The 72089-nt window shown below is 37.8% G+C and overlaps 2 protein-coding genes and 2 long non-coding RNA genes across 4 annotated transcripts in view; 2 read left to right on the top strand and 2 right to left on the bottom strand.

Moving 5' to 3' along the window:
• The window catches only part of LOC124169350, a 2008-nt gene extending 639 nt beyond the window's left edge, over nt 1-1369 (top strand). Inside the window, exons 2-3 of the long non-coding RNA XR_006867102.1 lie at nt 620-852; nt 1283-1369. This is a non-coding gene — a long non-coding RNA (uncharacterized LOC124169350). The remainder of the gene's footprint in view (nt 1-619; nt 853-1282) is intronic.
• Nucleotides 1370-1558: 189 nt separating this feature from the next.
• On the top strand, nt 1559-2250 carry LOC124169474. Its single transcript, XR_006867140.1, has 2 exons — nt 1559-1649; nt 1799-2250. It is a non-coding gene; the product is annotated as an uncharacterized LOC124169474 (long non-coding RNA).
• A 12237-nt stretch (nt 2251-14487) lies between these two features.
• On the bottom strand, nt 14488-29077 carry LOC124169413 (N6-adenosine-methyltransferase non-catalytic subunit). Its single transcript, XM_046548009.1, has 7 exons — nt 28869-29077; nt 28613-28795; nt 28386-28529; nt 25272-25445; nt 20574-20783; nt 19206-19378; nt 14488-14939 (listed from the first exon to the last, which is right to left on the bottom strand). The coding sequence occupies exons 1-7, from the start codon at nt 28929-28931 to the stop codon at nt 14684-14686; spliced, it is 1203 nt and encodes a 400-aa protein (XP_046403965.1). The 5' UTR covers nt 28932-29077; the 3' UTR covers nt 14488-14683.
• A 6305-nt stretch (nt 29078-35382) lies between these two features.
• On the bottom strand, nt 35383-58312 carry LOC124169211 (putative inorganic phosphate cotransporter). Its single transcript, XM_046547729.1, has 11 exons — nt 58092-58312; nt 50597-50736; nt 50039-50110; nt 49362-49517; nt 48927-49014; nt 47217-47449; nt 46255-46404; nt 44496-44628; nt 43973-44097; nt 42087-42206; nt 35383-35672 (listed from the first exon to the last, which is right to left on the bottom strand). The coding sequence occupies exons 1-11, from the start codon at nt 58102-58104 to the stop codon at nt 35472-35474; spliced, it is 1431 nt and encodes a 476-aa protein (XP_046403685.1). The 5' UTR covers nt 58105-58312; the 3' UTR covers nt 35383-35471.
• Nucleotides 58313-72089: the final 13777 nt, after the last annotated feature.

Below are 72089 nucleotides of genomic sequence, written 5' to 3' on the forward strand. Positions count from 1 at the left end.
GAACCCTACCTTATTTTTACCAAACTCCTCGGTTCATGCCTATCTGACCCGTGGGAGTGAAAATATACATATTTTACAACAATTATGTGCCAAAAGAGGTCCACATCACTCTGCCTCGCTTATTTTTAACAAATTGCCTACGAGTATAAAACATATTTCAAATATTAATGTTTTTAAGACAGAATTTAAAAAAAATTTTACAGCCTAAGGGTTATTATAATGTAAATGAATTCTTGTCTGATAGTGTATGACAACATGTATGTTTTGATGTTCTATGTCACATGTTCTATGTCTCCCTGACAATGTTCTAGGTCACATGTTTGACCCATGGAACAATAAAGATATTATTATTATTACATATTGCACTCAAGGGCATAAGTAACACGTTTCTAAGTTGTTTCTGTACAATAAGATTGCAATCCTTAAAATTTTTGTTATGTAATCAATTACTCGTGTTTGTTGATAGAAAAATTAGTGGTATATTAAAATCTATGGTTATCACCTGTTTGATAAGCATGTAGGCAGGATTTATGATGATTAAGTACCAAGTCTGCTAAGGAAGTATAATGTAAGCAAATCAATTGGTATTAGTGTATTTATAACAATTTTATATTTACAGGCTGCAGTAAATTAAAACAACATAATAGCCAGTGCCTCATGTGGATGGGAGGAATGGCACCTGGGTTTTCTCACTTGGAGAGGAAAGTAGGTGCTTTATTGGCTTGTGACCCAAAGCAAAAGGGTGCTGCTGTGGAGGAGATGAAATTCAGCCAATTGCCATTGACATCAGATGAGGATTTCATCAAACTCTGCCGTAGGATAAGTGAAGATCCCTCATTTGAGCCAAAGGTGGTAAGTGAATAATGATAATTTGTGTGCTGCCATCCTGATTCAAATAATGTATGATTTTTTAAATGAAAGAACAATTAAGTTTTTGTAAGAAAGTTTCATAAGAGTTTCATTTGTAAGAAAGTTTCAGAAGTATATCTTGAGCTCGCCAGACATTCGTAGGTGCTTGGAATTCCAACTGCTATAAAAATACTCAAGTACAACATAATTTTGAAGTGGGTATGGATTAATGTCCAATGAAATATTAAAAAATTATGGTATGATTGGATTTTTGTTATTTCATATGCACTTGTGCACACATACTACATGTGCATACTAACCATGACAACTGTGTTAATTTCATTGGTGAATTTTTCTTCTGGCTGAAACATGATTTTTATTATTCTTGTATTAGCTGTTAACTCTTCATTGATTTGGTCTTTTTTATCTCTAGATGCAATGTTTGGTAGCAGTTGAATGAGCACTTCTACAAAATATGTTGCGTCGTCTTAGAATGACAATGTAGCAGAGCTGTAAGCCCTTACAGGCAAACTTCAGAAGAATTCGGTTAAGAAATCATTTTATAGCACTCCAGTGTGTCCTGTTATTTTTTGTGAGTGCATCCAACAAGATATTCTAAGATTATTATAATAATTGATCATTGAAATGAACTTTTAACTTATTACATTAAGTGATATTAACAATGTTTTTTATAATTTTATAGGTGTATGCAGAAGGGTCGACCGTGATGCATCAGATGTGGAGCTGGAAGGGTGTCTGAGTAATTGGCTCAACCAGGCTAAAGTCGGGAAAATAAGATAGTAAGTAGTTGCTTCTCATTTCTCTGCCACACTAATTCGATCATCCCAGACATTTTCTTCATATTTTCCATTCCCTCTTACAATAGGTATACACTATAATGTTCCATGATATATCATTTCACATGGAGTAATTACTATTTTCTCTTCAGGGATTGGCAGGATAAACAGACTGAGGATCAGGCTGATGAAGACAATAATTTTGCTTAATAAGTTCATCAGTAACGATCTATAAGTATGTAACCATGTAAGTTCCATGCGCAACCTTGTACTCCCATAACTAAACAAGAATTCAAAAGAATGAAGTTTTAATTTTACATTCTCACAGCCAATCAGCATACTTGTGAATGTTTTGATGAAATTCGAGCAATATGTTTTTACCTTTTGAAGATTTCTGTATTTTAGTTATTACCATGTGTGGCCTAGGGGGTCATAAATTTTTTAAAGTGTTTCTGTCTTTGATGTTTCCTATTCAGTTTGTAAGTATTTCACTCACTTCATTAATAATGATTAACTATCGATGACTAGATATCTACTTTCGGTATGTCCACCGCTGCCTCAGCATGTACATAATTAATGAGAAAAATAAATTCTTCAGCATTTATTTGTTGCCCATTTTATTAAATAAATTTAGCTCCCAAATTCTGTGCATGTGAAATGACTAACAATTGATAGAGTGGAAAATTTTAAATTTTGTTGTTCTAAATTAATCATTATTTAGGAGAGCATTTTAAAAGCAGAAATTTTAAGTCAGTTTTTCCTCAGCAAGTGTCACTACAGAAATGGTAGGTGTGGAACTAGTTTTCCTAGTATGTAGCAATGTGACACTACACATTTTCAGCAGGTGTGATGTGACAAGTTTGATGCGACAAGTGTGCTGCATGTTTGAAAAAGCATAACAAGGCGGTTTGATTCAAGCTTGCAGGCTTGTCATGACAAGCTTTCTGCAAACTTACAACTATGTCGTGACAAGCTTGCAGCAAGTTTAGCATGCTATCTGGGATCAATGTTAACACACATAAAGAACTCAGAACAATATTTCAATTGCCAGCTCACTGAAGAGTCGATGAACTAATATTGTCCACCAACAAGAAGATAAAGGTATCACCAATTATCAATGGGAACACAAATTAAGAACTCAAAAGAGTAATCTAATTGCCAGCTCACTGAAGAGTCCATCAGCTAACATTGTTCATCACAGGAAGCTAAAGTTCTAAATACAAATGTATACAATTTTATACAGGATTTCCTGTATAAAACTGTACACAATTGTATACAAAATGTGTACATTGTATACAAATTTGGCTTCATACAATTGTATACAGTGTATACAATTTACACATTTTCATACACTGTATACAATTGTATACATTTCATACAATTGTATACGTTTCATACATTTGTATACATTTCATACAATTGTATACATTTCATACAGTTGTATACATTTCATACAATTGTATACATTTCATACAATTGTATACATTTCATACAATTGTATGCATTTCATACAATTGTATACAGTGTATGAAAATGTGTAAATTGTATACACTGTATACAATTGTATGAAGCCAAATTTGTATACAATGTACACATTTTGTATACAATTGTGTACAGGTTTATACAGGAAATCCTGTATGAAATTGTATACAATTGTATACAAAATTTTCACTGAAGTAATAAAGCGAAACGAATTACACACCTTTGTCGTATTGCCGAAAAGATGGGTTGTTGAGAGATCTTTTGCTTGGTTGCAAAAATGTAGGCGATTGTGGAAAAATTGCGAGCGGAAACTCAACACTATATATATATATATGCCTCTTATGACTCTCATGCCTGATGACAAAATCCTTTGACACCAGAGGTTATTCATTCAGTTACTCATATCGTAATCTCTTTTAAATAATGTCGCAAATGTGTTTTCAGAGCTATCTTAAAAGTATTTTACAATTACATTTTTTATTTTAGAACGGGAAAATACAAAAATAAATTTGTATTTGCAAACAGAATTCAAATAAACGAACTGAATACCTTCAGGTCGTTAATTTGAAATACCAAATAAAAATTACTAATATATTTTGCATCCGCATTTTAAAATACTTGTATATGAAGTACTCCCAAGCCCTGGGGATATTGCAAGTATCATTTAGTTGCATTTGATATCATGGGATCAGGATGTTCGGACCTCTTATGGTATTTACTCAATTTTAACTTTAATGTCTCTATTACATCCCTGAACCATTTTATTCGTTGCTAACATTTCTTTAGTCACAATTATTATCTATACTAACCGACCATAAAAATCTCCTCCGAATCAGTTGATTCGGGTTTCTTCGTGTAACTAACTAATACTATGGTAGAACAAAACGAATCATACGAGTGTTCTTTCACACACCTTTGATTAAAAGTATATCTACATGGTGTAGAGCTCCTGACTCGGTAACGATCCCAAGAAATCTTTACGCACTATCGCCGGGAAAGCGCCGTATCTTTCTTCGGTATATTTACAGATGTAACTTCAGCCATATGAGGGTATAAATATGACAAGCAATTTTAACTATGCATGGTCGAGGTGGTCTGGGTTGAATGTAGGGCCTCGGCTGGGGCTATGATCGGGCCATCCGTACCAGGGGATTCCGGGAAATTTTAGGAAAAATGCCTTCCCGGAAATAAATGGAAAATTTTAGGAAATTTTATCCCGTGATATCGATTTTGACTCTATTCTGGCTCTTATAAACAAGAAAAGAAAAATAAACAAGTTAATAAAAAAATTACAATGTCGTAATAACGAAATACCATGAAAAGTGATGTATTAAAAAAGGAATATTATAGCTAAAAAATTAAATATTTTAATGGTTCTGTTACCTAGTTACTGATTTGTTCCCTGAAACTGCACTTATATAAAAAAAACTTTAAAATAACCTTTTCGAATAACTCTTTATAAAAATTATTTCATTCTCATTTATCTTCGGACACTTTATTTTATCATTTTTTATTTTAAAAACTGAATGTTGTAAATACATCAACAATTGAAAATATAGATTTTTATAATTGCAAATAAAAATTTTTCTCAAGTAATCCGAGTCATTTTTTAGCCCTTTCATATGGATATACTTCAAGACAGAGGCGAGCATTGTGGGGGTCCCCTAAAGTCGGGGCCCTCGGCGATGGCTGACCAGCTGACACGGCCAGACCGCCACTGCTTATAGTCGTGTGCGGTCAAAAAATACAGTTTCCAGAACAGTGCATTGAGACATTGTCCTGAAAACTATACGACATAGCATAAACACATTACTATATGATTTCATATCTTGACTATTCTTCAATCATTCGGAAAATATATTCCTGAATGAAATTTTGGAAAATTTCATTACTGACAAACAAAGAGATCGCGAGAGGTACATTCGGGATTCAAACAGTAAAGTCATTTCCTGAAACCAATAAAGACACAGAATAAGCGTCACGGCTTTCCTCAAGGCCAGAGTTCTACAGAATAGATCATTCAAAAAAATGTATTACAGATATCGTTTCGAAATTCAAGTAGTCTCGAAATCACGCTCCCTGCATTCACACACTTCTTAAGGCTAGTTTTCTTCGCTTCCTTACGCTGTGTGAAATTGAATTTTGCGTAGAAAATGTTTTGAAATGAAGTGAAAATATTTTCATTTTTCCGTAAATCATTGTATCAATCATAAGATTCCTAAATCATCACAAATAAAAATGCGTAAAGGAGTGCAGAAGCTAATCAGACAAAGAAAGTATTCGTGTCAGAGAAAGTAACGCGTTAAACCTGTCACATACACAAATAATTTAATTATCCTCCTTACATACTTTTGTCACGTTTACAGAATAATGCGGACATAATTCCTTAAATTCTTTAAAAATTATTACAAAGGCTTTTAATAATTTATATTGCTGCTTTTAAGATGACTATCAGGAAAACAAATAGTTAAAAATGTACCTTATTTCATCTGTGATTGCGAAGAAAAAGAGTCAGGCATAAAACATTCTTAATAATGAAAACGATAATCATTGAAATAATATTTTTCAGGATGAAAATTTGGAAAAAATATTAATGTGAAAAATTAAGTGTTTTTAATTTTCCGTTACGCATATTATCAATTTTATGATCTGGAGCTCACTCCATATCAAAACTTTTACGTGTCACAAACAGAACAAAATATTTTTGTGCCTTCTTGTTACTGATAATTAATAAAAAACACCTATTTAGTTGGATTTTGAAATTACAAAAATGTTAATTGTAATCTGTAATCCCAATTTTTTAAATATTCATGCAAAGAATTCTGACGAATATAATTAATACATCCATTTTAATGGCATACTTATTATCAAAACGCAACTTTTTTGTTTTTGCTGATAAATTCGAAGCACTTTTTGGATTTGCAAATTGAGAACCAGGCATTGATATTTACCTATGCTGTTATCTAGATGCGATATTATCTAACCTAGGGATTCCTGATTAGTCGACAACTCGAAGATCAGTTTTCTATCGTAAATCACGTTATCAGGGTGAGAATAGAACATATAGAAATCACCAAATGACCATTCCTTCGATGCGGTTAGGTCTTCAATATCTAAATCGGCACCACCAGTTGGCCAAAATTATCCACCAAAACCTAGCAACTGCTTACGGATTTTTTGTTATTCCTAACCGTATTACAAATACCATCCACCCGCAGTACTAGAGACAGATACAAACATTCTCTACTGGGACACACCGATACCTTCAGATAAAATTATAGATAACAATACGTTTAATATTTTATTGATCCATAAATCACAGATAAGAGCAAACATAGTTGATGCAGCAGTGCCACTGAATCACAACGTTGAGTGTACGGAAAAAGAAAGAATATCAAAATATCAAACGTTGGCCGGTAAAAAAAAAATATTTGGACGTTGGAAAAAGTCAGCATTAACACACGGATAATCTTGACCGAGGGAGTCTTGTCAAAACGGTTCAAAAAAGAAGTTGAAGTCCTGGAAATTCAAAAATACGTGATTAACCTCAGGTAAAAAGCTGTTGCACCACTTACTTGCCAGATTTTGAGAAGATGGCCTCGCCGATTATGAACGCACAGTGCACTGTGCAGTGTAGGATAGGGTGATTTCTCTTCATGTACATCCAGTGGCGCCGAATCCATGGGGCCAGAGGGAGCCCGAAGCCCTCCCCAATTATTCGTTACAGATGTGAGGGTAAAAATGTGTCAGGCTTTCCGATTTTCCCCGGAATACCCAGATATCAAGATTCAAGTAATCAGGGTTCTAATGTTGATCATATGACTCTTCTAAAAGGCTGAAAAAGCTTAAAATTCACTACCTATAAAATTTACCGAGGCAAGGTCCCCGGTTTGGGCCCCCGCAGTATTTTTTTTTTAAGTCGGCACCCCTATAGCCATCGAACCATTAGGGTGTTCCGTTATGCCGGTTTTCATTAAGATTTTCATAAATAAACGCTTGCGAATGGAATTTCAATGATGCAGAAACAATGTAGACTCTAAATTTACATACGAAGGTGAATCTTCGTGCAAAAACGTTATATTGCCCAAGGCACTCACGCTAAGACTCGGTTTCAGCTTCTATTATGACATTAAACATTTCAAGAGCGAAATTAAAGCCCGATGCAATCAGCAAGTGTGTTGCATTATCAGCAGATGAGACACAACCCCGGTCAAGATGTCTCGTGATAGGGGAAAAATTACTACAATAAACACAATAAATGTCCGATACAATTAGCAACGGTGACGCATTCTATATTCCGATGTATTATAACCGCGGGAAAGATGACTTTTTACCCGGTAGAAATTACATTTCTATAAGTGGTTAAGATTATTCATGGGAATTGACGAAAATAGATAATTTAAAAAATTGTAATAATATTTCTTTATCAGCAGATGAGAAATATCCTCGTGCAAGATGACTCTTGATAAGGGAAAAAATTACTGCATTAAAAGTCCGATACAATAGGCAAGGGTGATGCATTTTATATTCCGATGTGATACGACACCAGGCAAGATTGCATTTGACACGGGAGAAAATACATTTCTGAAAGTAGTTAACATTATTAATGGGAATTGACGAAAATGGATTATTAAAAAAATTGCAATAATATTTCAATGGATATTTTCATAAATGTGAATTATGTATCATAACACATTTTTTTCTTTTCATGTTAGAACAACCCAGTCAACACACATGAGTCCTATGTGAAGTCTTAAAGAGCTCATACAAATTTGTATGAGTCTTATGACACGGTCTCAAATGCCTCATGAGGAGGTCTTTATGAGGTCTTATGCAATCATACAAGAGTCATGAAGGATGTCACGTAAGACTCCTAAAGACCTCCTGCATGAGGTCCCGTAAGACTCCTATAAGACCGTAGCTGCGAAGGGGGCGCCATCTGTTGATTGATGGTAGAACTACGATCTATCATCGCTTAATTATACCGAAAGATGACGCTAAAATCGATTCATAATACGCCGGGTTGCCTATATAACCCCCGGGAGACCACAGTACCGTCTGTTAATAATATAGTAATTCCGTTGTTCTAAAACTTACTGACCATGAATATTACTGGAAAAAAGCAGTGAAAGAAACCAATCTTCTTTGTTATTAAAAAGGAAATAGAGTAGCTACACATTCAAACACACTAGGGAGAGGTATAAAAATACCAAAACATTAACCTACTCAATAGAAATAACCATTTAGAGAAAAGTTTCCAGTTAAAAAAGTAGACAGCCATCAACCAATCTCCCAAGGTTTTGGTTCCTTGGCAAATAGTATCAATCGGGCAAGTAAAACGATGCAATAGTCCGATTCAGGCAGGGTGAAAATCAAAGAAAGTCCGAAGGAGGCAGGGTCAAAATAGATTCACTGAGCGGAATGTCCAAAGCGGTGCGAGGGTCGAAAACGGGAGAGAGAGGTCCAAATTACGCGCGAAGTCAATAAAGGTTCCGTTAGGGTAGTTCAATCAGGTGCGGAGGTCAAAACAGGAGAGCAAAGTCCAAACGAAGCAGAGGTCAAATAATACAAGAAGCCGAGTCGCAAAACAAACACACCGAATCACAAGGAAACCCACGCGCCCACGCCAACTAACAACTGAATGTGTCGTTTCTGTGGTCTACCACAAGGGGGCCGATTATGTAACTATGGTGTAACTTTCCGTTCGTATTTTCGCAATACCGCCATTTTAAATTTATTCCGCGCGGAATTACGAAGTTACAGGGGAAATAAGAATACAGGAGAAATATACCCACACCGTTGGAATGGTGGAGAATTAAGAAAAAAATGTACTTTATAATCCATTGGTCCAATCTTTGGTCTATAAATGTCTCCTCAATTTAGTATATCTCAAAGACATTATACGTCCTCTATTTTTTTTAATGTCTTACGTTCAGAGGCAAGTTCACCCTCATTATTTGGGAAATGCACTCGTACATTAACTTGTACGTGTAAATATCCGTGTAACCAGACCTTTAGACCTACTACTAGTCGAGTCGAACAAGAGTCACACAGCATGAGCCGTGAAGACCTCTTTAAGACCTCCTAGAGTCGAGTCTAAAAGAGGTCTCACGTACGACCTCTTATATGACCTCATCACGACTCCTGTGTTGACTGGGAACCGCTTCACTATCTTAAATGTAACGGATACTGAAAAAACTTAAGGGGGACGCAAAGGATTTCTCGAGCTAACTCTGCTTTCATCGCAATAAAAATAATCAAGCCACATGCAAAGTTTAACATTTTTTTTAATTAATAATACCCAGTAAACACGTATGACTCATGCATGAGGTCATAAAGAAGTCTGACGAATTTGTAGGACTCCTACAAAAGAGTCCCAAATGGCCTCATAATGATGTCTCCGTGAGGTCATATGCACTCGTATGGGAATTCTTTTCGCGGTCTCACACGACTCTGAAGGAGCTCAGTCAAGAGGTCTTATAGGACTCCTATAACAGTTCCAATATGATATAGGCGCAAATGTGGCGCCTCCACGTGTGTGATAATGGAACTACCTGGAGAACCAGAAAAATTACCCACTTCGTAATAATTCCGATAGATGGCTTTGAAATAGCCTACAAAAACGCCGGGGCCCCTACCAGCCCATTAATTAAGATTTCAAAATACTTTACGCACCTTTATTTAAGAAAATTCTCCGATGACATAAGTACCCGACGTATCCAATTAAAATAAAGCAAAATAATACATTTAATGAGAACCATAGGTGGAAATACGGCAGAAAAACAAAATGGAATAGACAACTTCATGATATTTATAAATTTATTCTTCATAATATTAAGTCAATAAACAAACATCACGAGTTTTTGAATTCTTCCTCTCTGCATACTTTACGCTGTCTCCGCTTGATACAGCCACTGCCTCTCCACTCTCTCCAAGGCGACACTACTTGCTGATGTCGGGTTCCATTTCATAAGAGAGGCTGCAAAAAAACATTGAACTTAAGTTTGTTGAGAGTTATAATTGATAACATAATAACATCAAATAAACCAGATAAAGACTATTTATCTCATTAGCAGTCCCTAAATACTCCCAGGGCCGGTTTTAGCACCGAAGATGACCGTTTTAACTTGGTTAATTTTAGGAGTAACCGAATTAGTGAACTACTTTTGATTAACTCTTACACTTAATTACATTCCTATTGCATTATAATGCTCTTAGAAGTTAACTTAAATACATGGTGTACGTTATTTCCATGCTTTATCGTTCCATAAGTTACATTACGAAGTGAAATCAAGCAAATTATAAATCGGTTAGCACTTTTGTTTGTTTACGTCATGATTTTGAGAACTGAGAAGTTTATAAACTTCAATGATCTTAGGGAAAACTGTTTTGTGAACCCGAGATAATAAAATCATTGCTTGACCACGCACTAGATATGATCGAGATAGTGTATATTAGCGGAGATAATTTAAAATGCGATAACAGCAAATTTATAAGGATACGATGAATGAATGAAATGAAACATGAACAACAACAAAGGCACGTTACAAAACGTGTTCCACCTAAATATTTTACATGGATATATTTACCGATAATCAATGATAAGCATGAACTTAACCAGCTTTTAAAATAGTATAATTAATGGATTTTCTCATTAACAAGTGGATAAAGAATCGGACACATAAAATCATTGAAACTTACCTTCCAAGTCTCCGTGCACGTAACACATCATGATGTCCACAATTGTCTTTTCAAACCTTAAGGTTCGTGCCGATCTCAGATCCGATGGGATCCTGATTCACGTTCGTAGACACAAGGAAAAACACGAGCAAGAACTAGGCCATGGAGTACACACGATATTAAGCATAAACTTGACGTTTGAGCTCAAGGCAGTAGAATAACACGACAACACAATGGCGGACCTAGCGGAAAGTGGAAGTGTCAGCTTATTTAATAGAATCGGAGGGAGAAGTTTACGAACCCATCTCTTAATATAAAGAGTTAATTGAAGGAAGAAAAAATATTGTACACGCAGAAATATATAATTACGATTGAAATTATAATTCATTAACATATACATGACTTGATTTTTAAGGCCTCATGTGTGTGTGATCTTGAAGACCCCATGAAGTGTGAGGTCTTCAAGACTTCATGAAGTATGCGGTCTTAAAGACATCAGTCATGTGACCTCATGAAGTGTGAGGTCTTAAAGGCCCTTTCATGTCTCTTAATGTGGAATCTTAAAGGAGTCCAACGTATGAGTTCATATAAGACCTCATTACGAACACTGTGTTGACTGGGTAATCATATACAAGACATCTTACGATATAAAACTGTTACAGTTGTGAGTCTGGGATGTTCGGCATGAGTACGGCACAAAAAGGGGGTGAGCGCGCGCACTCTGACCCCCATTTTTACCGCCATTGTATCATGAACGATACCTGTGATGTTGCATATAAAATTTATTTTTATCGTGATATCATCGGAGGCTTATAGTCGGTTATCTTATGGTATTATTACAAATAAGTAAAAAGACCCGTACCATCAAATTAACACTGATAAACTCAAGTTAGAATAAGTGGATGATAAACTTTAGATGTGCATGTTACGGAGGGGAAATCACCATCCTTCACATTGGCGTTATGGTATACCATTACCTGGCTTGATTCTACGCGAAAATCGGATAAGAGGAGGGGGTAATTAACATCTAGCAAACCGCAAAGGAGGACAACGATAAGTCTGCCGTTCAATAATCAGACAACAAAGACGAACGCTGAAGAAGACGACATACAAAAGTACACAAATTCTTTTGATACCATTTACGAAAATACATCATATCATGCGACAATAGTAGCATAGTAATCGAAAATGATCAATTAAAAACCAATCTGAGGCACCAGGGGCGAAAATTAGCGACATTTCAGGCTTTCAGCTCATAGGAGAGAAAAACATAAAAGGAGGTACTCCTGTAAGTTGGCCAACTTGACTTGAGAGGCGTCTGCTGACGGCTGAGTTCCCCTCTTCCATCCCAACTGCATGCTTACGATTGGCTGGTGGGATTCTCGGTGGAAAGAGGGCAGTGGAGGGGGTGCATCTCTTTTGGGAAGCCGTGGAGTGGGCTTTTAACCCCACGCTTTAAGGATGCCATCTTCTGACCTGGCTCCTTGATTCACATAATTTATTTGGGAGCATACTGGTGATGATGGTAATTTTACCGTTCATGCATGGATTTATCACTGCATTATTTGCTCCTCTCATTCCAAAATTGAATATACATACTTGCGTTAATTTCGGCAAAAAAGTTTGTTGTTATATATTTATTTGTTATTAATATAAACCTTAAATTTAAATTTTTAATTCATTTTAACCGAATATACAATATAGTATATGCTTTTTAATTTGTTTTTTTTTAGTTTGAAATATGTTTGAATAACTTCCATTTCAACACAAATAACTTACCTATTGTTTCTGATTCTGAAGTTGCTTTGATGCTCTCCTGTGTTTTCTGCATTTATATGTGTATACTTACCTGTTTAATGGAGAAAATAAAAATTCTTACTGATATCATCAGGTCTTACTTTGTAAGAATAAAAGAGGTAACCTTTGATAGTATTATCTACAAATTACGGAGTATTAACTTCAAATGAATACCTATGTTCCTGCAGCTGTGCATTACTTAAAATTTAATTTTGTGCAGAACAATGTACATTATTATTATTATTTGATAAAGTTCATTAAAGCTGGGGCAAAGTAATTACAATAAAAGGTTAGAGAAAATATTGCCATTGGGGTTTCTTTCCAGGTAAAAGAATCAATAGTTTTTCGTTTAAATATATATCCACAACGTGCCATATTTCGCGTATGAATTTGTAATATGTAATACCTTTTACATTTATGGCTCCCATAATGTAGGGCATAATACAAAGTAGAGAAACAAAAAAATTCTTGTTGCACTATTAATTTAGAATTCCACCAGATTAAAGGCTTGAATTTACAAAACATTAACAACAACAAATTCCCTTATGGAGCACTAAGCATAAGATACTAGTACCAATATGTTGTAGAAAAAATTAGGGTGGAAACTGTTGAAATTAGAATGATTTTAGTGAGAGGCTTGGTCAATTAAAAATTAACGTAAAAATTGGTGAGAAACTATGGAGCATGCAGTGTCGAATCCATCTTCAAGTTTAACACAGTGGAACCTCGTTAAAGCGAGTACGGGCTATAGGGAGACCCCCGCTATTACGAGAGATAAGCGATGCACCGCCATTTGACCCTATAATAATAGGCATGTTAAAAAATTCCTTTTTACGAGGCCATTTTGGTGTTGGCTCTCGCCATAGCGAGGGTTTCACCGCCGGAAAAACTTACATCAAGACTCCATAATCTCTTTAATTACTAGCAATCTGTTTGAAATGAAGTTAACACGGTGTGCTCAGTCTCAAATTTATGTGGTAAACTGTCGTTCGATAAATAAGTAGTTAATTTTGGTGATAATATTGTGGCATTAGCATTTGCGAATGCTTGACCTTCTTTTGTTCCTCGGAAAGCAGTCGGCAGCATACCCGCACGTCTGTGAGTTGCGTGAATAGAAAGCACTGTGGGGTCTCGTTTTATCGAGGTTTAACTGTATGTAACCATGATAATACAGAGTATTTCAGGAGGGATCTGTAATATTTCAGGAAGTGTTAGGAGAGATTATTTTAAGCACTTTTGTCCATAAACATAAAGTTGCAACTCCTTAGTTAATGTGCTATGCCATTGCAAACATTTTTTGGATGAACTTTGCCATGAAAACTTTTTCTTGGAAAAATTACTATCATTGTTGAAACAATCCTTGAGCTCAATTAAATGAAAGCTTTGAAAAACATATCAACAATCTCAATTATTTTGAGATAAATTGTTTCAGACACTTATAATCACATAATCTCACCCAATTCTTTAATTATTTAATATTCTTAAAAATCAAGAGTATAATAACTTTAAGATCAAGAAAAACCATATTCATGGTGACCACAAACTGCATCCAATTAAATGTTTGCGTTGCCCTTGCTCAGTAACTTAGGACTTTTGAACCCAAGGTTGTGGACAAAAAATGCTTCACATTGTTCCACCTAACACCTCCTGAAGTATTGCGTGTTCCTCCCAAAACACCCTGTATAGTGAATCTTAATCACATACCACTGGAAGGAAGTTAATAAAATTTAATATCTTTTGATATCAATAATGGAAAATAACCAAAACAAGTACAGATAGAAATCATAAGGAGAACTCACACAGCAGATTGTCTTCTTTCAACTTTTCACAACAGACTTACATATAATAGAGCAATCAACTCTAGACTCGAAGTTTTTTTTCAACTCACATAAAGTAGTTTTTATTCTTTCATGACATTTATCCACACATCAAAAATCTTTGATGAATAATATAAATGACTCGAGCACAGTTAACAGTTAAGTACACAACACTGTGTAACACTCATTGAACAAGTCACTTTATGAATCTTCCGGGTTGAACACCATTACCAATGGAATGGGTACTCTGCATCCGGGTGACTAACGACTTCGCCCCCTACCTCGGGAGAAGCCTCCACGCTGGGCGCCTCTCCCCCGTCCACCAGCTGCACCCTTCCCCTTCGCTGGCGGCGACTTTGGCCGCAAGGCCTCAATGCGTTCTGTACATCCCGTAGTGACTTGACCACTGGCAAAGTGACTAGCGTACACGTCTGCATTGAAGTTACTGTTGGTTAGCATTGGGCCCAGTGTTAACCAACCAGGGCGGATGGTGCTGTCTCGTCCAAATATATGCAGTCTAAAAGGACATAAACAATGTTTTAGTATAAGAAGAAAATAGTATCCACACATGCATGTGAAAAATGTACTTCACTTTGATTCCACAGGGGAAATTTCTACAGGGAATAAGATGACTATATCAAATCAATCGAGTAAATGCATCGAAGAACATAATAGTTTCATAATTGAGTAATATTATCGTTGTTAGTTGCCTGGTGTTTTGTTGAAAAATGCACCTTTCACTTCACTGGGGAAATTTCACAAATTGAGTGGTAATATCAAATATGTATTACTATCATATTTCATGGAGTAATTTAATGCCTGTGATTAACCTGTCCATTAACGTAAATGGTATGAATACCAATTTTTTTTATTTTTACAAGGGCATTTACTCATTATCTACATCAATACCCAAGACAGCAAAATAAAATCAATTTCATCAGCTTCCACACTACACAATTTTTATCATTTTTTCCTGGTATGTACTTTTCATAAAGGACAATGAACCATAGAATCATTCAAATGGTCTTTATTCCAACATATTTTAAGTAAAAATGAAGTATTTCTAGTTTTGTATAAAGTGGTCAAACAGTATTTCTCTCGAATTTGAATATCTAATAAGAATAGTAACTACTTCTCAAATACCTCATTCGAATATATAAAATGTACTGCATTGCTCAACACTGAATATGCATTTTTCCACCAATTTTAAATACAAACAGCAATAAAAATAAAAAATGTTGAACACTTGGCACATAATTCTGCTCCCAATGCAACTAAAATCCATGATTAAATCAAACTTGCACGCATCGCCAGCACCGCAATTCTTTTGTTTTTAATTATACATATTCATATTGAAGGATATATTATTAGTAATTCTTTACTGCATTTATTGCAAACCTTAAATAAAATAAGGACTCGACAATTACTTCAAAATTAGAATACATAAAACATAGTTTTTTTCATGCCAAAGGGTATATAAGAAGGAAAAGCCAATCTCGAATGCGTTTGAAACTAAACATGCATTCTTGTTAATGCTGCTATCATGGAGTCATCAGCATTATACATATTTTAATGCTTAATTTTAATGCAAAATTTCCATAAACATATTATCAAAGAATTGAATCAACCTACTGTCAAAACTTCACGTAAGACCCAACCATTGTCAATGGACTTAAAGAGAATCATGGACAATCTATGCTCTGCACTTGAAATACAGTGGAACTTGTTTAGCACGTTTCTGAAGGGACCACAAGAAATGAACGTACTAACCAGGAAAACGTGCTAACAAGGAAAGTAAATACAGTGGAACTTGGTTAGTACGTTCCTCCTTAGTACGTTTTCCTCCTTAGTACGACGATTTCTCTCGGTCCCGGTACCATCGGAACAAAATACAGGCAAAAGTATTTGGTTAGTACGTTTGAAAAAATTGCACTTTCCTGGTTAGTACGCTCAATAGGGTGGTTTCCTATTATTTTTTTATTGCCTTAATCGAAAGATTATTACTCCTGGAGTACGTATTTCATGCTTTTAGATTTTTAAATGACAATATCTATTTTTCGCGATTAAATGAAAAGTGAAAATTTTCAAGCGCGCGAAAACGCGACGTGTTAGTAGGAATGATGGGAAATCTCTCCGTACGTCGTATTTCTGGTTCCCCCTCCGCCCGGTGAGGTGACCTTGAGGCGAGGCTTAGCGCTGATACGTCGCAGGCTGCCAGCGGGTAGCCTAGTGCCCTGCCGCCTGGTAGCGCTTGGCTTAAATAAGGATTATTAATACCTTATCAAACGAGGAAAACTTTCCGACCTTAACCAGTTTTAATAAGTAATTATTAAGACATGTTTCCTGGGGCTCTGCGCCTCATGCATGCATTGGCAACCTCAGACGATGTATAACTCCTATCTTCTCCTATAGAAACTAGGTCCCTGTGACGTCACGTGGAGTGGCATCGCATGGGCGCCAATCTGGCCCTTTTCAAATGAGGATAAAAATGGACCACTGCCATTCGTCTATACCGGCATTTCTAAAATGAAATAATTTGTATGCTATGAATACACTAATGGTGGGTAACGAATCGCAAAAATTGCCTTTTGTTTTCTTTGATGAAGGAAACTACCCTATTGCTAGCCGTGACGCAACCCGCAATTCGTTCTCCAGTGTCTTCTTAAGGGTCGTAATGCTCCGAATTCATGATTTAATTTATTATTACTAGCCATTAACATTCTTTCATTCATTCTACATATCTTTCTTCGACCGTGATTTATCCAAATGCATTTCTCAATTCTTAAGACGTGATGAATTTATCGGGAATGTCTGACTATGCAAAACTGCAGCCAATGAGAAGCCCCAATTTTCCCCACCCCGAGCTCCTCACCTTCTGTTGCCTCTGGAGTGCCCACCAGTGCCCACTGCGCACAAATTTCACGAGGGGGCATTTGTTGCTATTGCACGAGTTATCATGATGAAGAAATGAGTTTTATCCAATTCCCACTTTATCTAAAGCAGTACTGCACGACGTCAATGCTACGGGGTGCGTGCATATTTGACTACTGCTGCGGGAGCAGACGATGCTCTGTATCTCCATGCAAAGCTTAGCTTAAAAATACTTGATCTCGGCACGAAAGCAGATGACATTAAACTAATTTTTAAAGTAAATTTCAACATTATAATATAAAATCTTCTTGTAATTACGTCGTAATAAAATAATCTTGCATGTTATTATTCGATACATCGATCGATATAACAATCGATATGGCTTTATTCCAGAAGCGAATGTGTATGGTTGTTGCCGTAATTTAAGGTTAATATAATTTTGTCCAATTTTTATGATGTTTAAAGACAACCCGTTGACATACTCAGGGTTGTTGTTATATTCTCATAACATTTTCATGTACATAATTGTCTTCGGGAAATCTATGAAACATTGTGATTTTTATTCACATGGAAAGAGTTCAGGAAGGCGATCCTACGAGAACTACCGATAGTAATTGTAATTTTGACGACTTTTCCACAGATTGCAATTACCCAAACTGCTATTTTTTACTTTCCTCGTTAGTACGTTCATTTTTTGTGGTCCCTTCAGAAACGTACTAAACAAGTTCCACTGTAATAGCAGTCGGAGATATGGATTTCCCAAAGACAATTGCGTGAAAACGGCGTCTATCTCCCGTGATTTATCCTATATATATTCATAGAAAGAGGACAAGTAAAGCTAAGTCATTTCTTCTTTCTTACAGCATACTCGGAGAATATAACAACAACCCTGATTATGTCAACTGGTTGTTTTTAAACATCATAAAAATGGGACAAAATTATATTAACCTTAAATTACGGCAACAGCCGTACACATTCGCTTACGGAATAAAACCATATCGATTGTGATATCAATCGATATATCGAATAATAACACGCAAGATTATTAGATTAAAACGTAATTACTAGAAGATTATTATAGTTGAAATTTACTTTAAAAATTTGTATAATATCGTCTGCTTTCGTGCAGAGATCAAGTATTTTTAAGCTAAGCTTCGCATGGAGATCCAGAGCATCGTCTGCTCCCGCAGCAGTAGTCAAATACGCACGTACTCCATAGCCTTGATGTCTAGTTTATGGAGTACGTGCACTACTGCTTTAGATTAAGTGGGAATTGGATAAGACTCATTTCTTCATCATGATAACTTGTGCAATAGCAACAATTGCCCACTCGCGAAATTTGTGCGCAGTGGGGACTTCAGAGGCAACAGAAGGTGAGGAGCTTGGGTTGGAGAAAATCGGGGCTTCTCATTGGCTGCAGTTTCGTTAGTCAGACATTCCTGATAAATGGCCGCATGTTATTATTCATCACGTCATAAGAATTGAGAAATCCATTAGGATAAATCACGGTCGAAGAAAGAGATGTGGAATAAATGCAAGAATGTTAATGGCTAATAATAATAAATTAAATCATGAATTCAGAGGTTTACAACCCTTAAGAAGATACTAGAGAACGAATTGCGGGTTGCGTCACGGCAAGCAATTGAGCGTACTAACCAGGAAAGCGCAATTTTTTCAAACATGCTAACCAAATACTTTTACCTGTATTTTGTTATGATGGTACCGGGACCAAGAGAAATTGCCGTACTAAGGAGGAAAACGTACTAACGAGGAACATACTAACCAAGTTCCACTGTATATGTAATAGATCAAAATATGTCATTGAATATCAATTAGTGTAAAAAGCTCAATATTCGAGGTATTCCATGCTTCGACTACATATTTGAACTTCCCATCCATACTAAAAACTTACCTCCTCCTTCCCAGACAGAAATGCTCTATGATGTGAAATATTTCCACAGGCTTTTCTAAGGATCCATACTCGGGTTCCTCTGATATAATAAGGTCAATGTCAACATTGGCATGGATGAAGTCCCCATCAGTTGATCTCCGAACAGTGCCTTTTATTCCCATCAAGCAGTGCTCCTGAAATATATTAAAGCAATTACGTTGATGCCATAGAAAGGAATAGATCCATTCCCTCCTCATAAACATCCTTCAATAGTTACTTTAGCAGAGAGTTAATGTTCAAGTAAGTTAAGCCCAAGATAATAAAACTATGTACTCATTAAAGTAACAGTAGCATTCGTAACACTTTGCATGCTATGGATGTAATATTATGTCCTTCTGTTTCAATGGCTTTATATGCCTAAGCCAAAATAAAATGCCGACGAAATATTCAAAATTTGAATAATTTAAATATAAATAATAGTATTTAACATTTTAATTTCATGTTATATGACATATTAAAAGTCGGCAGAAATATTTATTCGACTCTTTTGATAAATAAGAGCTTAGTTTTTTTAAACACTCTTTACAATAAATAAAGCTTTGCTGCAAACGTATAAAAAAATACTTGAATTTTCCAAAAATGGTTGTATTTTTTCTATAGGGCTTATACATTAATGATATACCTGCACTCAAAGTGTTAAAATGAAAATTCTTTTGAGCTAAAAAATAGGTACATTGGTCTGGTGTAGGAATTTACTAATACTTACCAGATACAGTGTGCTAAATTGCACCCTCTCAAAATTTATATTGCTTGATGACTTCAAATAGACAATGCTTTTAAATATTACCATGGCATATAAAGGGAAAAAGCAGCTTGTGCAAGTCTTCCAAGGTAAATACTTTCCACTATCCGTATCTACCACTGGTACACAAATAAATAATTCGATGATTAAAAGAATTAAGTCCCATAACTATACAAATAACAATTCTTGCCTTTAGCTAGTTAGCCATACCTGCCATTCTACCTTATATTCACACAATAATAGCTTTAGTAAAGGGGCATATTATGTTCTAAAATTTAAAATAATTCTGATGCCAGACACTTTCATCATATTTCAAGGTTAAAAACATTTGATGTAAGTCATTCCATTTAAATTAAAAATACACAAAAGGCAAGCGTACAAACTTTTTCTTTTATTTTCCAAAGAAAATATATTTCATTATTCTGTCTACATACTTCCATGCATGAAAATTAATTGGCCCAAGATTGAATTAAGCCCATTAAAGCACCGAAAAATAAAATAAATAAAATTCAAGATGAGAGATTATCTATAGACTAAAATAAAACACTAAATGGAATGAAGAGAAAGCATACGAAAAATGTCCTCACCTTGGTCCGCTGAAATACTGCTTTGGCTTCCAAATTCTTTGAAAGCCCTGGGTTGTTGATGTTTGTGCGTATCCAGCAAATATCTTCGCATCTTCGGAATCCCCACTTCCTCAGGCAAAATCGACCAAGGTCCAAGCCATCTGAGGAGCCACACCAAAGGAATACAAAACTGCGAGGAGCAGCCACTTCTCCAATGTCCAATTGCATTATCTGCAAGGAAAAAATTGCGGGCTCAAGCAGGGTTCCCACACTAACTAAATTATAAAATTCACGGTTTTTTCCAGGTTTTCACGGTCTTTTTATCATCAAATTGACGGTCTGCTGATAAGCCATTTTAGGCAGAAATATTGATGACGTAACAATCACCGCCCGCACGTTAACTAAAAATTTATCAACAGCGACAGGCGCCGTGAATTCAAATGTAGCAATAAAAGTGCTATTTCTCATGACGTCACCTATCGATATCAAAATTTAGGTGAAGCTTAAGGTTGTGAGCGGCAAAATGGAGGGAGCAGTGAGGTAGGGAAGTAAAGAAGTGTCTGATTTTTCGCCAGGGTTAATGAACACTTTGTGTGCCGGTCTTCCAATCACAGGCTCAAGATCAATGTGTCGTCATGGCACACGGACCAATAATTGCACTTCGAATATACGTGCGGAGATAAATGTGTGGACAGTGCCTATATGTGGCTCGGCCTTGAAACATGATTGAAATATCTTTTTTGCTTTTGATCCGTCAATTGTAGTTCTTTTCCTATAAGTTTGAGAGATTTTTAAGGTTTTATGACGAAATTCACAGCTACAGTGAGTCCTCGTTTAACGTCACTTACCGTTCCTGAAAAATGTGACGATAAACGAAATGACGTTAATCGAAGCATAATATCCCATAAGAAACAATGTAAAAAGTGAATATCGGCTCCTAGACCTCACAATTCCTACGCGAAAAAAATGTTAGCGTATCATATCTGGGGCATTTTTTACGGTGGGAATGCCAAACTATCGCATAAATACGAGTTCCTGTCTTCATCGACGACAATAGCAGCAGTGACGTAAATCCTTCTCCATTTTTGTATCTTCCAGCATTTGCTTTTCGGCTTCGCTATAATGGTCGCCCGGGCGAGCGTCGACTGGGCATCATCATCGCTGAAACATCGTCGCAGTCACAGGAACCAAAATTATTGTGAACTCGGCAAAAAAAGTGACGACAAAATCTCCGAGTTCTACACGGAAAAATGCCTTGAAATCACTTTTTAGGCTCCTGAAAACCATTATGTCAAGTAAAACCTTGCGCACCTACGAAAGAATTCATTTTGCAGAAATTTTTGCCAAAACCGTAATCGCAATTAAGAATAAACACACCGTTTTACACTTTGCTTAGACTGACTGTATTACCGCCCACAAAACGAACAACCTGCAACGCCCGCCGCTTCGCCTTTTTTTTCGCGCGAAATTTAAAAGACTTGACGTTATCGCGAAGCGGAGGTGCGATAAACCAATAACGGTCTCAACATTTTTGTGACGTTATCGCGAAATGACGTTAAACGGGGTGACGTAGAACAAGGACTCACTGTATTTCCAGGTTTTTTCACGGTAGACAAAATTCACGACTTATTCACGGTTTTAAGGGTTTCACGGTTGAGTGGGGACCCTATCAAGTAACTGAAATCGAGTCGGGTGATACACCGTAAAGAATCAAGTAAGGGCCCTGCATAGAGGAGGCCCAACTCCATCCCATAGAAGGCTGATTTCTGCTGCCAATTCCGTCGCATTTTAATCAACTTTCAAAAATGTCTGCAGCGCGGTGATGAGCGCAATGCGATCCACTTTCAAATATTTTTCAGAGAGGTCTTTTCAAATGTGAGGAATAGCATTGAAAAGTTATAGAGTTGATAGATCACATCATCATGAACGCAAATTTCAGTTAACACCCCTCATTTTACTTATTTCCCCATGAAACTCGGATCAATTTGTCCGTCAGCGACACGAGTGGCGACTTCTGCAAACCCATTTAAATGCAGGATAGGTGACAAAACATTTACGAGGCAGACTTGAAGAATCCTCTTTTGTAATATTTATGGAATCAACACACTAAGAGACTTAACTATATTAGCCAAGGATTTGTGGAACTTTCATCATATGTATTTTTAAATAAATGAAAGAGAAAACCCAATTATTTCACATTAAATTTATTTGTGACCGGTTTTGCTTCATTAGATGGAGGAGTAGGTTCTATTTACATTGTGCGAAAATGTGCATTGCGGGTGACTCCCGTAAAGTTATCACCGTGGCTAGTCCCGGTATACTTAAATTCTATTTACATTAACCACTATGGTTGAAAAAAAATAAAGTTTTATTTTATTGGACACAATAGATCCCACAAACAAAATGTCCACTGCCATTCCACTACCACCACCGAGATTAGTACCCAGCACCAAGGGTAAAGCTACCTTCTAGACCAGGATCATGTGCCTTGATCATTTGAGATAGATACTACATAGTATATAACTAAAGTCTAACTCAATAATGAAGTAAAAATTACCAAGGAGTATTACATACAAGACTCAATCTTGTTATGATCCAAGCACTTCCCCCAGGTAAACTAGTTTTGGCAAGAATTTAGAGAAGATACATCAAGTTTTTGAAGCCGAGAGATATCATGAAACAGCATATTAAATGATACACAAAGATATTGCACTGTCCATTAAATGTTAATTTCACAAACTCTACTACACGTGTTTCGATTGGCTGGCAATCACTAAATCTTTAGTGCTCATTTAGTAGCTTATGATGATTGCAAGCCCATTGAAACATGAGTAGAAGAGTTTGTGAAATTAAAATTAAGTGTCTATCATTTAAATAAGTTTTTTGTCTAGAAATGGACACATTTAAATAGACTCATTTAATTCTTATTTTCATTCATTTATATGGCAATACATATGTATTAAAATATATGTATGTAGTTCTTTTGATTGAATATTAGATAAACACATTCAAATCAGGATTAATAGCTCCTCCAGGAATGGCTGCCACCTTTCGGTGGCATGAAGCAGTAGTTAAAACTGAAACTCAACCCTCCTAGTATGCACACTGACCATTGCTTTCCAGCTCCCAAAATGCCTTCCAACACCTTCTATGAGCACAAAGGACTTGCCAGGGAAATATTAACTAATAAAGTATTAATTAGCGAGCTAGTGCAATAACTCCAACAGTCAGCTCAAGTCTTATGAAGTAACCATAAGTTGAGCATCAATGTGAATAACTGAGAAGCTGATTGGACGGTTTCATTACACGTCTGACCTTATACAGCATTGGATTTAACTTATGACAAGAAGACGGCAGTGCTGAGGATCCAGGAATATAAAAAATTGGGGACTATGAATACATAACAGTTTAAGACAGCATGCTCCAACTGCACCCAGGTCCTTAATCATACTTAACACATTGAGGACCGGATGTAAAATGAAAAAGCATGAGCAATTTCCACAATTTAAATTTATTGGTACTACCGGTGGCAAAAATGCTGTGAAGCGAAACCAGTATTACCAATAAATTTAAATTGTGGAAATTGCTCATGCTTTTTCATTTTTCATTATGTCACGTTTCCACTCCATCTCGCCTGAAACCTCAGATTATATTTATGGACCGGATATTTTTTTTCGAACTCACCCCAGTGGCCAGGTATTTTTCAACGCAGGCTGTTTTTTTTGCATGCAACTTTAATTTGGTTCACATCTGAATAACTTTTTACAATATGTACTTATCTCTTTCAAATTTTTAGTGTTTTAAGACCAAACCTAATGTCATAACATGAATAAATAATTTTTACGAACAATGTCGTTACAATGTATCATTGCACGTGGCATATAAAGGCAGCGTGTAGAAAACACGAGTTATCTCGTGATCCGTCCGTAAACAGATGGCTCGTGAAACACCAGTATACTCGTGATCCATCCGCAATGTGTTAATGTGTCATAAATATTTTCCCTTTAATGGAAAAATCTTTCTATCATTAATTTATGCATCAATAGGGTAGTTTCCTTCATCAAAGAAAACAAAAGGCAATAATTGCGATTCGTTACCCACCATTAGTGTATTCATAATATACAAATTATTTTGTTTTATAACTGCCGGTGTAGATGAATGGCAATTGTCCATTTTTATCCTCATTTGAAAAGGGCCAGATTGGCGCCCATGCGATGCCACTCCACGTGACGTCACAGGGACCTAGTTTCTACAGGAGAAGATAGGAGTTATACGTCGTCTGAGGTTACCAATGCATGCATGAGGCGCAGAGCTCAGGGAAACATGTCTTAATAATCACCTACTAAAACTGGCTAAGGTCGGAAAGTTTTCCTCGTTTGATAAGGTATTAATAATCCTTATTTAAGCCAAGCGCTACCAGGCGGCAGGGCACTAGGCTACCCGCTGGCAGCCTGCGACGTATCAGCGCTAAGCCTCGCCTCAAGGTCACCTCACCGGGCGGAGGGGGAACCAGAAATACGACGTACGGAGAGATTTCCCATCATTCCTACTAACGCATCGCGTTTTCGCGCGCTTGAAAATTTTCACTTTTCATTTAATCGCGAAAAATAGATATTATCATTTAAAAATCTAAAAGCGTAAAATACGTACTCCAGGAGTAATAATCTTTCGATTAAGGCAATAAAAAAATAATAGGAAACCACCCTATTATGTACATACCTGTTCCCAATTCCAGAATTCCATGTTAGTGACCCCCATTGTTCTCTGGTATTCCTCAAGTGGGGGCTCAACAAGGATGACATCAAACTTTGATCGGAGCTCCTTCATGTCAAACGTCTGCAAGTCACACTTCAGGTACATCGGAGGTGCAGCTGTCTGCGCAATCAAATCATCCTGGAAGGAGAAGAAACATAACTAATATTTATTTATTTATCAAATTGTCCACATACAGCATAGTTTACCATTTTATAGTGGCACAGTATAACAAACATAAAAGCACAAACACAATCAAACATAATTAATTTAAATAAATAACAATGCATTGAAGTAAGAAGCTCTTTGACCTTAAGAGCTTACATTAAGGTAGGGAAGAGCGCGGTTTGTAAAGGAGTGGTTTGGAATGGAGAACGGGTCAATGTGATCTGGAAGGGAATTTATGAGGGAAGAGAGGCGGGAGAGGATGGAACGTTTGGTTAGTGACAATCTGGGAATGGGTACATGGAGGAGCGAATGCGTTCGAGTGGGTCTGCATGGAACTTTAAAATTTAGATTGGAGACGAGATCGGGACAGTCTATGGAAGAGTTTAGAATGCTATGTATTAGTTTTAAATCAGATTTTAAGATTAAATTTGGAATATTAGATATAGAGAGAGTGTGCAAAACAGAATCAGCGGACATAATACATGCCAACTATCTACAGACAGGCCTTGAAAGGCGAGTGAACATTGACTACTGATTCACATTTAACTGCCATGGGAAAAAAATTCCTCTCGACTAGGAAATTAACCACAGACCTTAAACCCAGGTTTCTAAGAACCTCTGTATAATGAGCAATGGTGTAGTCATATGACTTTTGGCTTAATGGAAGCTCTTATCTTAACTTAATCTTATTGACAGAGAGGGGGCACGATTACGCTGCATGATCATGGAACAGCATCACACAGCAATAGCCTCTTCGGCATTTGTGTGCCTCGGGACTGTGTAGCGTGATGTCTTACATTTTAGTTTAGGACTTCAAGCAGCTGTTTGATGCATCTTTGCAAACCACATTATGCGGGATCATTGCTGAGATCAAGCCAATGTACATTGTGTACCACGCAACCACAGATGCATGGCTCTTGACAAACAGAGCTTTAGGCTTTCCAGATCATTGCCCAGACCGTGACTCCATTCCAAGTACCTCAATTCTGATGGCAAATTAACTGTGATTCATGGTGCTATGTGCTAGGCCCTAGCAGTCCATTCAAAATGGCAAAGTAAGGCAGAATATATTTCCAAGAAGCCACAACCAGTTAAGAACCTTAAACCTAGGATAAATGCTATTAATGTCTATCACATTGATTAATGACTTTGATGGGTCCAATTGCCAAGGCTGATTTAGTGGTAGTCTACATTGAGACACAAGGGGAAGGGGAGCCCAAATGATATTCCACAAAGGACATTCAGAGCTGTACAAAAGATTATCAATTTACATCCATATGGCTCAAGGCTCATTTTTAGCCAATCAGAGCTCATCTTAAGCACAACCGCTGTCAGCAGTGCCAAACCAGACATGGGTGGTACGTAAATCAGTTGACTACAGCCATGTGTCCAAGAAATGTTAATTAAGGGTAAGGCAAGGCATATGTAACTTAAATAAACAAATATCCACAAGTGAATATTATAATTATGCTTCACTGAGTGAAATATTATATGTTACATTGAAATTTTGTAGTTTCACGTTAAATAGCACCGAGAAATAAAAAAATATATCAACAATCTAAGTAGGTAACACTGACAATAATCATATCAAGTTGTTCAATGCGGTTAAAAACATTGAAAAAAATAGGAGTAGAATTACAAGGAGCATGAAATAAGAGCATTGAGAATGTAGAAGAATACATTTTGCAAAAAGTAGATAGGTACACTTCAATATCATATGCCACGAACACAAAGAAAAAAAGAAGACATAAGTGCAAGAAATGGAACTGGAACTTAATTTTCCATCGGCAGCATGATTCTAATTATTTTTCTACCAGTTTGTAACTCCCATTGAAGAAAAGTAATTTCTTAACGATTATGTCTTACAGCAACCATCTTACAATATCTTAGTCACTGCATTCCTCACGGCTTACGTCCCATTGTATACTAGGCTTTACTTAGTTAATTTATTAGCAATGTTTCTTTCCTTGCAGGAGGAAAATCAAACCATGACAATAGGCATATTCCTCACTTGTTTGAGTAACATCTAAAAGAGAAATTTAACTTCCTCTAATTCCATTCAGACAAGTATACAATAATGAATCCATTCCTTCTAACAGAAATGTGCACTGAGAAAAAATAGTGACAGACAAATTGCTTTGTAATTTGAAAACAGATTTTTCCTTTTTTAGCTACCATACTAAAATGGCTTCAAGGCACAATAATTTGACAATACAATTGCAGAAGATGGAGTAATTTTCCGTCAATTAACATGAACCATACTTTCATGGAAGTTGAAAATACTAATGTCAGAAAGATTTTTCATCCCATTATTCTAAGAGGGTTATTGGGTCATTTCTTAGCACCTATTTTCAAGACAGCTTTATCAATGCACAAAGCCAGGTAGTAAACAATCATGAGTATAAAATGTAGACTGACTTGCATAAACAGTTGCTATCGAGAGGCAATATCTACTTCGGTTAAAAGGAAGTTTTTATCATTGCCAATTTGGCATGTTAAGTGTACAAATTACTCACTATATGTGTGGTCAAATAAACTTAAAATATTAATAATTAAAGATTAATTATGGCATGAAAAATAATCGATAGAATTATTTAAGATGGAAAAGATAATCACTGTATGTAAGTTTTTATTATTACTTCGAATCTTACCTTACGCTACCACCACTGATATTATGTTAAAGCAGGACTAAATGAAGATCAACTCAAGAGCCCATCAATATTACTCATGGAAAACCAACGAAGTAATAGATATGACGAGGTGTCACATCACTCCTGTTTATGGAAATTTCGGGAAGAAGCGGAAGAAAACAAGCAAATTAAACAGTGGTTTCTGTTCAGTGTTTGAAGTACGGACTTGGTGACACAATAAAAAGACTGGGCATATATTGTGTTCGCATTATTCCTCTCATACCTTTAGCTTAATGAGTTCTCGGAGCTTTGGGTATTCTTCGAAACGGTCGGCCAGACCAACGTCACGAATAAAGTTCTGGGGCCGCTGTCCTGTGTCCACGAAATGTTGGCAGTAATCATTGTGAGGATTTGAAGATTGAGTGCCCTGCAAAAAGACGATAACATAATGTAATGTGAATACATTCACCCACACTGCAACGGGAACGTAATTAAAAGTCAAAAGCATACCTTCAAAAATGTCGACGAGTCGGTGTAAACCATCTTTCCAGTGGCCGTTTCGTCGTCTTCTGTGGCCTGTTGTTTCTCCGCATTTTCTTTAGTTGGATCACATTCCCCAGTTACTTTCCTTGATGGCGAATCGATAGTAGTTCCCAGAGTTTGCCGCAGTTCATCCACACTGGATACACCGAACTAGAATAAAATATTTATCTACTTTATCCTGTTGGACAACAGCGGAAATGTTGTAATGGATGTATGAACTTACTGTCTGAGCCAACAATTTCTTGCGTTTTTGCGAACGCTCACGAAGCTCCTTGACGAGACTCATTTTGATCACTACCTATTACTTGAAGATATCAAATAATACACCTTGTATAATATCCGAAATCAAAATCAAGCTTGATTCAAGCCGGCTACAGTGTTCTTTCGTGTTTTGTTTGAGTGCTACCAAGTGCTGCCAACCGTTAATATGAAAGCACTTTCCAAATGTTGTGGCAAGGGTACCAACCATTCATTACATGACAAAATTGCAATGTTGGTTGCGTTTTGAAGGATGACATTTGTATGCATTTCGTGGGTAACTTTGGTCGCACTTTGGCGGCACAGGATGAGAGACGAGTTGATGACTATCAAGTTGGGGTTGGGGTTAAATTTTTATCTTGCTTTATCTAAAAAGAGCTGTATAGCTTTATTCGAATTTCTGAAACCATTTCATTATTTCCACTGTAATGAGAACACAAATTAATTTATACATATATGTTTATCGTATTCCAATTTACTCCCTCGAAACTTATTTTTATTGGTAGTACCTACTTACTGAGAGTTTTTTTTTCCTGTATCGATGATTCAGTAATTTTCCACAAATGAGAGATTGGGTTTTTTTTTTAAGTTATAACATTATTTCAAATTTTTCCACTGAAGCATTTGTTTTAAATATGGTCACTGAGTGGATTTTTGTAGTTCATTTTGGAATGATTGAGTTTTATATAAATTTCTTTTCAAGTTCGGCAAATTTTTTTTTCAAGTGAATTTTGAAATATCAAATTCATTCATCATGGAAACTTGGATAAAGTAAGTTTCACCAACCCCTATGGAAAAATTGGATAAACCTGTTTCAAATTTTTATACATTCTTATACATTGCCATGGTAATGTATATGAATGTATAAAAATTTGAAACAGTAGGTTTACACAATTTTTTCATGGGGGAATGCATTTGGTTTCATTGAAGGGTCCTCCCTCAGTTAAGTTAGAAAGTAGTAATTAGTACTTCAATCAAGGATCATATATTGGTTAGTCTGCTGTGGAATATGCTGCTGAATAGCAATAAGTAATTCCACTCCATTCATAATAACAATCCAATTCAGCAATACCTACCATTCAGCAGCCATAAACAGCAGGCCAGAGAGATATTTTGTAGATATCTGAATGTCCGCTTTTCTGATATCTACAAGATTTCTTAGAGAAGATATTTTATAGACATTCGTATTCAAATTGGATCCATTGAGAAAATTCAGGGTAAATGATTTGCTAATGATCCCAGCCAACATAGGAGGATTTATGGGGGGGGGGGTGGCAATAGGTCACGTGCCCCCCTCCCAGATGGTTTAAAATTATGCAAGAATTTCAACACAGTTTATCATTATGATCGTTTTATTTTGTGTATTACAGAGCCTCAATCAGTGGTCTGGTTGGGTGGTCAAGTTTCCCCCCAATTTCTCTCCCCCTAAATTTATTTTTTTTAAAAAGGCAATATAGGTATGTTTTTTTTATTTCAGGGGGGGCAGACCCACCGGACCCCCCCCCCCCCCTTGAAATATAAAAATTGATGATTTTTTCAATTTTTCCTTTTATGAGGCAAAGTGAATGTGTTTTTATATTTCGCATTTTGGAAGGGGGAGGGGGTCGAAGGGGGTCTGGACCCCCTCAACAAAATATAAAAATTGATGATTTTTCATTTTTTTTCTTTTATGAAGCAAAGTAAATGTGTTTTTATTTTTCATGGGGATCCGGACTCCTGGACCCCCCAAATTAAAGAATTAATGATTTTTTTTTCTTTTACGAAGCAAAGTAAACGTGTATTAATATTTCGAGGGGAGGTCTGAACTCCCTGGTCCCCACTGGAAAACACAAGAATATTATAGGTATGATAAAGTTGGATATATTATTTAAAATATCCAAGACATTGAAGATATTTTCTATATATCTAGAAGATATTTTGTGCTATGTGGGTTACCTCCCACCACTGATTCTTATACTCCAGATCAGACTCTTCACTAACCTTTTCTTTAAACTCTTACATATTGATCCTCTTATAAGCTCCTTCCTGTTCATGAATGCCTCCTTTGATATTGCAATTCTTTTTCTGATGTCCTTAACACTGTATCCGTTTTCCTCTAACGCACTGCCTAAATATGTAGTTGAATTGCTCTAACTGCTTAAGTTTTTCCTCACCCAACTTTATCTTCGGTCTCACATTCCTCGCGCTTGTGAATCTTTACAAAAACACATTACCTTGGTCTTCTTACGATTCATCCTCATCCCATACTCCTCTCAATGCTCATTTAAATCATACACGAGAGCCTGAAGCCTCCTTGCTGACCGGCTAATCAAATCAGTGAGGTTCGTGGATGTCAGGCCAAGATGGTCAAATTTTTTTCCTCGCCAATTAAGATTTGCCTCATTTTGACTCATAAGTATTGTTTGTATCAGTTTGGATTTATCTTTATATTTTCTTCCTCATTAGGTGCTACAGAAACATACTAATAAATAATCAAATATACCTACATACATTATATCATGATTATCACCTTGAGTGCGGCATGACGTGATATCACGTCATGGTGCGCTATCCTCTGGTGCTGATGACGTGATATCACGTCATGCGTACCCCGAGGCCTCCGTGAGTGCTCGGTTAAGTTCTATTATAACATTTTGCCCCCCTAAGTTGCTCAGCAGGGATCTAGCAGCGCATTTGTGAACGCCGTTTCAAGCAACCTTTCCTGGGAGGATCGGGAGAAATTTTTTCTTTTATCTTAAGGTAAGCCAATTTTCATTCATTTCCCCTCCTGTATTTTATGCTATTATTTTTATTTCTCTGTATGAATGCGTGAGTATGACAAATTTTATTTGAGTTTTATTTTACAAATCATAAGTATTTACTATCTGGAACTTAATTAAGTGTGTTTATTAATTTTTTATTCTATTTTAATAATGTTTAGCGAGAATATAGATATTTTTTTCCATCCTTCCTTTTTTTTTCTTGCAAGCCTAGTATTTTTCGAACCATTATTGTATGATATTAATAAGTTTTATTCAATTAATACATGAAGTACTGTGATTAGTAAAACTTAAAGGAAATTTGAAAATGCCATTACATTTTATTAATGCAACGTAACATATCTCTAACTTTTGCACCCTTCCTTTGTTTATCAATGCAACTCCTAAGCAGCGAGGGGATCGACAAGCGGCAATATTACGAGAGTGAAGGAAGTTATTTATGGAAAAAGTGTAAGTTATTTATAATATTTATTGTTTATATATGTATATAATGCACCTATAAACATTCTTATTATAATTGCAAATAACTGTTTGCACATTATCCCATGGATTGGCGAAGAAGTGCTGAGGAGTTGCTTTATAAAAATGCTGTTATTTTCTCAATAACTGTGAAATCAATGGCTTATGGGTGCTCTCAATTCTTTGTCTCGCCATTGTGAATATTTAGTTCCTAAACATAGTTTTGCATTAGTAAAGCTGTTTGTAGCATTTCAGCTTTGGCCTATTTCACCGAGAGTGTTTATTTTGATCCTGTTATTTATCGGAATGTTTACAAAAAAAATACAATGTATTTATTGCAGATGGTACGGAAGCGAAGAGTAAAACGGAAAATTTTTCATGCTGGCCGGTAGTCGATGCCGCCTGAAAGAGGTGAAATTCTCTATTCATCAGCTTGTGCAGATGATCAGCAGTCTTCGACCTTCCATCAGGACCTGCAGCTATCGACGTCGAGGGACGAAACCTCCGCATGGACACAAACATTTCCTTCTTAGCTCTCTGCCGTCTCTAGACGAATGTACAAGAAGGAGGAATAGCGGGAGCTCCTGGAAGAGAGCATTCTCTGAAGACTCCGAGCTAGAAATTAGAGGGGTGGAGGGTGGGGAGGAGGTTGAACCCTCCCAGTCAGGTACTCCGTTGCCTCCTTCTACGCCCGATCCCTTTATGTCAATCCCTGGCCCATCCCCTTTTTCCTATTCTTTCCCTGAACGTCCTTTGCGGTGGACCCGTAGTTCAGTGACCCCTCAAAATATCACTCTCATAGAAAACCCAGCTCTCAACACTCCACCCCCTTTCAACGACCCAAAAGTTTTTTGCGTCTCTTTTTCCCAGACACCCTCATTCGTATACAGATATACTTTCTTATAATCTCCAAAATAATAGGTAAGGAATTGGAAACAATTGACCTATGAAGAGTTTTACCTTCATAGGCCTAATATTTCATAAGTTAGGTATTCCTATAACTAATATATCCGACTATTGGAGCGTTACTATCTTGTTTGACCAGCTTTGCTTTCGGAAATATATGAGTCGTGATTGATTCTTTAGCATTCTTCAAGCCCTTCATTTTTCACCGAACACCGGCCCAAACGATTCAGAGCCTGAGTATTTTCTCTAAAAAAATCCGTCCCTTTTAGATTCATTTCACTCCTCCATTGATTCCCTAATAATTCCTTCCCGAAAGCTATGCACGCTTTTTCATTTATCGTGAACCCGCCGGAAAGATTACCCTTTATAAATTCCGTCTTTCTGTCATTAGATCCTTTATTCTTCCATCCTATATTCCTTATCCCAAGCCACTTTTACCATCAATATCTCAATCTCAATTCCCTGAACTCATCCAAGAGGAAGGTGGCAGAAAGAAGAATCGATGGTGCAAGTATTGCACTATTGCGGTGCAAGCACTCTTGGGCATAGGAAAGAGACCGCAGATATCTACATTGGCTGCTAGGTCTCCTCTACCCTATCCCGAGCTTTTTTCTTTCTTTCACAAGAAGGCATGAATAGTATTATATATTTTTGTATCATATATTGCAATAGTATTATAGGTTAAATATATTGTTATAAAATTTGTGAGAGAGGTATTCCCTACATTGGTAAAACATATATGACTGTACGTAGTTGTATATGATATATAATTTGAAAATGGTCATCATTTCGATTGTATTGAATTTGTTTTGGGTAAATACAATATTTTTTTCATGTCATGTGATTCCTTTTTTCAATAGACTAGGGCTCTTTCATAAATAAGAAGTAACTAGAGATTTCCAAGCACGATGGAATTAGTCTTTCCCTCGTGTAGTTAGAAAGAACACGCCATCGTTGCTTTCGGTAATCGGGTTAGTAATAAGGGGCATAGATGCTGCAAATATATTCCTAGCAATACGTATTATTGAATGGTTTACTCAAATTGATATTATTATGCACCAAATGAAAAAAATATTATTGCGGTAAAAATTTACATCATTTTCAGATTTTCGCAGAATATTTGTAGTAAGAACCGCGATACGTGGCCTAAATGAAGATTACTTGTAAGATGTTTGCTTGCAAATACTATTAGTTCCAGTTTTTATGCATTAATTTCTAACTCGGTCACATCATATTGCAAAAATATGTTACTGGCTTGAGTTCAGAAGATAGTAATGAGGAAGTTATGGATTGATTATTTCTGTTTCCACATCCATTTTTATTTCAGCAACGGAGTCTATACCCCAATGACCCAAAAAGGACACGCATCAGCAAAATCTTTTCTCACACCTGCCCCATCTTTTTGATGTCCCGATGGCACTCCCAAAAAAGCTATTCCTTGCTCTTACAAGCGGACCGACTAAATCTTACTATTACCCCTCGCTTCATCTCCGTACCCCCTCCACCTTAGAACAGCCGGCAGGAGTGGTGCACGTCAAGAGATACTCTAATACACCGTCGGAAAATAATCTCGAAAGCGGAGTGCCATCCATCTCAAGCACCTGCAGTGAAGGGAATACATAATGGTATATGAAAACCATTTTTGTTAAATAACTGATGCTTACGGGTGGTCGTATGGGAAGAAAGGAATTGGAGCTGAAAACATGAAACGAGTAAAGGAATTTGTGACGAAATAGTGGCTTCAGAAGAAAATGTAGAAATTATTCAATATTATAGAACCCTACCCCAATACTTAGGATTACTAGTACAAGGAATACGCCGAAATATCCTGCGCAGAATTACCATCCCAATCAAACAGCTGTTCACGGCGACTCCTTGTACTTATAACTTGCATTACATCCATCTAAGCCAAAAATTTCCCTATGGCAGTGGCAAAATACCAATGGCGATACCAGTAGAGCATTACAAATTCATTTTCCTCGTATTTTTTTTGGATACATAGCGCAGAAAAAAATTGGAAGAAAACGGTGGCGCGGGGAAAAATCCGACAGTATGCAACCCGCATTACGTTAATATCCCGCTGTGCGGGTGACGTGATATCACGTCATAAATAAAAAAATTCATATCTAACAAATTAGGGCCAAGAAAATTTTTTCATTATTTTTCCCAGCTCTTTTGGCACCCATGCATGCGTTTTGCATTAAAAAACGACAGCCGCACCGGGGGTCGATTTTGAGTTTTACATGGTCAGCATTGAAAGTGTTATTCAATAGGTACTATACATGAACAGTTTTTGCTGATTTTTCTTATTTAAAAATAATACTTTCTTGTTACAAAAATATTTTATTGAAAAAATTACATGTAGTGTGAAAGATTTTTTCCCTGATGATATAATGAAATTGATGATGTGACATAAAAATACTGATACATAATACCTATTTTTTTTATAACCTAACAACAAATACTGTTTCATTTTCTGTCTCTGTTGAGCTTGGTCCAACTTTATTGGAGTGTCCTTTATTTGCCGAGCTAGGCTGATTCCATGATTGTACCTCTCCCTTTCCAAAGATGACAAATATGAGATTTAGCACAAAATATATTGCAGCTGTTACGAAGAATACCATTCGCCATTGATCAGCATTTGACTGGAAATAAGAAAAGCATTGTTAGCATGTAATATTGAATCCATCATAAATTATCAGTACACAATGGCTTATAATTGTTAAATATGTAATGGGTGGAAGTGTTTTAGAAAATGTAACAAATTGTCATTTAAAGATATTTTTTGTCCAGTATGTATAAACGATGACATGGATGAAGAAATTGTTTGTCAATAGAGAATAGGGTGGTTTCCTATTTTTTTTTATTGCCTAAATTGAAAGATTACTTCTGGAGTACATATTTCACGCTTTTAGATATTTAAATGATGATATCTATTTTTCGCGATTAAATGAAGAGTGAAAATTTTCAAGTGCGCGAAAATGCAACGCCTATGTATGAATGCCGGGAAAACTCCATGTGACATCAGTCGTTCTGGTTTCTGCTGCCGCAAGTGAGGTGACCTTGGGGCGAGGCTTTGAGCGAAGATACGACGCAGGATGCTAGCAGGTAGCAGAGTACCCTGCTAGCTGGTAGCGCTTGGCTTAAATAAGGATTATTTATACGTTATCAAACGAAGAAAACTTTCCGACCTTAGCCAGTTTTAATAGGTGATTATTAAGACATGTTTCCCTGAGCTCTGTGCCTCATGCATGCATTGGTAATCTCAGACGATGTAAAACTCCTATCTAATAGTATAGAAACTAGGTCCCTGTGACGTCACGTGGATTGGCATCGCATGGGTGCCAATCTGGCCTTTTTCAAATGAGGTTAAAATTGACCATTAACATTCGTCTAAACTGGGATTTCTTAAATCAAATAATTTGTATATTATGAATACAGTAATGTTGGGTAACGAATCGCAATCAATGCCTTTCGTTTTCTTTGATGAAGGAAACTACCCTATAGTAGTAGTGGTACAGTTGAGGACCTCAAATCCGAAAAGCTTGGGACCAAAGGTTTTCCGGATTACTGGTCTTCAGCGTGCGGAAAAAGTTGTACACTTATTTTTTTGAGAATGTTGATGCAATATTACTGACAGGAAATAGCTACTTGAAGGTAGAAGCCAAACAAATATGAAAAACTTAATACAGTACACTCCCGATTAACCGGGCTAATGATGGGGAGAGACGGCACGTCAGTTTGCGATCTTTTTAGCAGCGATAACATGGTTATTATGGTCGTATTATTAATGCTCCTTGTGAGGCCTGGTTTCAAAAACCATACATTGGTGGCTGCGTTATCACAGATACAGAAAAGTGGTTTTCACGAATGTTTTAAAACCACTGCTCGAAGTCGGAAACTACACTGTCAGGCACCACGCCACGTAGTGGAGTCTCGCACAAGTTGCCCGGAATGCAACTGCTGAGGGACGTGTATTTATGATCACGGAGCACGGTCGTGCACTGTGAGGCTTGGAAAACCGGAGCACGGTGCTCCCATTGATGCACCTAGCGTGCGATTGCTTCCGTTTTACGAAGGGGATTCTAACAGAAATATTAAGCTCATTGCATCCTAGCATTAATGCAGTTATTCCGATGATTTTGCGTCCAATTTTTTTTTTTTATAAAGATCGCGGAAAAACTTGAGTGAGTGTGAAATCATGCATGGATAATCCGCAACCGGGATAAACCACAGCCAGCTAATTGAGAGTCTGTTGTAGAAATGATTTTAAAATTAACCCTTTAGCTGTAGGAGTGAGACTTGAATTTAGGTATTGGCCTGTGCGAGAGAGAACCAAGAAATATTTTGCCCTATAGCTTGGTGGAGTGTCTCACAAGGAAAGAACCCTTATAATTCAGAAAAACCATTCTTTCTTTCTTACTACTCTTCTAACTTCTTCTTTTTACGAGGGTTGTACCAAAAGTAAGGTTCCTATATTTTTTACAAAAATAAAACTTTGTTTATTTATATTAATTTTTGCATCGCTGAAAAGCTTATAATTTTGATTATTTTTCAACGTAGTCTCCATTTTTTTCAAAACACTTTTAAAGACAGTGGTCCAGCTTTTTTATCCCTAAGTCTCCCGCCAACCTGTTGAGGAAGTGTGCGACCTTTGCTCGGACTTCATCGTCGCTCTTGAAGCGTTTGCCACCTAAGAGTTTTGTTTCGGGTACACAATGAAATACCCACGCTTCATCTCCGGCGACTATAGAGACCAACAACTCCTCCCCGCCCACCCCCCTAAAATTGTTGAAGAAATTTGCAAGCACAGTCAAGGCGTTGCTGCATGTGTCCGTCAGTCAGCATACGGGGGATCCAGCAAGCACTCATCTTGCGATAACCCAACGTTTCTGTTAAAATTCTTTCAATTGTGCCGAGGGAAGCTTCAGGAATGTGTTTAACAAGTTCACAGACAGTGACCCTCCGATCTTTGAGCAGCTCACTGTTGATCTTCTGGACAATCCAAAACCGGCGTTCTTCCACCCCGTTCTTCATCGTGAACTTCCGTGCGACCCTCGGCAAAAGCCCTGCAACATTTGCGGATGAGCTGAAAGGACATACACTCTTCACCATAAAGTTCAGTCAGGTGCTGATGAATCTCCAATGGCGGTAACTTCCTTGCAAGGAGATATCAGATTACTGCTCGATCCTCACAATTGGCGGTAACGGGGATCATCACTTTCATTGTTGACGGTTGCTAAGCCAATAATGAGCGACACAGTGAATCGCGGACTGGCGGACTCGAGAGTAGGGGAACCCCTGTGCACGGCAATGTTGTGGGATTTAGCCTATCACCTTCGCACAACATTGTAGCTCATTGGGAACCTTACTTTTGGTACAACCCTCGTACTACTCTCTTTTCCTCTAAAAAATGTTAGTTACTCTTCTAAAAGAGTAATAACTAACATTTTTTAAGCATAGTGGAATTTTAAACAGATTTCTAATGCTGATAATAACAAAGATAAGAACCCCAAGGTACTAAAAATTTTAATCCAATATAGTCCGTTAATATAGTATAGTAATGCTATATTTTCGTTTAAAAGTTGCTTATGTGCACAGAACAAAATGAAGAATTCATTTCAGAGCACATATTAAAAAATTAGAGTATGCAAAAAAAATTTTCTTTGCAAAAACCATTGACAATATAACCACTTTACAACATATTCCTGCAGTGAGGAGGATCATAAATTAAGTGAGAGGGTCGGGCTTAATTGCCGAGTAGTGGCCCTATTGAGGTCTCACTATTTGGGTCTCAGGCAGGGCCTGAATGTATGTGACCATTGCTACCTAAGCGGTCACTTACCTTCCCTGTGCCAGCTATAGGTGGCATCTGGCGTTTGCATTAGAAAACCCATGTCAGCTATACCCGATGTTAGCTATACCCGGTCTTCTGCATGTGAAAATGCTTGTCGGCTCCACGCAACATTCGGCAAAATAGGGTCAAACAAAATTTTTCTGACAAGGGACAACAAAGTCTGACTAGTCACTTACATGATGAATTAATCCCATTAACCACACCAGAGACTAAAAATGAAGATGAACTGATAAAATAGCATTTATAGCATACCATTGCAACACCTAATACATTCTCATGTTATTTACACACAACCTAATCAAGTACCTACACGAATTATTGCGAGACATAACTGCACTACAATATTCACTTAGACTCCTCCAGCTTTGCCACTACCTTAAATGTGCATTAATTAGGAAGTGATATGAAGTTCTAACCATGAACCCTTAGACTGCAGGAACATTTTTAAATGTTTTGAATGCTGACTGCTGGAATAAAGTTTTTACACGTTTAACCACTGCTTGACTACCAAAGGCAGTTGCCCAAAATTTTTATTGCTACCCAGGTGGAGACTTAGTGCACTTTTCTCACTGTAGGGATCAGTGGCACAGCGATGGGGGGGGTTTGGGGGTTAAAAACCCCCCAGGGCTCGGAGAAGTTTTTAAGTTTCATCCATTTTACTTAATTGGATTGATATTACTAATAGAATAGTGTAAGGGTCAATAAAATATCCCTCAGAAAGCCATAAAACTCACCATTTCAAACCGCTTACCTTGAAATTCCGCAATTTATTAATCTCGCTCCTACCGCTTATCCTGGTGGGTATTCCATACCCCCACACACCCCGGTATTAGTTGCACCTTAACCCCCCTCCCCCCCCCCCCAGCCTTAATTCCTAGCTGCACCCCTTATAGGGATCACTAATGCGGTGTAACTCTCATCGGCCATCCCTCACAGCAAGGGGTGCCTCCCATCATTTCCTATAGTACCGCCCATTTCGTATTGCTTGCTTTCTGCTCCACGCAGTTAATATGCTTAGGACAAGTGCCCAAATATTGGCCCATCCATTAGTAAGAAAGAAGGAAGAGGGTAGGATAGAGTAAGGGGGCTTACATTTTAAAATCATGAGTAGATTAACCCCTCAAGCGCGGCGGGCATTTAATTAAATCCCATCTTAGCGGCCGGATGAGATTTAAATGACTTCACCTTTTTGGCATTGTATCATTCCATAATTTATATCTTTCATAATATACGATCACAATCATTGAAAATTTTAGTAAACTTGCGTAATATAATGCGCTACTATATAATAATTTTTCGAGCGATTTGAAAAAATATTTATTGTTTTATGTATCTCCTTTTATGAACTAATGAATATAAATTCTCAATTTCGAAAGATTTTAATTTGTTTTCGAATAAGCTACGAGATCTCTAACATTCCATGCATTTAAAAAAAATGCAATTACATGATATAATTGTGTAATGAGTGATGGCCATGTCCAAACAGTTCATATGACGTTGGATATTTCAAAAATATTACCTCGACCAATGGCACGCGAAATGATAAGTCAAATTTTTATACGTGTTTTTCCTATGATCAACATATGAATTTAGGACTGCCGCATTCAATAGTGTCCTAAATAACTTCATACACCACTTGTAATGGCGTTTTATTTCCATTAGTTACGAATGCAATAACAGGTCCTTGATATTCACCCCACCAAAGAATTTACTATAACCTAACACACAAACAGACTTCCGAGTCTCTATTTTGCCTTTCAATACTATTCCCATTTCGTAGGATCCCCAATTACAAAAAAATACCACTCACAGGAAGTACACCCGATGAGAATTTCAACACACTGCCTGAAAGAACACCACACAGCATGAATGACTCTAGTGGACTGAAGCTCGTGGTTTAGAAGCTCCCTCAAGAGACGAGAAAATATCTCGAAGGGGCCCTGGTATATGCTGACTGTTTAGATGGAATCTTATCTTCGTTGATTACAGTCCAGAAAAAAATATAAAAAAATAAATGCAGAGCGAAGCACATGGCCCCTTCGCCTAGGACGCTAAGGACTAACGAGGCGGGCCAAATACACTTGGGGCTCGAGGTGACGACAAACAAGGAGAAGACGGAGAGAAGGCATTCAGCTAAGAAGATACCATATCTCAAGCTAAAGTAGCTGACCCTTCTTGATGGCTCTCAAGCAGAATAGGCGGATTTTTTCATGATAGAACAGTTGAAGGAAGGCGTTGAGTTTTTGGACCGCAGTCGTCAACGCGCTGGTTTAAAATGGAATTTTATCGAAGCATTTTAAAAACATCTTGAAGGCATAAAGCCGTTATGAATATTTTATTGGAGAGGAAAAACATTTCTTCAAAAGATAGAGTAATTAGTTTTAATTTAACATGCAATATCTGGCGGAGAAAAAATATTATATACAGTAGCTCCGGAAGCGTACTGGGTACGCATGACAGCGGCATACGAAATTTAAAGGGCGCGTACTGGGTACGCATGACGGCGTTGAGGGGTTAAATAAGAGGGTTTACGTTGCCGTACATAAAATTTTAGAGATGAAGCACTGCTTTGTAGGCATATATATTGACTGATTACATATTTCTGCAATTATATACATGGTATATTCGTAAAACTCAGAAAATGAGCCATTTTTTATTCATGTTGTTTTGATTGCATACTTTTTAATTTATGAATCTCTTTGGAGAATTTTTAACAGCTGCGGATTTAAGAAAAATTCACCCATTACGCTAAATGTCTTTCTTTTTTCTTTCACTTGAATACTTGGGTCCTCTCCATTTGAGTTTTTGTGTGCTTTTGGCCACGCGCGCCGTGTTGGTCACGTCATATACACGTCACAGCTGTGAGCTGTGACCAACTAAGTGCTATTAGTGGCCAAAAAAGTGAATCATTCTTCAGTCATTATGATCGAAACAGTGTGAAGATGAAGTATGCATTTCAGTCATTATGACAGAAGCAGCAGTGAACGTGTTAATAAGGAACGATGCATTGCATTTTGGTTTGAAATGAAATGGACTCCTATTTATCATGGGCTAGAAAATGGATTTGAATTAAAATTTAAATGCATTATATTCCATCTTATGAGCATCAGTGCTCACAAGCAATTGAAAATTATTGAACATTTACAAGCTGCAATAAAATCAGGAAGCAACAATTTATTGTCGTAAATAGATTTAAACTTACACTATCAGGTGCTAATTCCCCAGCCACTAGGGGAGCAACTATGCTCATGAGGTTTGCAATGCAGTTTGTGATTCCCATGAGTGTGCCAGCAAAGTTTGGTGATAAATCGATATGGTTAACCTGAAATAAAAAAAACATATAGTGAATATAGTGTATATAGTGGAAGAAAATGAATTTTGGCTCCTATTTCCTTGAAGTTCCCAGCTGTATCAATCACTGCATGGTAGGAATGGATATGATATTTTTTGAGCAAGAAATATTATCAGATGCTTTTTCAATCATTAAAAAATAAGTACACTTTAATTTGTAAATGAAATTGATTTTTCATTGGTGCAAATATAGGAGCTCTTTACATAAGGGTATTAATCCATTTAACCAGACCAGCTGTAAAGCAAATTCCATACTATGTTGAACTGTTCCATTTAATTTACCAACAATCATGGTAAAAGTAATGAAAAATGTAATCTGGCTCAATTACAATTACACCATCAAATTTGTAATTAATGACAATTATGAATTACTCTTAAGACAAGTAGTCGGAATGGTGACCAGATGTCCACATTAATCTGGAAATGTCCTTCTTTTTACATGTTCGTCCAGTGTCCGGGCAGAATTTTTAAGAATCGGAATATGTCCTCCTCTTTGAAAATCATGATTTCATATATAAATTGTAAATATCTAAATAGCCATTCAGAACTTCTCAAAATTTCTGAATATTTCTTCAGCATACCAGGGCACAATACAAATGCAGAAATGGTATTTTCTCCAATTTCATTCCAGTGGACTACTGAGAGAAACAAATAGAACATTGCCTCAGAAAAAAATTATGAAAAGAGTTCTGTTAAAAATGAAAAAAAAATTGCTTGAAAAAATTAGATCCACAGAAAAGTAAATAAAATCATAGTGCTGATAAATTTTTATTGTTCTTCATTATGAAATTGTTGTAATTTTTCAATTGTCCTACTTTTTCTCCCTTTTATATATGTACTCCTTTTTCACCTCTTGGCATTAGATCACCCTAGTAATCGGTAGAAATATCATTATGAATACTACTACTTTTAATGAATGGCTAAGTCTGCTTAACCTCGGCATAATTAATTAGCAGATATATTTCTTGAGGCATAGGTCTATCGATATAAAATACTTCAATTTGCCAACATTTCAAACATGAAATTTTCTTCCTCGGGGCTATTCTGGAATGAGATGATGCCTTGATGATGAGTTATTTCCCCTCCATTTCTTTTCAATGAGACTTATTAAAGGTTAAAAAAAACCCTTACCAAACCTTCAAAAATTTTCCTTTGTCTAAACCTTAAATTCAATTAGCTTTTCATATAAATGACAATTCAAGACATTTTATCAATACTTCTCAAAGCAGGTAACAAGCAAGCAATCAAATCTTCTGTGAGAATAAAATCACATACATTGGGAACTGCAACCCAATCAAACTGATAAACTGGTAGTAATGTAAATGCCAATACTTTCCAAGTTTTGGATTTAAAATTAACACAGAGCATCTCCTCTTATTAGACAACTAGCAGGCCACCTGGCGTTGCTCGAGAAGTATAGTACTCAGAGAAGTGGGAAACTTGGAACTTGGATTTCATGATCATATAGGATTTTTGTTTTCTCTTTAAGCATGTCAAGAGGTGTGCCTGTCCATCAGGATGTCCAACTGCAGAGGTTGTATGATGTGATATAACAAATGGTAATGAGAAAACAATGCAAAGGATCCATCGGATGCAACCAAAAGTAGTACTACAGAGTCCATGAGCATGAGATGCGCCGAGGTCGCAATCCATGTTGCTGAATAGAAACACATTGTGGACAGATGAACAGACATCCTTTTTCATATACCTTTATAGAATATGTGGTGATATCTTTACCTGGTATCCAACAAATGCAGCTCCATTCAATCCAACAGCCAGAATAAGTAATCCTAAAGCTGCAAGAGGTTGATTGATGGGGATATATCCAAGAATTATCAAGGCGATTGCTGGTCCCCAGTGTCCTAAAATGAGAAAAAAACATCATGATTAAAATGCTATGAAAACTCTCTAATGGGCAATAATGGACATGACTTACATGCATGATAATTATTTAGCACATAATGCTATCTAGTAACTAATTTCTGAATTTTAAAAAGGAAACAAAAAAAAAGCATGTTATGAAATTCAATTAGGTAGTCAAATTTTTCTTTTTGTTTACGACATTAAGTTGTACCTGTATACTTATCTATTACATTGTTTTTATCTTGAAGGTGAGCACTCATAGTAATATTTTCTTGGTTACTTCTATGTAGGGGCTACTAGAAGAATAATTACCCCATTCACTACTTATGTAATTTTATTAAATTGCTTACCAGTGATGAATTTCCATCACATTACGTTAGCACATCTGTGCACTGACCTATTGAGTTTGCTAATTTCCTTGCAGCTGCAATCGACAACCACTTTCTTCCAAGGGCCTGATCCGACAACCAACTAATAACAAGGCTGAATATTGACATTGCCACATAAGGCAAAGCTGAAAGTAAGCCATTCTGAAATAAAAGAAAAAGGACAGTTCAATCAGCTGTACAATCATGGTTGCGTTATTTCATGTAGCTATTGAAATAAGGAGTGAGAGAACAAGTGGGGAAAATTGCCCGGTCAGTTCTAATATGACAGGTAGTACTGTACATATATGACAACTGATCAGGCCCGTGCTGGGCTGGCGGGACACCGGAACGTATCCCGGTGCACCCTCCAGCCTGGATATCATTGGTGCCCTCCGGTTTTAAAACTCACAAATTTTACTGTCAGAATACCAACTTTGAGCAGTTAACTTGATTTCAATGAAGTCTCATTTAACAGCATAATAAATACCATCTAAACACCATCATATAATTCAACCTGGTAAGATTCAGTACAATCTCAAGAGGGTAAGGATTAAAATTTCATAATTTATTTATTATATTCCACACCCCCAGACATGGGCGTACCCAGCGAGGGGTAGGAGGGGGCAGCTGCCCCCCTCTAGAAGCAAAAAATGTCTTCAAGGAAAATAATAATATTTTTTCAAGTAAATAATTTTAAAACTATTAAAGAGCTGTCACAGTTTCCTTAAAATGTTGGTTTCATTCACCTTTTCCATGCTTAACCCTTTTGCGCCAGGCCTTTGTTGAGGGAAATTCTTCCTCATTACGAGTCTCTTAAAATTTTTCTTTACTCCCGTGTACGAAGCTTTTTCGGGTTGACTGAAGGCAGTGGTTCCCTCCCTAACCATTTTTGGACCCAACCCAGTGGGGCGCCGATCCCTTTCCTAGGTCCTCTGTCCCAGACCCTTGAAGGATTAAAAGCCCCTTCCCAGCGCAAGTCCGCGGTCAACTTGCTAAAATATTAATGTTAAATATATGCAAATATTTGTTGTACGCATCGATTTATTTCCATTCAACATGAATTTTGTGTTTTTTTTTCTGAGCATGCAGAAATTTTAAATTAAGTTCTAATGTTGATATAGACGGATTTAATATATTTAGTATATTTACTAGTTGTTCTATAACTCCATTGACATTAACGTTAGAATTTCATTGGAAATTTCCATGTGGTCAGCAAAAAAAGATGAATTCGTTTCTAGCATTGGATTTCAAAAGTAAGCAACAAATATTTTTTGGAAAAAACTGCAAATGACAGTAGTTGACCGCTTCGAGAGGATAGGAAAGGGTTGACCTTAGCAGCCAAAGAAAGGACTGGGCTCGTGCTAAGGCGGATCTCGGGGGGCTACCGCGTCCGTGGGTCTATTGTGTCCGCCACGGTCACTTTTTTCGACCTGTGCCACACAGGCACGGCATTCGTTGGTTAGGGTAGGAAAATTCATGCCGCACAGGTGCGGCATTCGTTGTTTAGGGAAGAAAATCCTCGCCGCATAGGTGCGGCATTTGGCGCGAAAGGGTTAAATCTTATAACTTGAACAACTATGGCTTGCCCCCCCCCCCCTAGTTTTGATCCTGTGTATGCCCTTGCCCCTAAAACCCCCTGATAGTCCTCTCCCTGCATTTCTACTGATGCTCTCTGGCCATGGCCATCCACCGCCATAAGAAGGGGCCAAGATTACTCATTGGATCAGTGGGGCAAAAGTATAATATTTGTATTAGCTCTTTCAAGATCATCTTGCTGATGCTACTTACATGCTTAATGTTGTAATTTAACACATTGGCCATGTAGGTGGGCAATTGAGTAAGCAGAGTCCAGTATCCCCAATTTTGACCTCCATGTGCCATTAGAATGGCCAGAACTGGTATGGAAGTCAAAATACTTTTCCAGGGTGTTTTTAGCTCCTATAGGATGAAAAATATTTCTGAATTACACATATTACAATAATATAATTAGGTACAATGCAAAATTAAATGCTTGGAAGCAAATGCTATCATGTACTTGTATGTGAAGGTATGTATCCAAGTTTCACCACCAGATGGTGTTCAAACTTTGCAGTGAGGTGGGAAATGAGATTTTAAGATATGCACAAATACCCATGTTTTAGCAAAAGTGCCCAATGGTCTTTTGTTTTCAATATATTAGCTATAAAAAGAAATGGTAAAACACCTAGATTTATTATTCATCCTTGATGTGACAATGCCACAATATAAGGGTTTATATTATGTAGCACCCCTTTCGTACTCTTCCTTGAGCCTAGCAATATATATGTATATAAATGTGAATAGGACTATGTTGCCTTCATATTGCACTATTGAGGTAACATAAATCTAGGTGTTTCACCACAACTATCTATCATCGATATTTTGAAAACAGCTGCCAATCAGATGCTAGAGCACAAGCATATGTATGCCTTAAAACTTTATTTTCACACATTGTGAAGTTTGAATGAGATCTGGTGATGATATTTGGATCTTTCCTTGTAACTTAAAACCAGTATATAAATGGGTTCACACTCATTATTATGGGCAAAGAGATTTGGGTTGAAATCTGAGTAAAGACGAGTGATTTTTCCTGTGTGGAATTTTCAGATAATCTAGACGTTACTGTACCCACTGTCAGTAAAATCAAATTTTTAGTCCAAGAGTTAAATGTTAGTTGCATGGGTACCTTTTTATCCGGGTTAATATGAACATGAATATTAATTAAATCAAACCTTTGGTGCTGAATTCTCTTTTTGAGAGTCTAAAGCTGATAAGATGTACTGTGATTCCCAATCAGATATCCAGCGATGTTCATCTGGTCCAGAGGAGCCAAAAATTAGCCAAACAACAGACCAGAGAAGGCCAAGTCCACCGAAAATGTAGAATATAGATGGCCAGCCCAATCCTCTTGTGGCTGCAAGTATGCCACCTGTAGCCAACGCAACCACTGTTCCAATCTGCGCTCCTGCATCAAACAATATAATTTTTTAAGTCAACAAATTAACAAACATACTTGCTGAAATAAAATAAAAGCACTTTGCATTTTCCACACCATTTTGATATTCTGCAACCAGTTTCGACGTGTTATCCGTCATTTTCAAGCTAGACTGCCATCTCCAAAACAAGCCAGAGATCATTCATACTACAAGATGGGGGAGGGGGGAAGTAGGCTATGTGGATGAGGAGGTAGGGTGAAGGTTGGTCGTTTGAGTGGTCAAATACTATTGGGATCCTAGCGTGGAATTCGGAGGTATTGATGGAGGGGGGAGTTTAACGCTGAGGAGGAGTGACAAGTGGGTTAGCAAAATGTCATTAAGCAATTTATTACCACATAGTTTTGAATATGACACAATTTCAAAGCTATCTAGGAAGTCCATTTTTTTCCCTTGTCGCAAGTGTGTAAAATACATGGATCAAATTTAGCCTCATGTAACATGTCACATAGATGTTTAGCGAAAACAGATTTATCGTCACAGTTTGAAAACAAATTAAAATGTTCACTGGCCCTAGTAAAGTGTTGACCATTTTCTTCCGCCTGCAATCCCTTCCCAGTACTCCTGCTAATTCTCACTCCTTTCTCAGCTACACTTCAGGGACTCCTCTACATCTTTCCTGCTTCGCTACCTACTTACTCCCACTTCTCCATTTCTAATGACACGTGGCCTCTCTTTCAACCCCCCTTTTTATTCTGCTCCAATCACCTCCCCCCTACCCCCCGAGCCTCCCCAGTTTTCTGTGATTCTTCCGAAGTGTCGTTATACTACAGTTATACCCAGAGTCCTCCTGCCACCTTGGAATTTCCCGTATCTCTTTAGTTGTATCTTTTTCCACTGTCTCCACTATCTACACCTGTTTCCCACCCCTTTTTCAAACATGTGACATCTTCCCCACCCCTTTCTCAAAGGTATAAAGGTGTTGTTTAAATGAAAGATTAGATGATGGCCCTGTGATCCAAAACGCATTGCACGCATTAAAATATTGTGGAAAAGTGCTACCATCTTTTATTTAAATTTATCATACTTATTTTTTTGTAACATTTTTACATTATTCATGCGGTGTAAGGCACCTAATGAAAACGTAGAATTTTATGATTGGAAAAAACTTTGGTTCAATTAATCTTATCTTATCATTTTTATTTAATTTTCTTTTAGTCTTTAATTTTATTACACCTTTCATATACGCTTCACGATAGACACAAGCGTTGTTGGGGCCCCCTATGCTCAGTGCCCTTGGCGATTGCCAACCAGTCGACCTGGCCTGACCGCCCACTGTTCATTGATACTAATGTAAGAGGCAGCTGACATGTTCCTTCCCCAATCCCATCTCACCTTATCCTATGCAGAAGATGGAATCTTTAACATCTGACTGCTCACCACCATAGAATGCTCATGTGTGAGTAAAAACTCTATATGATTAACAAGAAATACAACTTTCCAAATTACCTGTGTACGTAAATGTTGAAATCCTCCCTCTTTCACAAGGTGGGCACCATCTTGCAAGCAAAGCATGAATGGAAGGGTAGAGGACTGCCTGGAACAAGAAAATAATAATTCTTGTTGACAACACGAAAATAAGCAAAATGGGGATTAATGTAATGAAAATACATTGTGGCAATTGGTTGTACGCATCATTGCTCCTGATATTTTGTCCTGAATGTGTACATATCAATTGTGTTTATTTGATTTGTGTAATTAAGGTTTAATGTTTCAGGAGACTTATATATCCATATTTTTTGTCAGGAAAGGTGAGATGAGAGGGCCTAGCAGGCCACAGATGGCCTAAAGACCATATTTTGGAGTCCCCTGTTTAGATTATGGCAAAAGCTTTACCAAGTCATGTATATCTTTCGATAGTCAATCATTTTTCTATAGTCTTACCTGCCCTAATCCTTGAAATACTCTGCAGGCACACAGCCACTCCCACCCTCCGTTGGCAGCCAGTGGTGACACAAGAGTGAACAAGGAACATAGGCCCACACCCACTGCCAGAACTATTTTTGGTCCAAAGCGCTCTGCAAGTTGGCCAGCGGGAATCTATTGAGGTACGTAAAGCATGTGATAATAAAATTGCAATTGGAGGTAAACTAATTTGAATTTTAAATTGGCCTTCCTTTCCAAGTGACTTTAAATCTTGAAGTTTAAAATTTTTCAATTATTCAAATTGAAACCTTCATATGAAAGCTGCTATATTTTACAGCCCTTTGAGCTGTGGTGAGGGATGTTATTATTGGAATTGTGCAGTATAAAGATAGAATGCAAAGAGTCTTTTGCTTAATGCTTCATTTTCTTCCCTCTTAGAATGGTGACAATAATAAATAAACAGTTTAATAATAACAGCTATTACTAATGCTTAAGACAATTATAGGGCTCTGCTTCATCTCTGCGGGATGAAGGATAAGAAAAATGGAGTAAATAAACAACAAATAGATGGATGCAGATGTATGCATGGGGTAGAAGATTTGTCCTAAGCACAGCAGGTAAAGTCGACCAGTTTTAGGTTGCTCATGTGGGAGAGGTTAAAAGAGGCTGGTTTTTACATGGGTTATACAACATACCTGAGTGACGACATATCCCCAGAAGAAAGATGATAGTATAGCAGACCGTATACCTTCATCCCAAGGGAAGTACTGTTGAAGAAATGAACCAAAAATTAATTGTGAACTTCAAGTTTTATCAATGGTAAAATTGTGCTCTGTTAACTTTCTCACAAGTTTTTAGCATGAATGGGTCATATGATCTTTTTGAACGGATTATTGCTTGTGTTTTTTTTCTTCTAATACTAAGAATTCAATGAATCCTTACTTGATAGGTAGTGAGGTAGCCACGCTGATGGCTGTTATCTGATGTAATCTCTTTAAAGTAACAAACTCATGATATTTTTCTATATATTTAATCCAAAAATCTCAAATTATGTGAGGAAAGCAATGGAGATCACTTTATTGGAGCCCTGGTGGCTTAATTTCTTCCAAAAGAGACTTATGAAAAATTTGTGTGACGATATTTGAAGAAATATGCTAATTTTGCCTAGTTATGAAATAATTTTGTCTAGAATGTGTTTCCATTTTTCATATTAAGTTATTATTGAGTTGGTAACTACTAATATAAGAAATTACCTCAGTGTCTGAATCCAATGTAGTATTTCTGTCTGTCATGGCTACAATAGCAATGGAGAGATTCACCCTCTGTGCATATCCAATCGTCACCGCAAAGAAGGCAAAGGTAGCAATTACATGACGTTGGCCAAACCATCCTCCTAGATGAGATAAGACAAATTTTTATTATGAAATGAACCGGTTTTAATGGGAAATGCTGAGTGAAATTCATTGTTTTGTGTACATATTTCATTTTGTTGTAGGTTTACCCCAATCTTATATGTATTGGAAGATCTGTGGTTGTTTCCCATAGCTGGGTTGATTAAAATTTTGGTCGAGGACATAGGCCACTATGCATGTATTTTCACCTGGCTCAGGATAAACCTATCTATCTTACTACAAATTTTTATTTTCATATGTTACATTTACTGACTTCTTATCCATCTCAGTGCCACCTAATTGGAGTGGTCCTTGCTATTATGTCCGTTTTCCTCTAATGTGCTGCCCAAACAGTTAAACTGCTCTACCTGTTCAAGTTTTTCCACCACCTACTTTTATCTTGAGTTTCACATTCCTTGCTCGCGATACTTTACAAAACTGCATTACCTTAGTCTTCTTGTGATTAATCCTCATTCCATACTCCTCGCACCGCTCGTCTAACGTATCCACTAGAGCCTGTAGTCCCCTCACTAACTGGCTCCATCTCTAATGGCAGTAAATTCTTCTCAGGATTTCACCTGGGTTATCTCCTTAATAACCATCGCTGCCGACGTTTTCATATCCTTTCAAATCCTTTTCCATTGTCATCAAGCCCTGACGATGATGGGTCTGAATTTTTTCGAATTTTTTTTCAAAAAGGATTTTATCGACCCGTCTCATAGTTGCAGTGGTGCCGACTCCATGGGGCGTGAGGGGGCCCAAGCCCCCTCAAAAATTCGTTATGGGTGTGAGGAAAAAATGTGTCAGGCTTGTCGATTTTCCCCGGAGTGTCCACTTAACGAGATTCGAGTAATCAGGGTTCTAATTTTGATCATATGACTCTTCTAAAATGCTCAAAAAACTCACTACTTATAAAATTTCCTGGGGTAAGATCCCCTGCTTGGGCCCTCCCAATATTTTTTGTAAGTCGGCATCCTTGGGAGAGCACAAGAGTGAGACCTGCCTGCAGGGATGCCAACTTACAAAAAATATTTGGGGGGCCCAAACCGAGGATCTTTCCCCGGGAAATTTTATAAGTAGTGAGTTTTAAGTTTTTTAAGCATTTTAGAAGAGTCGTATGATCAACATTAGAACCCTCATAACTACAATCTCGATATCTAGGTACTCAGGGGAAAATCGACAAGCCTGACACATTTTTTCCTCACACCCATAACGAATTTTTGAGGGGGCTCGGGCCCCCTCAAGCCCCATGGAGTCGGCGCCACTGCCAGCCTGACAACACGGAACTTGATTGAATCCGTGGCCATCAGCCACTACACACATTTCCTGTGTGCTTGTATTTGTATCGTAAAATAAATGGACATTTATTTTATTGATTGGATTTTATTGACTCAATGATTTTATTTGTTATATAGGGCGTAGTTATTTCGCTCGATACGAGATAACCCTCGAAGACCCTAAAACTACCTCAAAGCCGAAACTTTGGCTCGCGACACAACGAGGGTTAAGATACAACACTCAATGGGAGATTTTTGTTGAATGTCTCTTACAAAAATCTGTAAGTCTTCGAAATCGTCCTTTAACTAGATTTAATTTTGTAATTCATGATATTTAATTTCTTCCATAAAAGACCTATAGGATTGCTTATCCACTATTGAGGAATTAAATAATTATCCTGGGCGCACTGCAACCAGCGTTACAAATAAATGTTTCTCGTGTGTGTTTTACCTGATGTGATGATTGTGAAAGGATATTAAAAACATAGAAGGATATTATTATGACATTTATTAATTTTAATACATAAAGGACTTGTTCTGCGTTTAGAAATAAGTCTTTTACAACTTCCTCTGTGAAAATTCCTGCTTGCAAGGATGTACTACAACTTAAAGCCCACATTCCTATATATACCTTTTGCCACTAAGTCGTAAGGGTTAGTCTATAACGGGTAACCAGAGATGGGTTAAGTCCCAGGAAACTATCACAGGGCCCAGTGTTACACAAGGTCTGTGCACTACATTTGGAAGAGATATGTTATACAACAATTTAAAATTCTTTGCTTTTCCATTGAAAATAACGTATTTCACTTATAATTCACCACAAAGAGTAGAGAAAAATATCAGCTGTCTTAATAAATGTATACAGCAGAAAGTTCTTTAACACGGTTAATCGATTTAACAAAATGTAATTTTTCGGATCTACACCACGCAATACTTCGAGAAACCAATTTCCAGACTGATCGGAGCATTTTCAATTTTGGGCCAAATCATGCAATTTCACTACTTCGTGAATTTATTATCACAGCAACGAAGGTAGATGGGATGCTACGCAGTGGCAGGGGCGGATCCAGGATTTCTTTCTGGAGGGGGCACAAGCAAAACCGTATCCAGGATTTTGTTCTGGGGGAGGCACAAGGATATTTCATAATACAAAACGATCGCAATGATAATGGGACCGTATTAAAAATCTTGCATATTTATAAGCCTGTCCACACGGTACATTAACACGTACGGGTTAATGTCTGAATGTATGAATGCGAAAATGAACGCCAAAATGCACCCAACTTGTGCGAATGCATGCACAGAAAATAAAACCTGTTCTTGTTTGGTTCATGCATTCGTACATGTTCCGTTCCGGTCCACCAAAATTTCACTCAAACATTCACGCAAACGTACATTAACTCGTACGTGTTAATGTATCGTGTAAACAGGCCTTTAGGGTCTGGGTGGGGCACGTGCCCCCGTGCCCCCCCCCTGGATCCGCCTATGCGCAGTGGTGTAGCCAGGAATTTTGTTCGGGGTCCAAAACCAGAGGGGAAAATTTTTGAAAAACAGGGTACTAAGTAGAGGGTTTTACACTAATTTAAACAGTTTTCGTATTCGAAAAAAACTTCATTTTTCAAAAAATATTTTGTAAGTTCATGATTTTTCAATATTTGGTTTTCTTTTGTGATGCAAAATAAGTGTGCTTTTATATTTCGGGGGGTCCGGACTCTCCCCCTGTGTACTTCACTGGTGCTACGCCATAGGGTTACAACGAAGGAAGACACGGTATTGCGTCATAGATAGCGGCCGTAGGGCTTTCCCCGAGGGGTCTGGGATAGGGAACCTCCCTAATCCCTCCCTCCGTAAAAGGCAAGCGAAAGCGATTAATAAAAATATGTGTGACGGAGTATCACTCCATGCTTGACAAATGCAAAAGTGAAACGTACTCTTCCCGAGGCGTAGTTTCACTGGCCGTGCTATTCTGATACTTTCTAGAAAATATGTATGCACTTGAACCCGCGTTAGGACACCTCAATTTCCGGATCACAGCACTCGGAATGTTTCTGCTGCATTCGTTCACTGATTTCATGCTAAGTCATGCCATCATGACCCAGCCGTCGTGGGCTGTAAAATGTGAGCACAAAGTAGTGAGCGCTACCGTACGGTTTCACTGCTACCCAGGCAGGGATGCCGACTTACAAAAATGTTGGGGGGGGGGGGCCCAAAGTGGGAATATTGCCCCGGGAAATTTTATAAGTAGTGAGTTTTAAGTTTTTTAAGCATTTTAGAAGAGTCGTATGATCAACATTAGAACCCTCATAACTACAATCTCGATATCTAGGTACTCAGGGGAAAATCGACAAGCCTGACACATTTTTTCCTCACACCCATAACGAATTTTTGAGGGGGCTCGGGCCCCCTCAAGCCCCATGGAGTCGGCGCTACTGTTCCCAGGGCCGGTTTAAGCGGTAAGCAAAGTTCGCGGCCGCGTGGGGCGCCAAGCAAAACGGGGCGTCTAAGCGCTCAGTCCAATGTTCAATACTAATCAGTTCAGTCCCATGTTCAGTACGAATTTGACAAAATAGAAGCTAGATAAATCTAGTAGTAGTGTTAAAAGTATAAAATTCTTGAGTTTGTTTTCATTCGTTAAATAAATAAATGATCGAATTTCTCGGAAGCTGACCGGTGATGTATTTATTGATTCATTTACATTTTTACTCTAAATTTTTGTATATAATTGGTTTTTAAGCTCTAAAAATATCATACTATTAGAGCAAGAACGTTATAAGTTCACGTTGATATCTAAGTCTCGACCCTTATGCCTAAAGTATTGGTATTAATTTTAAAATGCATCGATAGAGAATCCCAACTACCTCCCGGGTTATTTCTGAGGGGGAGGGGAGGTTGTTTTGTCAAATTATTTCTGAATGTTGTTCGCTTACACTAGAAAATTGCTTAGAACCGGCTGTTACCTGATATCAATTGAAACCCCTGTTTAGAATTGTTTCCTGAAGAATTACAACGAAATAGCTCATGAAGGAAATAGATTCTTCCGTTGCTTGCAATCAAAACAATAATTTTATTAAATAAATTTATTTTTTATTAATGAGAAAATGTCTTTCATTGACTCCGTTTTGCAAAGGAGATGAAAGGGAAAAAAACACTTGCAATACGAGGTTTTATGTGGAATCCCAATTCCCGCAAGCCAACACAGTAAGAGTTTTGTTTATTATACTGACGAGTGGTGCCAAATTTTATTGCCATTATAAACCTTGTAAAATGTCATGTTAAATAAAAGCTTTTGCGCTATGTCACCGCGTCAATTTTTGGGTGGCCCCAGCGTTTCCCGACCTATGCTGGTAGTTTCTTAATATTTTTCAGAATCCCTTGAGAAAGCGACCAGCATCGGTCGGGAAACGTCGGGGCCACCCAAGGATTGACGCGGCGGCACAGCCCAGAAGTTTTTATTTAGCATGACGAGTACCCGCGAAAGTTTTAACGAAGAATTACTTGTAAAATTTCGATTGACTATTTCATCAAGAGTTGTAATTATCTCTATCAAACATCATTACCTTATTTATGAATGGACTGGATCCCAATCTGCATGTTTTTGTAATGAACACTTATTGAGTCCGTTATTAGTTGGGGAAGTTTGATTTCTTTAACCTCTCCACTTTCAAATATTTTCCCTAAGTCATAATTTCAAGCTGGCATGCTATTACCTTTATTCCCGAGGATCTCTGCTTAATTCGTGGAGGGGGTACGTATGGCTGGCTACGTGTTGCAGTCTACGTTTTGTCCTCCACACTCACCCTCTTTACCAAAATGGAAAACGCGCGATGCCTTCCCTAAAATCCATCCCTTGCCTCGCTATTACGTCTTATCAGCGCTTGGAATGTTTTCGAGATTCGCTCACGTCCCTGTAGTTATAGACGTCGATAAGCTATGATTCCTTGAGCACCGGAGTTAGGCTCTCTTGAATTTGCCTAATTTAGCTACCAAGGCTTCCTATTTCTAGGTAAATATTACTGTCCCTTTAGAGGATAGAAGGTGGTGTGTTGCTGCCGACGGAAGCGCTTATAGAATAGGGTAGTTTCCTTCATCAAAGAAAACAAAAGGCAATAATTGCAATTCGTTACCCACCATTAGTGTATGCATAATATACAAATTATTTCGTTTTAGAAATGCCGGTTTAGACGAATGGCAATGGTCCATTTTTATCCTCATTTGAAAAGGGCCAGATTGGCGCCCATGCGATGCCACTCCACGTGACGTCACAGGGACCTAGTTTCTATACGAGAAGATAGGAGTTATGCATCGTCTGAGGTTACCAATGCATTCATGAGGCGCAGAGCTCAGGGAAACATGTCTTAATAATCACTTATTAGAACTGGCTAAGGTCGGAAAGTTTTCCTCGTTTGATAAGGTATTAATAATCCTTATTTAAGCCAAGCGCTACCAGCCAGCAGGGTACTCAGCTACCCGCTAGCAGCCTGCGACTTATCAGCGCTCAACTCGCCTCAAGGTCACCTCACTGCGCGGGAGGGGGAACCAGAAATACGACGTACGGAGAGATTTCCCGGCATTCATACTTACGCGTCGCGTTTTCGCGCGCTTGAAAATTTTCACTTTTCATTTAATTGCGAAAAATAGGTATCGTCATTTAAAGATCTAAAAGCGTGATATACGTACTCCAGGAGTAAAAATCTTTCGATTTAGGCAATAAAAAAATAATAGGAAACCACCCTATTGCTCTTCGGGGACTTGGGGGAAAGATCGATCTAAGATTAGGCTTTAAGTACTTTCAAATATCTACACTCAATGATATTTGATATTTATATTGAATGTGAAATGAAAACAAGTTCGAAAATCCAGAGGGATTAAAAAACACGACTACCAATTGTTCATCAGTGTTAAAATTTTGGCCGTACATAATGTGCAACATTTAAAGCGAGAGAGAAATACAATTCTAAATGGAATTAATAAGCGTACAGCCCACCTCACGTGGGCAAAACTGGGAGAAGCCTCCGAAGGCATTTAGGTTTTAGCCTGGAAAATGTACAAGGTCGAGCAATGATTTATTTATCAAATTTGGGGAAAATTTACTTCTATTACGTTCCCGAGCATAATAAACCTAACATTCAAAGGGTTTTTACATGTCTTAGCACGATATTATAATGATATTCATGCACACATTTGCCTTGCTTTTCCGTTCTATCGTTATCTTCGCTTTGAATGCACCAAATTTTCACACTTATCCAACTCATAACGGGCGCGGATTTTCGATAAAGGCCAGTGAAAAATGACCCTAGCTATCGACGCACCCAAAAAAGCACTTGTACTGTTTAAATAAAACGAAATTTTTCACTACTATTTTAATGCTTACGACGCTTTCGGCCCAAAGAGAAAATTTTGGGAAAGTGTATCTACGTTTTATTTCAATATATGTCGAGCATCCACTATATCACGCCTGAATCGGTTGAATAAATTCTCACACTTAAGTGCATAATGCCGGCTAACGATTAAAATTAAATGATAAATTAAAAGATCGTAAACTTTCCCGGCGATTACTAATGAAATATACTATATTACTATAATATACAATTATTAGTTTAGGATATGCTATATTTGTTGCCAAACCCGAGGAGATTCCATCAAATTATATATTCTATTCACAAAATTTAACCTTCTTTAGCTATCTCTATAACGTGTTTAATCCTTCTTAGAAGCTGTTCTTATCCTTGCTATTCCCTTGTCACTTATCTTCGCTTGTAATGTACTTAATATTCACACTTATCCATCTCATAACAGGCGCGAATTTACGGTTAAAGCCAGTGAAAAATGTCCCGAGCTGTCGACGCACCCAAAAAAACTCATTCAAATATTATATTCAAACAAAGTTGCACTTTACCACAATTATTTTATTACGTACATTGCATTTCGGCTCACAAGGAAAATTTTGGAAAGGCTTAACTACGTTATATTTAAATATTTCGATCTTCAACCCATACCTGTATCGGTTCAATAAATTCTACTACCTTAGTGTATAATGCCGGTTTACGATTAAAATGAAATGATACATTCGCAAAACTCACCGTCTTTAGCCATCTCGAAAATTTGTTTTATTCTTCCTGGAAGCAATGTCACCAATATTCACACTTGCACACTTCCGAAATGGCGTGGATTTACGGCTAGCGCGGGTGATATCCTCTCGCCTCGCCGGCTTCACCTGGGCTCTCTCCCCGATAGCCGTCGGACAGAACGCGCTCTGAGATTGGGCCGGTTGCGAGGGTACCTCCTGCGGTCCAGGGCGTAGCGTTTGGATATCGTGACTGGCGAAAGCTTTCCCAGCACGGGAGCATTTAATGTACGGGGCGCGGAGGGGAGGTCGCACAACGATTTGCAAATGGAATGGGCCGGCGGGGTAGTTCTCATCCCCTTATGGCTAGATACCTTGTTTGGTTCGCGTTTGACGTAAGACTAGAGTCATCTGGTTTGTTCCGCCCGAGGGCTGGAGACACACTGCTATTAAAATAGAGGCGGGACGATCCTCGAAGTGAATGAAAATAAGCAGTCATGTACAGCGGCGCAGCGAGGGGGGGGTTTTGGGGATAAAACCCCCCAGAGCTCAGAGAAATTTTTAATTTTAATCTATTTTACTTAATTAGGTTGGTATTACTAATGGAATCGTGAAAGGATTAATAAAATAACCCTCAGAAAGCCGTAAAACTCAACATTTTGAACCTTAAAATTCCGCAATTTATTAATCTACCGCTTATCCTGGTGGGTATTCCATACCGCCACATACCCCGGTATTAGTTGCGCCTAAACCCCCCCAGCCTTAATTCCTAGCTGCGCCCTTGGTCACGTAGACAGAAAGTTTCTCCAAGGGGGCTAAAAGGATCTTGGGTGATATGCGGGTTGCTTGTAATTACATATAATTCTTTTGCACTGCTGAGAATTTATGCTTGTCACAATTATTTTGAGTCGCAGATTATAATTTATACCTTAATTTGACACAACAAAAATTCGAATTATCCAAAATAACATTCGAATTATCCACGATTTTTTTATAACTGTTAGAAGACAAAATGCTACGGACCAAGAGAAATATTCGAATTAAAGGATTTCGAATTATCCAGATTCCACTGTAAATTTTGTTGTTCATTCCCATGCATTGGAATACTATGCATTTAGCTATATATTTCGTTTGCAAAATTATGAAAATTAACTCTTTCAGTCAAAGTTTCCATTGAAATGGGTATGATTATGAGCATAGGCGGATCCAGGGGGGGGGGCACGGGGGCACGTGCCCCCCCCAGACCCTCAAAAATATGCAAGATTTTTAATACGGTCCCATTATCATTGCGTTTGTTTTGTATTACAAGGTATCCTTGTGCCCCACCCAGAACAAAATCCTGGATACGGCCTTGCTTGTGCCCCTCCCAGAAAAAAAATCCTGGATCCGCCCCTGATTATGAGGGGATTTTAATCTTCCAATGTGCCGTAGGCATAAAAACAGAGTTATAACGCGTGCAGAGAAGAGCTCCCAGGTACATGAAAAGTCGTTGCGACAGTCTTGTTACTGCTACTAAAATCTTAACTGGGATGGGAATCTCTGTCAGACCGTAGACTGAAAAATTGACTAAACTTATTAAGTAAATGTATGAGCACTGTATTTTTGTTTGCTATATCTTACGAACGTCAAAATACTACGGTATATCAGATCATATAAATAAAATAAGAGAGATAAACTGCAGAACATATAGAATAGAGACGATAACGGCTGCGTTCCCCTATGAAAAAATTGTATAAACCTGTTTCAAAATTTTACATTGCCATGGCATATATCAAATTCCTATGCCAAATATCAAGTTTGTCATAGGGGTTAGAACTCACAAATACTTTATGCATGTTTCTGAATTTTTTATTATTCCTAACAGAATTTTTGGCGTGTTCTAGCTTTTTAGCAGATTTTCTTAATGAGTAGTTAGCAAGTTTTTCCTTTCCTTGGATGTAGTAGTATAACTTTTTCGTATTCTTATAACGTTTTTTGGACTGTGTGGTGTCCGTGTAGGAACCCTATTCATGCTGATGCTTGATCACCCCCTGCATAATACTCTGTTAGCCACCTTATAGGTGGCTAACAGAGTATTATGTCGGAGTTGATGTTAATACTTGTCCATAATTATGCACAACAACCATAAAAGTTACGTCGGGAAAGATATCTAATCTTTTTGGCAAAATGTTCATGACACCATAGTTAAGGTTGAATAGCAAAAAGAATAATTTTTAGTGATAAATACAATCCAAGGTTCTGATTTTGTGTTAAATAAAGACATCAAGAAAATACGAAAAGAAACGTTCTAATCATAATTTCACAAATAATGGAGCGACGGAGCTGTATCGCGGGTGGTCGTTACAAGGGAAAATATTTTGGAGGGGGCTTCAGTCTCCAAAGCCTCCAGGCTACGAGCCTGGAGACAAGAGTACAAGGCGGCTGTAGTCTGAGGTGATCTCTTTCAGCAAGCATATTTATCATATTTTTAAGAATATATCTCAATAGTAATTAGTGAAAGATTTTACCGTTACTAATTTTTACCTGTCCACGGACATGACTGATGCTCTTGACTCTTTCAAAAAACTTAACCAAAGTTTTCTTCCAGCGTTAAAACATTCACTAAAGCAAGTATACAGTCAAACTACACCATATCACTAGCCGACAATATCTTTCTCTACACACTGGTTGTTCCGGACTGCCACCATATCCTATGAATAATTGAATAGTGCGAAAAATCCAAAAATCATTTGCCTTACCCGGGATTCGAACCCGGATCCCCCTATTTCTGGTCGGGTTCCGAACTGCCACCATATCCTATGAATAATTGAACTGCGAAAAATCCAAAAATCATTTGCCTTACCCAGGATTCGAACCCGGATCCCCCTATTTCTGGTCGGGTGCTTTAGCCAGTTTAGCTACCGGGGCGTCCATTCTCCATTGTGGATATTCCGAATTCGAATCCCGGTCAAGGGAAATGATTTTTTCTCCGTGGATTTTTCGCACAATTTGTGCATTGCGGGTGACTCCCGTAAAAGTTATCACCGTGGCTAGTCCCGTAGTGCTCAAAACTAATCTTATTAAACAGCTCTTATTACAGAGTGGTGAAAAATGTTGTCGCGAAATTTTAACCCTGTACAGTCGATGCCAGCAGGGACCAAAATTACTAATGTTTAGGTCGGAAAGGCACCATTTTTTTAAAAACAGAAACTTTGAGCTAAGCCCTCCGATTGACCGCGAGGTTTCCTTGCCTGGCATACATCGCGATTTTCGGCTGGAAAAGCATTTTAACTTGAAGATCATTATATTGGGAGTAGAGTCCGGGAACAGAGAATTATTTTTCAGAAGTGTATTTTGGAAAACTATTAGGTCACTTGGCCACAAATACAGTATTCACCATTACAGTGGCGCAACTAGGAAAATGCTTTTGGGGGGGGGGATGAGATGGCCTGAGGTGGCGACCCTCGGAGGGTATCCCCAGGAAACGGGGGGTTTGGGAAATTAAAAAAAAAATGTCGTGCCTGTAAATACATTTTACGTCATTTTGGGACTAAAAATTTAACTTTATGCAGATGCAGTTTTTATGTGATCCAAATAGAGAATGGTTTTCAATATTTTTTTTTTTAATTTCTCTGCGGCTTTGGGGGGAGGGGGAACTATCCCTCATCCCCCCATAGTTACGCCACTGCTCCATTACTTTCCGCGCATAATTGAATAAAATGCTTTCGGAATTGTGGATGAAATATTCTTAAAAATATGATAAATATGTTTGTTGAAAGTGATCACCTAAGACTGCAGCCACCTTGTGGGTCATTCTCCCACAGTCGTACAAAATTATGTCCATGGACTGCCATAAAAAAAAACGACTGGTAAATCAAAAATAAAGATGCATATTATTTTATGTACTCTTTTACTAATTTTAGTGACAAATTTATATCCATATTCATTATTCATAAGTTTCAAACTTTTATGCAGGAAGGGAATTTAGGCAGTATAACATGCAGATAAAACAATAAATATAATTTTTATCTGCTCCTTGCCTATAGTTACCCTAAGCACGGCGAATACCTTACGCACCCTGACAATTTCATTATGATGTGACACAAAGTCCTTGAAGTATACTTTAACCTTATACTACATTTTATTATACTATTTTTCCAGCCTTTATATCAACTCACCAACCTGTCTGTTTGTTTGTCTGTTTGTCTGGTACAAATCTTGTAACTGAAATTTGACTCACTTCCTGTGAAGCAAAAACGCTGAAATTTTGCACACTTCTTCATTTCCGATGACAATACATGAAAATATAACTTTTTCTCTCCAACCCCCCTTTAACCACCCCCCAGTCAACCTATAGCATCCCAAAACATGTTTTTGATCTAAGAAGATCTAAGAAGGGGTGGCATTTTTAACATAGGGGTAGGCATTTAAAAGCATAGGGGTGGCATTTTGAAACATAGGGGGCTTACCATTCACTGAAAATTTAATTAATACGTCACTTTTGGTTTTTCGGGGTCACTGAGTTTTTTTGCTTTGTGTCATATATAAACGTTGCTCATCCCCTGTAATCTAAATATAAAGGCTGGTTTTTAAAAAAATTTTTTTTATAAGAGCTTAAGCTATTTTTAATATTCTTTGCGGACAATGGATATGACGGGAATTTAAAAAAAGTGGTACTTCACGTTAAAGGACCAGCCGTGCGGATGCGAAGTTTCCTCTTAATAATAATAGGTAATGATTTATTTGTTCTTGGACTTGTCAACAAGAACATAATCTACACCTGCATTCTACTTCGCAAGCCGCCTTAAAGGCGTGTGGCAGGGGGTGTTGGGACACCAGCCGTCTACGTATATAAAGCAAATGCTCAACAAAATTACGACCAGTATTATTTGAAGTCCTTTATTGTTCGGGGGAAAAACGAATTTCTATATCTATCCGTTCGGAAAAATATCTCTCAATGCTTCTGTCGAACCTGGAAATGTAGTGGGGTTGTAAGATGAAGAGATTCTCTCGTTGTTCTCCATATCGCTCCTAAGGATATATATCTATTCTCAATCGTTCAAGTAATCCTATCATACCTATAGTTTGGTTATACAATACCATAGATCTCATAATAGACAAATATCAAGCATTTATATGGGAAAAATATATGGATGGTGAGGATTTCTTCTTTTTTTCGTCACTGAGATGTTTGCTGTCCTCTGGTCACTTTCCCGAGCTTCTGTCATTGACGTCGAGTTTCCATTGTGACCTTGGCATCAGTAGTTCCCCTAATTCCTATTGAATTGAACTCAAGGCCTAGGATTTTATTCATTTTCGTTTCCCGCGCGGGAGTAGTGACGTAACTCAAACAAGGAAAATATGAATTCGGAGGGTAGACTGTTTTTCTCTTTTGAATCAAGTGCGTTCTAATGAAATATGAAAAAAGTAGTGAAAAATAAAATTACAATCTTGGCGAATATTTAGTTAAACAGCTCTGGCATGTTGATAATAAAAACTTACTCGCTAAGTACTCCATTGTCTGAGAACAAACATGAAACTTCTGCCAATTGTTATGCTATAAAACCCACTTTCGACCACTCACTGACTGACTTACTCACTAGTTCAAATGTTTGAGGTGAACGAGACGAGATACGACAAAAAGTCATAGAAACGACCCCCTCTAAATCCAATGAAACCCCAGGATAAATAGCCGAAACACTATAATTTCTATCTGATTTCAAAGGGGCCGAAAGAAAAATAAAATATGGTATATACAACTACAAAAATATATCGATACATACTTCGAAAATGAACAATGTCAAAAATCGCATCGATTGATTGAACTTCTCAACCAATAAAGATTATAGCACTTTGAATTTATGTTTCTTATTTTATTGATGTTGTGGTAAAGTGACGTGGAGCATTGTGGCCCATTCGGAAGATGTGAAATCGATTTTTGCCCTTGCATTAAAAAAGATTGAAGACCCCTGATCTAAAGAAAAGGTTGGTGAAAAGTTTTATCTGGAGTGTAGCGTTGCGGAAACGTGGACACTTAGAAAGGAGAACGAGAGAAGAATGGAGGCATTCGAGATGTAGGTGTGGCGAAGATTGGAGAAGGTGAAGTGGACGGAGAGGAGGAGGAACGACGAAGTGCTGGACGTGGTGGGTGAGGAGAGGCAGCTTTTAGGTGAGATACGGAGGATACAGAAAGTATGGATGGAGGGAGTACTTAGCGGGGAGGGGATGTTAAAAACGGTGTTGGAGGGTAGAATGTTCGGTGAACGAGGGAGAGGAGGACGAGAATCGGATTTTAAGATAGACTGAAAGGGAGTAGGCCTTACAGTGAATTGAAGAAGGAAGTGCTGTAAGGAAAGGGAGTCTGCCCGATTACTTCCTTAGTACTCCATGGAAACCTACCTTAATCGGCAGAATACTTTGTAAGATCTTAGATATTCGCGGCGTGTTAGGTGGAGAAAGAATTCTCGGGAACTCCACCGGGTCTGAATGTCACCTCAATCTCCATCGCTGTCGAGGCGGAAGTCGGCGGAAGTATCAACTTTTTCTCTACGTTTATGTAAAAAATTGGCTGAAAACAGGCTCTGCCATTTATTCATATAGCTATTATTTTAAAATTATATTTAATTTTATAGTTATTATTTTAAAAAATCTTTGAAAACACTCCAAATGAAAGAAAAAGAAGTGTTTATTAACATGTTATAACAGTTTTGGCAAAAAAGAAATTATTGAAACCACTCCACGAGTACAAAGTAGGCAATTAAAAAAAAACTCGAAGGTGGTCGTTTTTCGCAAATTTTGTTCAATTTTGACTACATATATATTGTTAGCGCGAAGGCACAGGAAACAATACATCGGGAAAATTATGCACAATTTATTTTAAAATATTTATGCGAGGTTTCAACTTCCTAGGTCAAAATAATCATTTTTGGGACTTGGGCCAGTTTTTTTTTTCGATTTTAGGCAGCTGTGCAGGGATGCCAACTTACAAAAAATATTGGGGGGGGGGGCAAACCGGGGATCTTGCCACGGGAAATTTTATAAGTAGTGAGTTTTAAGTTTTTTAAGCATTTTAAGAAGAGTAATGTGATCAGCATTAGGACCCTGATAAATCGAATCTCGATATCTGGACACTCCGGGGAAAATCGGCAAGCCTGACACATTTTTTCCTCACACCCATAACGAATTTTTGAGGGGGCTCGGGCCCCCTCAAGCCCCATGGAGTCGGCGCCACTACAACTATGCGGCGGGTCGATGAAATCCTTTTTGAAGAAAAAGTCGACAAAATTCAGGCCCATCATCATCAGGGCCTGATGACGATGGAAAAAAGATTCGAAAGGATATCAAAACGTCGGCAGCGATGGTTATTGAGGAGTTTACCCGGGTGAAATCCTGAGAAAAATTTACTGCCATGAGAGATAAAGCCAGTCAGCGAGGGGACTACAGGCTCTAGTGGATGCGTTAGACGAACGGTGCGAGGAGTATGGGATGAGGATTAATCACAAGAAGACTAAGGTAATGCGGTTTTGTAAAGTATCGCGAGCGAGGAATGTGAGACTCAAGATAAAAGTAGGTGGGGAAAAACTTGAACAGGTAGAGAAGTTTAACTATTTGGGCAGCACATTAGAGGAAAACGGACATAGTAACAAGGACATCAGGAAGCGAATTGCACTCTCAAAGGAGGCGTTCATGAACAGGAAGGAGCTTCTGAGAGGATCGTTATGTAAGAGCTTTAAGAAAAGGTTAGTGAATAGTTTGATTTGGAGTGTATCTCTCTACGGTGCGGAAACGTGGACACTAAGGAAAGAAGACGAGAGAAGATTGGAGGCATTCGAGATGTGGGTATGGAGAAGAATGGAGAGGGTGAAATGGACGGAGAGGAAAAGAAACGACGAAGTGCTGGACATGGTGGGTGAGGAGAGGCAGCTTTTAGATGAGATACGGAGCAGACATAAGGTATGGATGGAGTTAGTGCTTAGTGGGGAGGGGATGTTGAAAATGGTGTTAAGAGGATAGAATGTTAGGGAAACGAGGGAGGGGAAGGAAAAGAATAGGATTTTTAGATAGATTGAAAGGGATTAGGCCTTACAGTGAATTAAAGAAGGCAGTGCTGGTAGGAAAGGGAGGCTTCCAGATCACTTCTTGAACACTTCATGGAAACCTACCTTAATCGGTAGAATACTATAATAATAGAGGTAAATTTTGCCACGTCAGGATAAGGAAAGCGTTGGAATAGAAGGTCACGGCCACTCATTGAAAGAGAGAGCGCTTGGGCCTGCGACGACTTGCGAGAGAGGTGCTTCCCCGATAAAGGAAAAAAGACCTGCTGCCTGCTGCTTGGGGAAACACCTCTTCTATTGGGCCAGCCGGTCAGCGCGATGAAAAAAAAACACACGCGTAGCTCGCAGATTTTCCTCATAGCGGTCATTCCCACCGCTTGAGAGGCCCCGCCCTTGATTGTGACCACCACTACCGGGGACTATCGCAGTGCCGCCGGTTAAAAGGCCGGTTTTGTTAGCAAAATTAGAAATAAACTATCCATACGGAGCTCTTAGCGTTAAGACGCCATCCGATTTTGGTGGCAATTTTTCGAACTAATTTCTATATTTAATTTAAAATTCTGAATAAAAATCGAGAAACACTTCAAATCAAAATTAAAATGTTTAAATATTGCCCTGCCACCCGGTTCTGGGTTATTCTGAAAATTTCAGCCTGATAGGCAATAGGAAAGTGGGTTAAAATTGAGTAGCAAGACGTGACCTGAACGACAATAAACTACCAAACCTCGATGTTGGCGTCAAACCTCTAAAGCCAATACAGCGAAAAGCTGTATTGGCTTTAGGGGAAATCATTCTGAGCTGCGCCGGATCAAAGGGGGGTCCCAAGGGGTCCGGGCTCTGGGCCACCCACCAAGCATGAGCCTGCCTCGAATATATAGGCAAATCTCAGAAAATCGGAAAAACAGAAAAAAAATTATCATGTATAAGGGGATACGAAGTGAAGCTGGATTGGGTATTTGGCCAACATGCAGTCGTCAGCATTGATGCTAATAAATGGTTAACGCTACTGATAGAAAATACTTCATCCATTGGCGTTGTTAATGTAGCTCTGAACAAAACCAGAGGCACGTCAAGCGGCATCGTCAGAAACACTAGTTGCGCGCCCAGCTCTTTGTATATTTAGGAAGACGAAGAGCTCGATTTGGTACATTGATAATAAATTTGCTGAAAACTGCGTTATTTGCATTTCCTGTTATTACGTTATAAATCGCAATACCTTGAAACAGTGGGCCTCCCGCCAAAATTGGCCCCATTATAAATCGGCCACCCACATCATAAATTCGGCCCTGATTCTGAGGAGTTTATTGCCTCGAGTAACCCAAAATGCTACAAAAGTTCCCGAAAACTCTACCATTAGCATCTACGCTACGCTCTCCAACCCTTCACTCACTTTCTTTCATCCGCTTATAAATGCTACCGGCATTGGTGGCGCCGGGGTAACGCCCCCGACCACTAACTCAGAGAACGCGAATTCGAATCCCACCTGGGTGAATTAATCACCATGCAGGACATGGGTGTATGCGACTGTCAACCAAGTAAATAGTAAGAAAGTATTATTTAGCCCTAAATTTGATTGTACTAAATATGACATTATTATTATCATTATGGTTATTATTATTATTATCATTGTGAAAAAGCTACAATTTAATTATAATGTATTATCTTAAAATACAAATAAATTTTTCATGTACATGTTTTTTTATATCCACGTATTCTTTGCTTCTTAAAAGTATTATATTATATTATAGGAAATTTTATAAGCGAATTTGTGGTACAAATTTTTGAAAATCTATGAAAGACAACTAATAAAAAACAAATAGGCACCTACTGACAAGCCTTGAAAGGTTTAGCAGGACTTTGACTCTTATAATATCTTCATATTGTTAAACTCATAAAATATTGTATTCTTTTTTCACTTTATTTTTGTTTATGTGTGGAGACGTTTTATTTTTGATCACATTTATAATTATTTTGTTAACATATCCTATGTAAGTAATAAATTATTATTAGTAAAAATATCATTATTATCATCACTGTTATCATTACTTACATTGCTATTATAATTAGAATTTTTGCACTTTCTCAGCTGGTAATATTCAACGAGCTGTAAAGATTCAACTATCCTGAGGACATATTAGGATTAGGCTCGGATGTTAAGGAAAAGAATTCACCCTATCCTACATTGTCCGATCATATCCGGCCCAGGAATCTTCTCACAATCTGGCAAGCCTGTATTAAAACCTATCGATCGTATACCCTATTACCCCATGTACAATGTATATATTCACCCGAGGTCAATCAGGTGTTTTTGAATTCCCAAGTCTTCAACTTCTTTTTTGAACTTTTTTGATAAGACTCCCTCCGCAAAGATTATTAGTTGGAGAATGCAGACTTCTTTCAATTTCCAAATATTCCTTATTTCACCGGCCAAATTTTGATGTTTTTGTATTTTCTCTCTCTCCGCAGACACAACATTGTGATTTAGTGGCAGTGCAAACGCACCATCAACTACATTCGCTCTCTGCTGTGATTTGTAAATCAATAACATATCAGGCCTATTGCAATGTATTAATTTCCTAAATAAATATATAAGTAAATACGTCTATTTATGCACTATCTGCATAAATAGTATACAAAGTATAAATTCTATGTACAATTTTTATACAGAATATACACATTGTACATGGGGTAATAGGGTATACGAGCTATACAACCGTATTCAACCTATACAATCAGGGGCGGATCCAGGATTTCTTTCTGGGGGGTGGGGGGCACAAGGATACCTTGTAATACAAAACAAACGCAATGATAATGGGGATTAAAAATCTTACATTTTTTTATGGGTCTAGGAGGGGGCACGTGCCCCCGGCATCCCCCCTCCTAAATCCGCCTTTGTATACAATCTAAACAAAATGTGTACACGGTACAGAATATATGTATAGAATCTGCACAAAAATTATATAAAGTTATTTACGACAACAACTGAAAACGTGTTATCAAATACCTATAGAATGCTGCAGAACTGTTGAGGTTGACGCGCCGGGAATGAGGAGAGAATCTTCGTCATCCGTATGCAATGTGTTAAAATTAACAATTAGCTAACATTAAGGCGCCAGGACAGGGCCGCGGTGCGCAGGGGTACTTCAGCACATACATAAGTATTCGTGTTTATTAAAAAAGAATATACCACGAGATGCCCTAGGGGTGTAAAATGAGTAACCCTAATAAAAAAATTACCTTGGCCCCCCTCCTACTTCTATCTTTAGATAATCTTAAACCCTGAATCATACGATTACTTTTTTCCATCCCTTCTGTGAGAGTGTAAAAGGATATCGATGACTATAAGGTCTAACAACACGTATCTCAAAATCGGCCAGTTTGAGACAGGTATCTTAAAGAAAGTGTAATAACAATAAAAAATAAAATATAAGCAAATGACATCTCTTTGTTTGAAAATGAATGCTTCTTTTTCAGTTTTATGCACTTTTGGTTTTTAATTTCAGTGTACAATAAAAAATATATATCGTTTTTTTGCTCCCGTAAAAATTTTGCTATTTTTGAGACACGTGTTATTAGAACTTAGCCATCGATATTTAAAACATAGAACCATGTTATTAATAGATTTATACATTTTCATTATATACAAAGGATACGTCTTTTACAACTACCCCTCGGAAAATTCCTACTTGTGTGGATGTGCAACGTATAACCAACATTTCTACACCTGTTGACACTACGTCATAATGGTTAGTCTATTATGGGTAACCGGAGATGGGCAAAGTCCTAGAAAATTATAACAGGGGCCAGTGTTACACAAGGTCTGTGCACTACATTTGGATGAGATTTTTTACACAACAATTCAAAATTCTTTGCTTTTCGATTGAAAAAAATGTATTTGACTTACAATCCACAACAAAGAGTAGAGAAAAATATCAGCTGTCTTAATTTACACTAAAGTCTGAATCACACGTTCTTTTTTCCATCTCTTCCGAGGGACAGCTCCTGCGATCGCTCCAATGATGACGGAAAAAATGATTGTTTATCGCGATGGCTCCAGGGATGGGAATCCTATCCCTTTTTCTATCCCTCAGCACGTCCCTTTTTCCGTCGTTGAAACCATCGCTGGTACCGTCCCTCAGCAAATCAGAACGCACGACCTCTGACAGCGATTGTAACGCCACGCTTGGCTTTAAATTGAATGACAGTCTTAAATACGGAAAGAAAGTGACGGAAAAGTGATACGAAAAAGGGACGGTGGGAATGAACGCGTGATTCAGAAAATGATGGGTCGAGCGATAATTTCTTTTGTCCCTGAAAAGCTTTTGCTGGAGCTATCATTCTAAGGGACGGAAAAAATTATCTTGCGATTCAGGCTTTAGTAAAGTTACGCCGAGTTGAGCTTCCGTGAACGAAGCTTCAATCATATATTTGTATCGCATATAGTGTTATTAGCGTTAATTTTGTGATAACCTTTGTCATTCTCTGGAGAAGCTAGTGGGGAATGACGCTAGATGCTGATATAAGCCGCGCAGCGAAGCCGTTTCTCTAGAAAGAACTCACGTTTACATTGATTCTGAGTCTTTCATATGTCCACGAAGGATTGATGCCCGTCATATCTGAATATGGGGGGAGTCTTGAAGGGCAAAAGACCTGGGTTATGCTAGATGAATGGATCGGAGCCTTTTAGGTAAGGGTATCTCCCTAGTGAAGAGCGCAGCGAACAATAGGATTCTTCGGAGACCAGTGAACGGGTGGATATTAAAATTTCTCAACGACCAGATCCCTCTAACGAGCGGAAAGTAGGGTTAAAGGTTTGTTTACACCAATGAAAAAGAAAGGCCTGTCCATCAATGATGACGAAGGGAATCTAATTTGTTTCGGCAAAATAGAGGGCACTAATTACCCCTCTATTTCGTGAATACATCTACAGCTACATACTACCCCGCAAGCCGCCTAAAAGGCGTGCAGCAGGGGGTCATAGGGCACCAGCCATTTGCAAATAGAAAGGAAATTCTCTTACGAAATTACGACTGGTATTTATTAAAGTACCCTATGGTTCGGGAGAAAAACTATTTCCCATATCTATCCGTTCGGCAACATATCTCTCCTAATTTATCGTATCTGTCGGGCCTGGATGTAGTGGGGCTCTAAGATGATGATCTCCGTGTCGCTCCTAAAGATATCAATTCTCAAAAGGTTAGTTTCCTTCTTCAAAGAAAACGAAAGGCATTGATTGCGATTCGTTACCCACCATTAGTGTATTCATAATATACAAATTATTTGGTTTTAGAAATACCGGTTTAGACAAATGACAAGGGCCAATTTCATCCTCATTTGAAAAAGGCCAGATAGGCGCCCATGCGATGCCACGTGACGTCACAGGGACCTAGTTTCTATACGAGTAGAGAGGAATTTTACATCGTCTGAGATTACCAATGCATGCATGAGGCACAGAGCTCAGGGAAACATCTCTTAATAATCACCTATTAAAACTGCTTATGATCGGAGAGTTTCCTTCGTTTGATAAGGTATTAATAATCCTTATTTAAGCCAAGCGCTACATGCTAGCAGGGTACTCTGCTACCTGGTAGCAGCCTGCATCGCAGCGAAGCACATAACCTCGCCCCAAGGTCACCTCACACGGTGACAGCGGGGACCAGAATGACGTCAAACGGGCTTTTCCCACCATTCATACTTAGTCGTCGCGTTTTCGCGCGCTTGAAAGTTTTCACTTTTCATTTAATCGCGAAAAATAGATATCGTCATTTAAAAACCTAAAAGTGTGAAATACGTACTCCAGGAGTAATAATCTTTCGATTTAGGCAATAAAAAAATAATGGGAAACAACCCTATTGCACTCCAGCGAGGTCATAAGCAGAATGCGTTTAGATTAGTAGAACCATGCCCGTCACCTAGGTAACGCTATAAAATGGGGACAAACCAATATGTACACATATTCATGGTAGTCTCAAAGAATG

The sequence above is a fragment of the Ischnura elegans genome, chromosome 12 (genome assembly GCF_921293095.1).
Source record: "Ischnura elegans chromosome 12, ioIscEleg1.1, whole genome shotgun sequence".
Classification (NCBI taxonomy): Eukaryota; Metazoa; Arthropoda; class Insecta; order Odonata; family Coenagrionidae; genus Ischnura; species Ischnura elegans.

Excerpts from the sequence above, each read along its gene's own strand:
- LOC124169413 (XM_046548009.1), bottom strand. The coding sequence starts at position 28,931 with ATGAGTCTCGTCAAGGAGCTTCGTGAGCGTTCGCAAAAACGCAAGAAA. Across the intron at positions 25,446-28,385 it reads GAGAACTCATTAAGCTAAAG|GATGATTTGATTGCGCAGAC; the intron begins GTATGAGAGGAA and ends TTCTCCTTCCAG. Across the intron at positions 20,784-25,271 it reads AATTCTGGAATTGGGAACAG|ATAATGCAATTGGACATTGG; the intron begins GTATGTACATAA and ends TTTTCCTTGCAG.
- LOC124169211 (XM_046547729.1), bottom strand. Across the intron at positions 50,111-50,596 it reads CATTGGATTCAGACACTGAG|TACTTCCCTTGGGATGAAGG; the intron begins GTAATTTCTTAT and ends TTTCTTCAACAG. Across the intron at positions 49,518-50,038 it reads GGGGATATGTCGTCACTCAG|ATTCCCGCTGGCCAACTTGC; the intron begins GTATGTTGTATA and ends GTACCTCAATAG.